Genomic DNA, 72,089 nt, shown 5'->3' with positions numbered 1-72,089 from the left:
GTAACAATGTATCATCTGTAACAATGTATATATCATCTGTATCTCACCTCTGTAACAATGTATCATCTGTATCTCACCTCTGTAACAATGTATCATCTGTAACAATGTATATATCATCTGTATCTCATCTCTGTAACAATGTATATTTCATCTGTGTCTCATCTCTGTAACAATGTATCATCTGTAACAATGTATGTATGGCCTGTATCTCACCTCTGTAGAAATGTATGTATCATCTGTAACAATTTATCCATTGTGTAAAAGTCACCTCTGTAACAACATATTCATTTTGAGTAAGTCACATCTGTAACAATGTATGTATCACCTGTAAGTCACATCTGTAACAAGTGTGGGGCTTCGCTGTGGTAGACAGGGCAAGCGGGCGCAGTACAGAGGCAAAATACAAGTTCTTAACTCAAAATATCAGTGTTTATTCACACTTGAGGCAATTGCACAGAACAGCAGTAACTCTGCAGTCTTGGTGTTAATTCACACACAATGGAAAGTTCATATAACACAAGTCCCCTGGCTGGTAGTTCTGCGTCCAGTAGTCCACAGCAGGCTTTAGGGGACCTGCTTCCCCAGCATGCGGCTCTCAGTCCTCCAGCACGGCACAAAGCCTCAGATCCCCGAAACAGAGACCTCTCTGCTGAGCCCACTGCCTATTTAAGGACAGCCAGGTGCTGCCAATACCCGGAGCGGCACTTAAACTCTGGTCCGGTATTTGACCTCACCTAGCTGGAAACCAGCCCAGCCGCACATGCTGGGAGGAAAATACCTGCCTGGCGAGACACAACCCCTCACTGTGTCACATAATGTATCTATCATCTGTAACAATGTATGTATCATCTGTAACAATGTATCCATCATGTGTATGTCACCTCTGTAATAATGTATCCATTGTGTGTATGTCACCTCTGTAACAATGTATCCATTGTGTGTATGTCACCTCTGTAACAATGTATCCATAGTGTGTATGTATCACCTGTAAGGCTACTTTCTTACATGCGGCAGAGAGATCCGGCAAGCAGTTCTGGTAAAACGTATGCCAACTGATGGCATTAGTAAGACTGATTAGGATCCTGATCAGTCAAAAAAATGCATTCAAATGCCGGATCAGTCTTTCCGGTGTCATCCGGCAAAACGCATCTGGCATTTACTTATTTCACCTTTTTTTCGGTCTGCACATGCGCAGACCAGAAGGACGGATCCGGCACTAATACATTCCTATGGGAAAAAATGCCGGATCCGGCATTCAGGCAAGTCTTCATTTTTTTTTCGCCGGTGATAAAACCGTAGCATGACCTGCGGGCTATCTATAGTCTTTATTGATACCTTTTTGTTCCATTTTTTGGGGAGGTGATGCAACCATAAAAATGGTGATTTGAGCATTTTTTCTCTGTTACAGCGTTCACCTTATGGGATAACTGTCTTTATATTTAATAGTTCAGGCATTTTTGTGGCGCGGTGATGCTAATGATCTATATTTTTTTATTGTTAATTTATTTTTAATATGGAGAAAGGATGTGATTTAAATTGACATATATATTATTATTTTTTTGGGGGCGGGTTTAAGTCCCCTTTGGGGACATGAACATGTGATCATCAAAACACTTCACCGATAGACTGCAGTGAACTACCATTCTTAGACTAGGGGAGTTCCATTGTGTTCCTATGGAGCCCTGCCACAGGCAAGGCTCCATAGAAACTATGGCTGTGGCAGCCTCGGACCCTTCAGAGAGACCCAGGCTACTGCAACACATGAACAACTTCCCTGATCATCCTGTGGAGGCAAAGCTGGAAAAGCCGCCTTAGATACCAGGTTGCAATTGAGTATCTGAGGGATTAAATGTCTGTGATCAGCACCATCGCCGATCACAAACACTAGCTTCGAGTGCCTGCAGTGTGAAACAGCAAACATCTGGCGGCTATTGTACCGACTTCGCTCTATAGTGGGCAGTGTATGTAAAGAGATAACATGCTCTGTACATGTACAGCGGACATCAGGTTAAAAACACACTGCGCTCTCACATGTGTTATGCCTTTTAATATTAGAAAACTTCCAAAGATTGTCCCTTAGCCGGGGGCAGATGGTGTTATCAGAAAATAAATGCTTCCCGTAAGACATGCACAAGTGTTGATTGTCAGAAGAACAAATGGCGAACGAGCCCTAAAAAATTCTTACTTTTAATTGGGAGCAGCAGCCGTGCAGTGTGGATGTGGAAAGGGTACGGATATAGTGGCATGTGGCTGCACCAGTATAGCATGGAACATACAAGGCTGTCTATGGGTAGTAGTAGCAATAGTAGTAGTAGTGGTAATGGAAGTGGCAGTAGGGGATTAACAGCAAAGAATAGCAACTGTGGCGGTAGTGACAGCAGCAGCCATACGGTATGCAACATGATGGTACTCAGACAGCTGCAGGGACAAGATGGGACACCGTCAGCAAGGGCAGATCTATTAGTTGGCCTCGTTACTGCTGCTTCTGCTGCTTGTGTCAGTGGTAGGGGGGTGACTCTGTGGGGGGGGGCCTCCCTTTCAGACACACTGGTGGCTGCCTTCTGCTCACTGAAAGCTGCGACAAGCTGCATACACAGTGTTTCCTGGTAATATTGTAATTTGACCTCCCTTTTGGAGGGGCGAAAACATTCCCCCATTCTGCTTTAATAGCGAGGGTCTAAAAGCACGGCTGTCCAATAATCATCAGACTGCTTGATGCTATTGATACATATGTGAATACGTAAGAAAGCCAGCGTACAGGTGGCTATTCTGGCCAGAGTCCCCAAGGAGCCAGTTCTTTCCACCTCCGCCGCCCACCGAGATGATTGGGTGTCGCGGTCGGTGTCACAGTGATCAACATCCTCCTGCTCCTCCACCTTTGACTCCTCCTCCAGTGGATGCTCCTCATCCTCCTCCTCCATGGCAGTTTCTCCTCGTAGGTCCCCAACAGCTACAGGGTGGACATTAAGATGCATCAGCTGCTCTTCTTCCACTGCTGCATGAGCGTCAGCATCTGTTCTAAGATAAATATGAGAGGGATGACATTGTTCATGCCACTTTGAAGGGCTTCAGCAGTAGCACCCGACAGGCATCGGAATAAGCAGTCTAGTGGCAGGTCAATTGCAATACAGATCATGTGGTGTACGTCCCTGGGTGCACCTCATGTAAGCTCCAGTATGTTGGGTGCACTACAAGGCAATTCAAAAAATAATTTCACAGGCAGCTAATTTTGGTACAAACAATAAGTCAAGATGATCTGTGTTTCCTGCAGGTGATGGGCCGAGAAAAGGTAGTTCATCCACAAAGTGGAGGAGACTGGGAGAGAAAGTTGCATACAAGAGTAACCTTTTGGATTCTAAATATAGATACGAGGACACCTAGAGGCAAGAATAAGAGGACCATATTTTTATTACCGTAGTGCATAAAGTGTTTTTCTGTAATTGATACATATGTTTCTATTTGGCAGTCATAGAGTTAATGCAATTTATCCTAATGTTCGTGTGCGGGGGAAGGGTGCCCAGCGTGGACAAAAGGCCCTGCCCCTAATTACAATTTATACAATGGTTCTTCCTATCCCGAGTTCCTTCCTGGGCTCATGCCCCGCCTTCCGACTGCACGCCTACGGTTACCCCATCCCATCTTGCTCCGTTGGGCCCTCCCCTTCCCCAGAGCATCAGTGGCTGTGGTTCCATTCATCCTGAGTGCTCTGTTTCTCTGCTGGGATCTGGGCTGGCCAATCAGCATTAGCAGTGCTAGCAGAGCCTGCTGCCGATTGGCTGGCCTACCACCCAGCAAAGAAGCTTTACTGAGCCGTGCCGCAAGTCTTCATTCCTACCCGGGCCAGCTCTGCCAGAAAGCAATGAATGACTGTGTCTGGAAGACCACAGCATTACAAGTGGGATTGACTCCAGTCTCCAGCACGGTGTGAAGATCATCCACAATGACAGTGGGTGCCCAGAAGAAGACAGCTTCAGAAAAAAAGTTAATGGGTTGGAGGCTGGAGGCTTGGGGTGGCACATTATATTAAAAAACCCAGCAACCGCAGCAGTAACAGCACAGTTCATGAGGGGGTATGGCAGTGATGCACTATATAATAAGCAGCAGCATGCACAGTACATGGGGGTGTGTGGCAGTGGAGCACTGTATAATAAGCAGCAGCCGACATAGTTTATGTGGGCATGGCAGTGATGCACTATATAATAAGCTGCTGGCACAGTTCATGGGGTGGATTGGCAGTGGTGCTCTGTATAATAAGCAGTAGCAGGCAGCAGTTTATGGGGAGTATGGCAGTGGCGCACTACATAATAAGCAGAATCAGGCAGCAGTAGCAGGCACAGTTCATGGGGTGGATTGGCAGTGGGACCCTATGTAATAAGCAGCAAGCACAGTTCATGGGGGGATGGCAGTGTTGCTCTATATAATAAGTAGTAGCAGGCAGCAGTTCATGGGGAGTATGGCAGTGACAGGGGCGTACCTAGATCATTTGGCACCCGGTGCGAACCCTTTGTTTGGCACCCCCCCCCTTAATTACACCCCCTCCCTCCCGACCTTAATTACACCCCCTCCCTCCCCCTTAATTACACACTCCCCCCCTTAATTACACCCCCTCCCTGCCCACCTTAATTACACCCCCCTTAATTACACCCCCTCCCTCCCCACCTTAATTACACCCCCTCCCTTAATTACACCCCCCTTAATTACACACTCCCCCCTTAATTACACCCCCTCCCTCCCCACCTTACCCCTCCCTTAATTACATACACACATCCCTTAATTACACCCCCCCCCCTTAATTACAAACGCCCACTTAATTACGCACACACACACCCCTTAATTACACAATTATTTACTCACATTTTGATGATGCCTCAGGCTCCGTCCGACCGCTGGTAATGGATCCTTCCGCTTCGGTGAAGGCGGCGCGGCGTCAGCGTCGTGACGTCATGTTGCGCGCCGCCGCAATAATACTTCCACAGAAGCCGGCGCCTGGCGGAGTCGCGTCGCGGTGCAGCAGTGGATGGAGGGGTGACTCCGTCATGGCACCCCCCTTGTGAGTGGCACCCGGGCCGCCCCCCCCCCGCCCCCCCCTTGGTACGCCACTGGGCAGTGATGCACTATGTAATAATCAGCAGGCACAGTTCATGGGGGGGTGGCAGTGGTGCTCTATATAATAAGTAGTAGCAGGCAGCAGTTCATGGGGAGTATAGCAGTGGTGCTCTGTACAATAAGCAGAATCAGGCAGCAGTAGCAGGCACAGTTCATGGGGTGGATTGGCAGTGGTGCTCTTTATAATAGAAACATAGAATGTGTCGGCAGATAAGAACCATTTGGCCCATCTAGTCTGCCCAATATACTGAGTACTATGAATAGCCCCCCGCCCTATCTTATATGAAGGATGGCCTTATGCCTATCCCATGCATGCCTCAACTCCTCCACTGTATTTGCAGCTACCACTTCTGCAGGAAGGCTATTCCATGCATCCACTACTCTCTCAGTAAAGTAATACTTCCTGATATAATAAGCAGCAGTAGGCACAATTCATCAGGTAAGGCTAGGTGCACACTACATAATAAGTAACAGGAGTAACAGCACAGTTCATGGGGGGCTATGGCAGTGGTGCTCTATATAATAAGCAGTAGCAGGTAGCAGTTCTTAGGGAGTATAGCAGTGGCGCACTACATAATAAGCAGAATCAGGCAGCAGTAGCAGGCACAGTTCATGGGGTGGATTGGCAGTGGGACACTATGTAATAAGCAGCAGGCACAGTTCATGGGGGGATGGCAGTGGTGCTCTATATAATAAGTAGTAGCAGGCAGCAGTTCATGGGGAGTATGGCAGTGGCGCACTACATAATAAGCAGAATCAGGCAGCAGTAGCAGGCACAGTTCATGGGAGGTATGGCAGTGGGACAGGGGGGTATGGCAGTGGCACAGGGGGGTATGGCAGTGGGACACTATGTAATAAGCAGAATCAGGCAGCAGTAGCAGGCACAGTTCATGGGAGGTATGGCAGTGGGACAGGGGGGTATGGCAGTGGCACAGGGGGGTATGGCAGTGGCACAGGGAGGTATGGCAGTGGGACACTATGTAATAAGCAGCAGAGGACACAGTTCATTGAATAAAGCTAGGTGCACATTTGCGACCAGATTCTGCTATTCTGTTCCAGCACAGGAGCAGAATTACTGGAATTGCTGCCAGATGCGACACATGGTCAACACCACCGGCAGGTAGTGGGAGGGGACATAGACAGTGGTGGGAAGGGTTAACAACATACGTGTTCAATAACACAGGTATAATGCAATGAAATGACTCATTTTAAATGGTAAATAGAAATTGTTTTTTTAGAAAAAAAAAATGCGGGCAATTCCGCGGTGTCTGCAGCAGTATGCTGGCAATAAGTCTGTGAACAAAAATAGCTGGCTGTTCATACAAAAAATATTTTAAAAAATGGCAGGATTTTGCAATGCAGAACTTGCCAGCAAGCTATATGGAGGAACAGGGACAGTGCCAGACGCTGCGTGAAGCTTCACCTGATAAAACTGTACAATCTAACCAATTACATCTCCAGTTCTCTCCCTACGGTGTAACTAGTAACCGGCTTGTGTCTGGCAGACACATCCACAACACGTCCTATCACAAGCCTAGCTGGGGACAGGATGGATTTTCCTAGTAGTATCCACCTGCTTACAGCTCCCTGATCAGACTGTCAGTATGTATATAACAGTCACGTGTCTGTGTCATGGAGGATGTATGTATATAACAGTCACGTGTCTGTGTCATGGAGGATGTATGTATATAACAGTCACGTGTCTGTGTCATGGAGGATGTATGTATATAACAGTCACGTGTCTGTGTCATGGAGGATGTATGTATATAACAGTCACGTGTCTGTGTCATGGAGGATGTATGTATATAACAGTCACGTGTCTGTGTGATGGAGGATGTATGTATATAACAGTCACGTGTCTGTGTGATGGAGGATGTATGTATATAACAGTCACGTGTCTGTGTCATGGAGGATGTATGTATATAACAGTCACGTGTCTGTGTCATGGAGGATGTATGTATATAACAGTCACGTGTCTGTGTCATGGAGGATGTATGTATGTAACAGTTACGTGTCTGTGTCATGGAGGATGTATGTATATAACAGTCACGTGTCTGTGTCATGGAGGATGTATGTATGTAACAGTCACGTGTCTGTGTCATGGAGGATGTATGTATATAACAGTCACGTGTCTGTGTCATGGAGGATGTATGTATATAACAGTCACGTGTCTGTGTCATGGAGGATGTATGTATATAACAGTCACGTGTCTGTGTCATGGAGGATGTATGTATGTAACAGTTACGTGTCTGTGTCATGGAGGATGTATGTATATAACAGTCACGTGTCTGTGTCATGGAGGATGTATGTATATAACAGTCACGTGTCTGTGTCATGGAGGATGTATGTATATAACAGTCACGTGTCTGTGTCATGGAGGATGTATGTATATAACAGTCACGTGTCTGTGTCATGGAGGATGTATGTATATAACAGTCACGTGTCTGTGTCATGGAGGATGTATGTATATAACAGTCACGTGTCTGTGTCATGGAGGATATATGTATATAACAGTCACGTGTCTGTGTCATGGAGGATGTATGTATATAACAGTCATGTGTCTGTGTCATGGAGGATGTATGTATATAACAGTCACGTGTCTGTGTCATGGAGGATATATGTATGTAACAGTCACGTGCCTGTGTCATGGCAGATAGAACCTGTCAGTATGTCAATTCCAGTCACATATCTGTGCAACGTACCACCCCCCAGGGATGATCATGTCCCAGGTTTTTAGGAATGCTGAGTAGTATGTTGTGTCCCTAATAGTTTGTGTCACGGTGCTCCTACATGGATACTGTCTCCCCAGGGTTAGGGTCTGCAGCAAAAAAGGGGAAAGTAATAGTTGGTGGAGAATAAGTTGAGTCCAAACTTTATAAAATGTAACAGCTTTACTTGAATAAACTTTCATCCAGACAATATTGGACCTGTCTCTGTCTCCAGCAGGTTTTAGGATGCACTGGCAGGCAAACCTAGATACCTTGCTCTCTCTTTCTCTGCTGTGCTAAGATCTAGCTTTGGTCTGGTAGCTGGACTTTCTGACAGTTCTGCTACCTTTCAGTGGGGTGCCTTTGGCTGTTGACCCCCTCTTAATACTCAGTCCTTGAACTCCAAGGAGCCGGGGTGCTCTAGGAGCCATAAAAGACTTCAGCTGCAGGAAGAGGGGGGGGGGGGACACACACACTTCCCTCACTCCGCCATGTCTTGTCTCTTTCCAATTCTTCTATCAACTCGGTTTAATTAGGGGCTAAAAATTGCAGCAGGGGCTCCCCTTCACTCAGAACCTGCTGCCGCTCAACACCTCCAGTTGTAGAGATGGTTGCAGTCGGGCCTCCAGTGGCAGCCTGATGGGAAGTGCAGCCCCATGGGTGGCCTCTTGGTCGGGTGCAAGCTTCCAGGGCAGCTGGCACTGCACTGTTAAAGGGGATTAGGAAAAGGCTGGGGCCATGTGGGTCCCAATGTGAATTTGCAATGGTAGAGGCCTGGGATCACTACCTCCGGTGGTGGCTGCAGCCTATCCTGGAACCACAGGATGTCCTCCTCCATCTTCTGCAGGCAGCTCACTCAGGAGGATGCTCCTGGATCATCCGGCCAGTCTTATGGTGCCAGTGCTGGGACCAGGAGCTTGGTCAGGAGGGTCACTCCGGTGGCAAAGCGACCCATCGCAGAGCCCATGGAGGTATACTCGACATGGTGTCACGGCTGTCATCGTCTGGTGGTAGAGGACCGTGACACTTTTGCCGTGCATGCTTGTTGCTGGTGGCAATGTGTTGTTAGCATGATTTTACACTTCCCTTTTAAGGCTGGTGTTTCCTCTCATTTTGGTTTGTTAAAGGTTAAAGGTGTGTGCAAGCTGGGTGTGGCCTCATGGCTCTTCTTATACTGGAGTTGTGAGCCTGAGGTTAGTTGTGTATCTGCCTTTGTATGAGTAGAAGCTTTGCTACTCTCTGGATGTGTCACCTGTCTTTGAGGGTCTCCTTGTGGAACATCAAGGTCTTTGGCAATGTCATCCAGATGTTTCCCCGTGTCCCCTTACCCTTCCTCACCTGTTTCTGATGTTTGGTATGGGTTTATATACAGGGTGTTTGTTGTATGTCATTTGGTGTTCCATGTCTGGTCTATTTGGTGTGTGTAGTCCAGCATGGTTGTTTGACATTTCCCCTGTCTGTCTTTGCCTGTGGAAGTGGGCTCCATGGTTTCCCGGAGGGTGAACCACCAGTCAGCAAGCTGTAGTTGTTCTACCCAGTCGTAAGTGGGGGTTTTTATAGTGCGTGTCGTTTGCGCTGGGCTCTTACCTGCCGTTATGTGTTTATGATTGCTCTCTCTTCCTTCATTGTTGCTAGGCCTGTGGGAAACTCTGGTTTTTCCGTGTCTTTAAGGAACCGGTTGTCTCTTTTTCTTTACAATACCATCAGGGATCATCAGGGCTAATTAGGGTCCAAGGTTCCACGTATGGGCCCTTCCACTATCAAGGTTGGCTCATACAGTCAGGAGGTCAGGGATTGTATTTAGGGATGCATAGGAGGGGACCTTCTCCCTTATCCTGGCTTCCAGGTTTAGTGGCATGGTCTATATAGACATTGTGCAGTGTTTTTTTTTTTCCCCCACTCCCCACCATGACACATGATCCCCCGCATAGAGACTTTGTCAGGCCTGTGGGAGATAGCTCAGCTTCACTGACCTGTGGCTGATGAATTGCTCTTCTTGGGTCTCCTCATCGGTGATGAACCTTCTCCCCGGACAACCTGAAGACGGTCCTCAGGCATTGCTGTGAATCATCCTGCCGTGTATAGTACAGAACCTGGATGACCCACTCCTCAATGGCCTTCTTGTACTCCCAGGTATTCTGGGCATAGGCTACCATGTGGGTTGGGACCTCAGGGTTTAGGTGAGTGGAGGGCACCGAAGTCGCACTGGCCGGTACAGTGGACGCTCCAGGTCCTCCAGGTTTCCGCTTCTCCAGGGCTACCTGTATCTCGGTGAGTATCTCCTGGATTTCAGTAGTACAGTAGTAAAGTCATTTGTAGGGGGTCTGCAGACGTTATAGGCCTGGTGATAAGGCACAGAAGTAAATATCCTGTTCGTGACGCCAATAATGCAACGCGTTGCCCCGCAGGGCTGATGGTTAAGCAGGTTTTTAAGAATGAAAAGTGATGATGTTGCTCTAATAGTTGGTGTGTCACTGTGCTCCCACCTGGATACCGTCACTCCCCAGGGTTAGGCTCCGCCAGACTTTATAAAGTTCAAAGGCTTTACTTGAATAAACTTTAATCCAGATAACATTGGACCTTTCTCTGGCTCCAGCAGGTTTTGAGGTAAACTGGTAGGCAAACCAGGATATCTTGCTCTCTCTTTTTCTGCTGTGCTAAACTCTGGCTTCAGTCTGGTAACTGGACTTTCTGACAATTCTGGTACTATTGAGTGGTGTGCCTTTGGCAGTTGACCCCCTTGTAGTACTCAGCCTATGAACTGCAAGAAGCCGGGGTGCTCTTGGAGCTGCTTCCCCTGGAAGACTGGAGGAGGGGAGGACGCTCCGCTCACTGCACCATGTCTTGTCTTTTTCCAATTCTTCTATCGACTCCCTATAGCTCCCTGCAACCTTTGCCTTGCCAGGAAGCAGGACTTGTCCACTTCTGTCCAAACAGGGAGAATGGAATGGAAAGTTCCATTCTATCTAAAAATTGCTTTCTGCCAGATACACTAACACATGCTGGAAAACCAGGCACAGTGCATGAAATACAATACATAACAGTACCAGAGCAATATTATTCAGGCACAGTATCAGAGGACCTGGAAATAAATACACAGATGACATTATTGTTTATTATTATGTATATTATTATTATTGTTAGAGACAGTAGCAGGATGTTGGAATTGTAGTGCCTGCTCTGCGGTACTACATCTGTGTCATGGAGGATGGAACCTATCAGTATTGTAAGGGGTTAGGTAGTGGGGTTGTCGTCTCCTGGGTAGACGGGCACAATTTAGCAGGCACACCATAGAAATTTCAGTTTAAACAAAGGGAATTTCGTCCAACTGATCTCAGCCAGTTTTGTTGTCAGTTTGTGGTACAGGAAATAAAATAAAATATAACAAACCTCCCCTGCCTGTCCGTCTAACTATACAGCAGGATCACCTCACCTAATACCTAAATAGTGCCCCAAGATCAGACTCTTAGCAATCATAAAGTGATCCATAATCCAGCAACACTATTACTTTATGAGACATAAATGTCCCTTTAAGAACATGTTTGCAGCTTTGGATGTGTTTGGAGAACACAGCATTATGTAACTGAAGATCAGTACAAGATAAGTGAAGGATTTCTGTCATCAGCACTGAGCCGTTTACAGACCCGGGATAATCCTCTGTAAGACGTCTGCAGCCTCCAATCTTCTTACAGGACGAGTCAATCCTGCGATATGGAGACACTAAATGTAATTACTGCACCTACCCGCTGATCCTTCTTTCTGGACACCTCATGTAACTTAGAGGCTTTGTGAGCTGGAGGGAGAGAAACAAAGGAGAATGTTCTCCATCTCCATTTAAAGGAGCAGCTTCTACAGGTCTATGTTCTCCTTGGCAGCCATGGAATAGGAGTATATCTTGTAGTTGTCACTGTGACCACTAGATGTCACTGTGACCGGTCACTCCAGATGGGTAAAGAACAAATTATCCAAAAAGTAACTTTAAAAAAAACTTGTTTTCCTGTCACGTGATCCTGATCACTTCTAAACTAATTGAATTCACCACAAATTTCCCAAAAATTAATTTTGAGTAAATGGCTCAAAATGGCATCAACCATTTCACAGATCAAAAGACAGCAGGGCAGGGAAGAAGAAGGAAGATCACATGACCCTGGGTAGCGCCCGGGCTGGTGCGGCATGCCCATAATGCCTTGTAGTCAGCCTCAGCCAATCAGAAGGGATTATACTAACATGTGTCATAGGCACTATATATATATATCCAGTGTCGGGGGGGGGGAGCAGCCAATGGGAGGCAGGCGGGGATGGGGACGAGCCTCCCTAGCATCGCAGGTGATACTAGGGTGGATCGTCCCCGTCCTTGCCTGCCATTGGCTGCTCCCTCCGACACGTTGCCTAAGACAGGAGAGAATCGACCAGTCTTTTGGTTATTCGAGAACGTGGTTTGCGATGGAGAAAGCATTCCAAAAAACAATTTCTCTCCACCTGGAGACGAATCCTGTCAAGATTGATGAAAGTGCGGTATTATGGAGCCAGATACTTCTGGAGGAACCTGCCTGGCATGAGCAGGCCTCTAGTAGCTACAGAAGACAAAGTTTCAAGATAGCTTGGAGCCTGGAAGAGTCGCAAAGTTCATTAAGATTCAAACCATAACTACCAGCCCCTGGTCTCTTCATCATGGAAAACATCACGAGTTCCCAGACATCATGGATAGGAAGGAGGACATCTTGTGGTGCACTGAGATAGAGAGGGTTTTCGGATTCCCCCCGCACTATATGGACATCTCAGAAATGAACCGCTGCTCCCGACAGAAGCTCCTGGAAAGGTCATGGAGCGTCCTGGTCATCTGGCATCTAAGGATTATTTTGAAAGTGTGTAGAAGCCACATGGGGCCCCCACGCTGCAGATTTATCATGGAAACAACAGATTTTATACTATTACACTATTATATAAAGAAAAAAAATAAAAATAAAGCCCCTTTGTCACCCGGCTCCCAAGTGCAATCAACCACATCATCATCATCATCAAGTATTGTCTGCACGTCACTGATGTCCTCCTCAACCGTCTCTGGGCCAGGAGCCTGACCGCTCGCAACACCAGCTCCCAAGCCACTCTCCTCATCACTACTTTCCCGCCTACCGGAGGAAGCGGCGGATGTCTCCTCCACATCTTGGCTGGCCAGTAGCTGCTGACTGTCCTCTAGTAGCTCGTCCTCGCTGTGTAGTGGAGCTGAGCCCACAGCACATAATACTTCTCTGGCTGAGGGAACAGAAAAGGACAGAGGCAGGTTGAGGACAGGTGAGGGCACAGGGCCTGCTCCTGGGCCATGCCAACTAAGGGTTCTGTCTGACGAACCCACCGACTCTTGGCTGGGGGATGTCTCTTGTCACTTGCAACAAAGTCGAAGATCGAGTCAACCATTTAAGAACCGCTGAGTTGCTAGTCACGACACGACCGCTAGCTGACACTGGGAGCTCAGGCCTCTTGCTGCGACCCCTGCTGCCATGGCAACCTTACTCTGCTGCGACCTCTGCCTGAGCCAGAAACATTTAGGCCTCTGCCCCTCCCCTGTGCAGGGCCTGGCACTTCTCTGTCTGACATACTGTTAGATCAAAAAAAAAAATTTAAAGAAAATTAAAACACCCCAAAAAAGTCTGTAATTTTCTCACTTCACCACACAACGGCTAATAAGCCCTTTTTCCCCCCACTAAAAAAAGCCAAAAAATGCTTTAGAACATATAACTGCACCGCACAAGGGCAAATAAGACGTATAAATATTTCCTTGTAATAACCCCTGTTAATGACTGTATCACACAGCACTTGCACCCCAATAACAAGAAAAGTTTTCAGGAATTACAGAGCTGTATAATGGCAATTTGGATCCGCAGTCAGTGCAGCAAGGTGTAATAGGATTGTTCCTATCACCCAGGCTGTAACCTCCCCGACTGAACCCTGTTCTACATAAATGCTGTGGAATGATTCCTCCCTATCCTTTCCCTACACCTTGAATAATCCTTCCTTGCACTTGTAAATCTTTTTTTTTTAGCACAATGAAGTCTTTCCTAGCACTGTCCCTAGCGCCTGCTGACGTCTCTCTCTGCACTAAGTACGCTGGAAAATGGCAGAATCCAAGATGGCTGCCACTATTTATAGGGCTGTGACATCACAGGGCTGGCTGGCTGGCTGCTGATTGGCTGCATGCATGGTGTGAGGAATATGGATTAATAGTTACTGTCAGCCATGTTACCACACCAACCTTATGCTGAAAGATAGCAGAGGTAGTGAGCTCCACAGGAAGGCCCTGCTTCAAAGCCCAGCCAACTAGCAGAGAACTTCTTGCAGGCCACCTTTGTTTACAATTTCACACATCTATTCAGCCAGCCAGGAATCCAGCTAATGGAACAGCAGGAGGTCTAGGCCAGTACCCAGTTCAGTCAGAATTATCAGACATATTGGAGCCGGCGATTTATAAGGTATTATGAATCACTCAGCCATCACAGGCACAACCCAGATACTTCTTTGTGTCCCTGTGGCCTCGATGAACAGGCCCGTGGTCATAGTCTGGCAGTGGGATGCCAAGGAGGGGAAATATACATATCTCCCCACAGAAACAAAAAAACGCTACCATGCTTGCACTCTACTAGTAGCCGGAACCCCAGGCGGATCCATTGGTCCCAGAACCACCTCCCTACGACATTCTGGTCTGGAGCCATGATCCCTAATCTGTTTTGTGGCTCATGTGCTTCCAGCCCAGCAGAGGGGGGTGGGTGGACCCCTTCTAGAGGCTGGGAGGGGAGGGGACGGCTACAGGTTAAAAGGCTTGTGCCAACAAGCGGACGTGTCTTTTCTCTGAAGGAGGGTCACATCGTGCCATGTGTTTAGAGGGACCTGCAACCAGCTGACATCACTGCCCTCCATGTGATTACAGCAAAGGATTCATCACAACCCAAAAGGACTCATCCATCTGGGAAACTGATTTTTGCTCTGCTTAACCCTGTTTGTACCACGCCATCTGTATTTGTAACCTCAGACCACTGTATATATTTTCTGTGTGTATAGTGTTATATCTAGTGTGCCCTTAAGGCGATTAAATATATAATTTAATCTTGTATCTCGATCACGAATCCCCACGTCCGTGTTTCGGCCTAGAAATACACTACCGCGGGTTGGTTTCTCACCCTATATAATCCCATTAGCGGACAGGGCTTATATCAAACAAGAAACTGGTGGCAGTATACCTGGGCTGCGAAAGCGCTGTTTCATTGGGGCAGTGAAAAGGCTCTCAGCTTGCTGCCCCTCTGGACAGGAGGTGTCTGTGCAAACTGTATCAAGCTGACCTTACCTGCTCCTCCAGGAGGGCGTAACATCATGCCTTGGTAACCCGTGACCATACCGCGTCTCGTGAGCTCGACGTAGTTGACGTCCGACATCAGTCGGGGTACAGTATTCATTACATATTGGTCACCAATTTGTCATGTACCGGGGACCAGACCAGCCCACGGCGTCACGTGACAAGGATTGCCCAAGCCCTTCAGGCCGATTCACCTCACGCCCTCGCATGCTGTTACGCCCTACGCCGGGCTGTAACTTGAGCATAAATTGCCACCTGAAGCCTGCAAGCGCACCCACGCACTAACACAAAACTTTCACTGCCACCACCCGTCAGTTACAAGGTCGACAGGACACTTCTGAGTGTTCCACTCGCAAGCAGAAACCCACACGATAGAAAGCCTCACGGAAAAGTTAACATACAGCCTCAGACTGCACGCACACTCTTCATGGAGCTAACAAGTTCTTAAGGTTACAAGACAAACCATCAAACTTTTAGGTTTATTGTATGAAAAATATACAGCACTTGGTTACAAAAAATTAACAAGAGACATACATAAATGGCAATCAATTGTAAAATAAAAAGGAGAAAACATAGAAAGTTCTGATACTTAGGAGTTGTGTGGTAAAAGTCCTTTCCTCCCAGGAGATTTGGGCAGAGTAATGGTGCACAAACCAATTCGATTGGACTTTGTGACACCCAACTATCCAGGGATTGCATGTTTATGCCTTTCCTCCAGGGGCAGGCCTGAGGGGGCTTCTCACTCCCATCTCTGGTTCAGCCCCTCTGGGCCAAGCTACATTATCCATGCAGCCGACCCCCTGGCCAACTAGGGAACAGGTATGAAAATATCAAAAAGATAGTTTCCCAGTTGCCCTGGTGAAGATACAGATCCCAGCCCTTCTTCAGAATTCATATCTCATTGTTCCGGGTCCTAGCATATCAAACACTACACGTCCAGGACGCTCAGAAGATGAGATCATTATTTTAGGAAGATGAAGGCGAGTTGAGATGCCATGTCTGGTGTCCATGCGATGCCCCCATCATACCAGAGATGATCAGCTAGATTTTGGGGACATCCGATCCCTCCTGAACAAGTTATGAAAGATTACAGATTATGGTTCATGCTCTGGTTAGGAAGCCCCCATGCTGACACAAGGCGCCGGAGAGTCTGCAGCCTGCTGTCCTGAGGTGTGACCAGCAAACTGCCCATCCTCATTAGCACCTCTGTGCTAACTACCCCCCGGGGAGCAGGCTGCTGTTTTCCCAGGTATGAGGCAGACATCTCGACCTATATGCAGCCTTTAACTAATTCATAAATACATTACCCCCAACATGGCTGCTGGCCTTGTAATACAAATACATAAATACCCACTGTATACATGTAAATCACACCAGAATATGTTACACCATGACATATAACTATAAAACATATATAAACCGGATTCCCAAAAAGTTGGGACACTATACAAATCGTGAATAAAAACTGAATGCAATGATGTGGAGGTGCCAACTTCTAATATTTTATTCAGAATAGAACATAAATCACGGAACAAAAGTTTAAACTGAGAAAATGTACCATTTTAAGAGAAAAATATATTGAATCAGAATTTCATGGTGTCAACAAATCCCCAAAAAGTTGGGACAAGGCCATTTTCACCACTGTGTGGCATCTCCCCTTCTTCTTACAACACTCAACAGACGTCTGGGGACCAAGGAGACCAGTTTCTCCAGTTTAGAAATAGGAATGCTCTCCCATTCTTGTCTAATACAGGCCTCTAACTGTTCCATCGTCTTGGGCCTTCTTTGTTGCACCTTCCTCTTTATGATGCGCCAAATGTTCTCTATAGGTGAAAGATCTGGACTGCAGACCGGCCATTTCAGTACCCGGATCCTTCTCCTACGCAGCCATGATGTTGTGATTGATGCAGAATGTGGTCTGGCATTATCTTGTTGAAAAATACAGGGTCTTCCCTGAAAGAGATGACGTCTGGATGGGAGCAGATGTTGTTCTAGAACCTGAATATATTTTTCTGCATTGATGGTGCCTTTCCAGACATGCAAGGCTGCCCATGCCACACGCACTCATGCAACCCCATACCATCAGAGATGCAGGCTTCTGAACTGAGCGTTGATAACAACTTGGGTTGTCCTTGTCCTCTTGGTCCGGATGACATGGCGTCCCAGATTTCCAAAAAGAACTTTGAATCGTGACTCGTCTGACCACAGAACAGTCTTCCATTTTGCCACACTCCATTTTAAATGATCCCTGGCCCAGTGAAAACGCCTGAGCTTGTGGATCTTGCTTAGAAATGGCTTCTTCTTTGCACTGTAGAGTTTCAGCTGGCAGCGGCGGATGGCACGGTGGATTGTGTTCACTGACAATGGTTTCTGGAAGTATTCCTGAGCCCATTCTGTGATTTCCTTTACAGTAGCATTCCTGTTTGTGGTGCAGTGTCGTTTAAGGGCCCGGAGATCACGGGCATCCAGTATGGTTTTACGGCCTTGACCCTTACGCACAGAGATTGTTCCAGATTCTCTGAATCTTCGGATGATGTTATGCACAGTTGATGATGATAGATGCAAAGTCTTTGCAATGTTTCGCTGGGTAACACCTTTCTGATATTGCTCCACTATCTTTCTGCGCAACATTGTGGGAATTGGTGATCCTCTACCCATCTTGGCTTCTGAGAGACACTGCCACTCTGAGAAGCTCTTTTTATACCCAATCATGTTGCCAATTGACCTAATTAGTGTTAATTGGTCTTCCAGCTCTTCGTTATGCTCAAATTTACTTTTTCCAACCTCTTATTGCTACTTGTCCCAACTTTTTGGGGATTTGTTGACACCGTGAAAATTTGAATAAACGTATTTTTCCTTTAAAATGATACATTTACTCGGATTAAACGTTTGATCCGTCATCTACGTTCTATTACAAATAACATATGGACATTTGCCATCTCCACATCATTGCATTCAGTTTTTATTCACAATTTGTTTAGTGTCCCAACTTTTTGGGAATCCGGTTTGTAATATGACATTATAATAAGTAGGAATAAGGTGGTCCTTATTCCTGACACATGGCATTATGGGTGGTTCCGCCTTCCCAGAGTTCCTTGCTCCATGTCCTCACATGTGCAGCAGCCATTTTAGAAAAAAAAAATCGGTTTCGGTGCGAATCAAATTTTTCCTGAAATTCGGATAGAATTCCATTTCGTCAACTTCGATTTGCTCATCTCTACTGATGATGTCAGAGATTAATGAATTGGGTTATCTGGGGAGGACTGATGAAGTCACAGAGGGAGAGGATGGGGTTATCTAAGGGCTGTTACATGGTTATGAAGGCTACAAAAAGTCTCCATAATCTTCAACCTGCTTGACCCAAATAATCTTTTAAGGCTATATATTTATGTGGGATCTCTTCAGATCTCAAAGCTTTTAGGACTAAGACTTAGTCCCATTTGGACACAGATCTCAGTATGTAAGGCAACATTGCAGCAAACCTTTCAGGAACATCATCACCAATGGCTCTTGGAACCAGCAAAGGACGGACATTGCCAGAATTTAGAGCTTTAAGGTTGATACACTCAGGACTTTCCCACATCCTTCCTGCACAAAGTCTAAGAGGTTGACAAACTGTGATTTGGAACTATCCACATTCTGAGTAGAATACGAGGCTGAACAGATTCTCTTGACCTTTATTTAAGCCTTTCTGGTGAAATGAGAACTGGTTGTGAGAAGGTCTTAATGACTATGTCAGAAAAACCTCTTGGTTGTTATGGAGGCTATCTGGTTGAAACTTCTTAGGTCTTGACAAAGCTGAGTACTACAGATTCGCAATCTGTGCTCCTGATGACTCCAGTTGCCTTTCACTGGCACTTCATCTAGATGAGCACCCCAACCCAGTAAGGATGCATCAGTTGTCAACAGGTATCAGTGAGGTTAGACCGTAGACCTCCCATCTCCGAGGTGATACCTCCATCTCAAGGATCTGCAGGTTTTCCCTGAGATGAAGCACATCTCCACAGGCATAGTATCCCTCTATATAGGGCATAAACGAGGAGCTACCTCTGCTGATATGAGACCTAAGACCCTTAACTGCTAAAATACTTAGTGTTGAAGTAACTGGACAGTAGTTGGAACATGGTGCCTATTTAACAATCATACAGGAGTGGGATCACAGATATTCTCTTCCTTAGAGAAGCAGCAATAGTGGACACCACAATCTAAAGATGTGAGTAGCCAAAGGATTCTGAAATAAATTGAATCAGCCCTGCCTCTTTCCGGCACAGTTCTTCTGAGGTCGAGAGAGGCCATGGAATCTCTCTTTCCTAAACTGGCATCTGAGTGTCTCCGTTCTGAATTTCTTCTTCCTGAAGAAATGGTTAAAGCAACCAAAGTCGATAGCTGTGTTTTATGCCTGGATGCTTGGAAGCTCTGGACACTATCTTATCAAAACGTGTTAGCATCTGAAGAGATCCTGAAAAAAAGAGTTGTGAATTGCAGGAGCATGACCTCTTCTCTACACAGCTATTCTTAGCCATTTTATAATCGACTTAAAATTTGGTCAGTAAACCTTAAGTGCAGAGACTTGGAAACTTCAGGTACAGGAGAATAAGGTCTTGCTCCTCTCTCTGGAGTAGCACCACCTTCGCTCAGAGTCTAAATTGCACATCCCTCCTTGAGTGACCTTGTAGCCTCCTGTCCCAGTATTGACTTCAGGAACCTCAGAGATGTTTCATATCTGGAGGGTCTATATTTACCCTGAAAGATTGCTGTAATGTAATGACTTAATAGGATGGAAGATAATTTCAGTCATCCACTAAACCTTCCCTACTAACTACCCTTCCCCAATAAGACACAGGAATGCCTACTTGGATAAAGAGGCCTACTCGGCCCAATTTATTAAACATTTACATAATTCACCCAATAATAAAACACAGAAAACATATCAAAAGCATATCAAAATACATGACAACATTCCAAACTTTGAAATACTAATAGGATCCTAGAAGGCAACAAGGCAAGCCATTCTCCCCACTCTTCCCTCCATTTTCATACCACCTTACCCTTGGCCGCGGTCACTGACCCAAGGGCACGAATCCGCCAATTCTAATTCCATCTACCCCTGTGGCCCATTTTGCCAAACAGGGGCCCCAACCACTAGCTTACCGATCCTCATGCGATGCACGCTCCAACTTGTCATGCACCTATTAAGCCTTGAATTGCCTTCCAGGACCCTCCGGTTAACCTGCCACCAACGACCTTAGGTGAAACCTCACCTATGGGCGTCCTCCACACCCTCAAAGCTGTCTCCAATCCCTCCTGAAGCCCCAGGGCCCACATGTCGATACCCACATCATTGAGATGAACCCCGTCATCCCTAAGGAACTGAGGCGAAGCCGCCTCCAATTCTCGGTGACGCACCACTATGCCGCCATGCCGCCGCACAAAGCGGCCCACCTCCTTATTCAGCTTCGCCCTAGCCTTATTAATCCGGACAACCGACCGCGCCAAGCGCCAAACCCTCCGAGCAACCACCTCCGACCACACCACCAACAGCCCCGGAAAATCACACCACAACCGCAACAAATCCAACTTTATATCCCGAATCACTTCCCTAGAACTACGCACCCCCAAGTCATTGCCCCCCACATGTAAAACCAAAATATCCGGTGCCCTGTCCAAAGCAACTGACGCATGGAATTCCTGAAGAACCCGTCCCCATAACAACCCCCGCAAACCAATCCACCGAATTTGCAACTCATCTGGTAGAAAACCCAACTGCCTGCCGTTCCTTCTCACATCTGCACGCATGGCTCCCCAATGAACGTAGGAATGTCCAAGAATCCACGCCAAACACGGTGAAGCACCTAAAAAACAAGACGATCAGACTTGCTGACTAGAAAACAACATGACAAATGCCAACAATCACAACCACAAGTTACAACAGGTGAGGACGAATATACGAACGATAACACGGCCTACCCCTCTCTAAATTAAACTTCTCCAACGGCAGCAATGAGAATATCTCAACATACTCCCCCTGCCAGATCCTTTCCCTGACCTCAACCTTCAAATGCGCCCCCAAAGGCCCTTCAAAGCAAACATACACTTCACCTTTAGCTGAATCCGCCATCCTGACATCATCGCACGCCCGGCCCCCACTACCCCCAGATACCGCCGTCTCCCCCACCAAAGCACCCGCCGTGACAGCCGGCGTGCTCTCAATGACCTCCGCCCTAGCACACACACCCCCTCCAACCACCGGCGCAGGTGACCACACCGCCGCCGGGGACGTGTCAGCACCCGAACCCAAGCGCGCCACCAGCGATAGCATCCCCGACATAAAATCCCGTACTAAACCCTCAGACCCAGCCAGCCCCCCCAATCACCCCCTGACCCCGACCCGCAAAGGGTCCGTTGTTGACACGAAGTTCGCTCACCTGGCTGTCCCTGGGACGACCCCCCAGTAGCCGCCGACCGTCCTGCAGATCCTTCCGTCCACAATCCGGTCCGCGTCGATGCTAAGGAAGGACCGGCACCCGCCGGAACGTCAAGGCCGCCGTCCGCTTCCCCTTCATCCAAACTCACGTCGCCCTCCTCAAAGGCACCATAGTCCTTGGGGCCACGATTAGCGTCCACCTGACCTGGCCGCAAGTCACCGTCCACGCAGCCGCCCGGCCCACCTCCAGATGGCCGCCCGTTCAGCGCACCTCCACCAACAGGACATAATTCCGACCTTCCAGGCTCGCCGGGAGGAAAACCGGCAGCCGCACTAAGACCTGAAGCCGCCGTCACACACCTCTGCTGCACCATGGGGGACTCGAACCCAGAATCCACAGCCAGCGCTTAGGAAACTGCTTGACCTGCAGTACCGCCGCCGGCCACCTGTTTCTCTCCTTGAACTCCTCGGCTGTGCAGACGCAGACTGCCGCCGGCCAGCAGATGCAGGCCGTGGCGCCCCTACATCCCTCACTGCAGCTGCGCTCCCGGACAGGCCCTCACCAACCGCCGATGAGGCCGCACACTCCGCTGCTCTCCCAGATCGGACCCTACCTGCGGGCTGAGAAGGTAAGATCCGACCGCCGGCTCGCTCCCCACCAGACCGCACTGGAGAGGGAGACACCGCTCTGGAACTTCTCCCCCTCTGTCGCACCGAGGACGAGGGACACGGAGCAGCATGTCCCTCTCCCGCCAGTGCCCGGCGCCGAGCAGGATTCCTCCCGCTGCGCCTGCAAGGGGTAACAGCCCCAGCCAGCGCCAGCGGAGGGTCCCTAACGGGGCTCCTTAAGTGCCGCCGCATACGGGGAGTAGCCTCAGGGCTCAAGCGCTCAGGAGAGGCAGATCTCCTGGCCCTGAGCCTGGCTGCAGGTGCCGCAGGGGGCTCGGCCGGACCCGATAAAGCCACACTTAAACAATCCTGCAGCCAGTCTTGCCCATGCCGCTCAGCAGCAGCCCTCACGGCCAAAACTAAATCTTCCACAGAAGCCATAATGCGACTAACCGTGACAAATCCCTGCACGCCGGTGAGAGGTGACTCCTCCCCCAGGCATATATAATGCCCGCGAAATTCCTAACCCAACCCCTAACCCAACATAAACCTTAACCCTTTGTCTGCCTTCAACTTCCCCCTAAGTCAAGTTACACTGCGCTATGCTGCGCCCCGCTCCGTTGCTCTCATTCATCTCTGAGTCCGAGTCTACCTGTCTTACACAGAGGTTGTACCTGGTATCATTATCTGAGACCTCTAGCCTGAGCAAACTTACCTGTGGTAATCAAGGCCATAGACTTGGCTGACAACGTACAGTATCTGTAGGGATCTAGCCTCACAGCTAAGGCTACTTTCACACTTGCGTTTTTGCTGGATCTGGCAGGGTTGTATGGTTGCACTGGAGCGAGGGCACCTTCATTTTAGGGAATCTGGACTATATCATTTTGTAAGGATTGGATCCGTTCTAGGATTTTAACATCATACAGCAGATTTTCAATTATGTTCAGATCAGGGGACTGAGAGCCATAGTAAAACCTTCAGCTTGCGCCTTTTGAGGTTGTCTATTGTAGATTTTGAGGAGTGTTTAGGATCATTATACATTTGTAGAAGCCATCCTCTTTTCAACTTCAGTATATTCACAGCTGGTGTTATGTTTGCTTCTAGAATTTGCTATAATTTTATTGACTGCTTTCTTCCCTCCACTCATGAAATGTTTCCCCGTGCCATTGGCTACAACAGAACGCCATAGCATGACTGATCCTCCTCCATGCTTAATAGTTGGAGAGATGTTCTTTTCATGAAATTCTGGGCCTTTTCTTCTCCAAACATACCTTTGCTTATGGTGGGGAAGGAGTTCTATTTTAACCGCATTGGTCCAAAGGACTTGATTCCAAAATGCATCAGACTTGTATAAATGTTCTTTTGCAAACTTCTGATGCTGAATTTTGTGGTGAAGATGCAGGAGAGGTTTTCTCCTGAAGACTCTTCTATGAAGGCCAGATTTGTGCAGGTGTCGCTGAACAGTAGAACAATGTACCACAACTCCAGAGGCTGTTAAATCTTCCTGAAGGCCTTTTGCAGTCAAGCGGGGGTTCTGCTGTGCCTTTCTAGTAATCCTACAAGCAGCTGTCTCAGACATTTTTCGTGGTCTTCCAGACCTTCTCTTCACCTCCACTGTTCCTGTGGACTGCCATTTTTTTTTTATTACATTTCGAACTGAGGAAATGGCAACCTTAAAAAATGCTTTGCTATCTTCTTACAGTCTTCTCCTGCTTTGTGGGCCTCAACTATTTTTATTTTCAGAGTGTCAGGCAGCTGCTTAGAAGAACCCATGGCTGCAGTTTCTTGGGACAAAGTTAGAGGAGTCTGGGTATTTATAAACCTTTGAAATTTGCATCACCGGGCCTTTCCTAACCATGATTGTGAACAAGAATTAACCCTAACAGGTGATTTAAGGTCTGAGACCTTGGTTAAAGTTATCTGAGCGCTCAAATCTCTTTGGGTCTAAAATTGTACAGCACCAAAATAATCCACGGATATTGCTTAAAATGTTGAAAAGTGTGTTTCATCTCTAACTTTATGGAGATCATGTCATCTTCAACTGTTCACAGTAACAGTCATTTTGACCAAGGGTGTCCACACTTTTGCATGCCACTATATACAGTGGATATAAAAAGTCTACACACCCCTGTTAAAATGTCAGGTTTCTGTTCTGTAAAAAAATTAGACAAAGATAAATAATTTCAGAAATTTTTCCATCCTTTATGTGACCTATAAACTGTACAACTCAATTGAAAAACAAACTAAAATCTTTTAGGTGGAGGGAAGAAAAAAATATAAAAATAATATGGTTGCATAAGTGTGCACACCCTTAAACTAACGCAGGGATGCAATCTGTCCCTCTTTGACGCGCTGACGCGTCATCTCGCGAGACGTGAGATTTCCTGTGAACGCGCACACACAGGAGCGCGCGTTCACAGGATCGGAAGGTAAACCAGTTGATCTACAGCCTGCCAGCGGCGATCATTCGCTGGCAGGCGGTAGATGTGATTTTTTTAACCCTTGAAAGGTATATCAGACGCTGTTTTGATAACAGCGTCTAATATACCTGCTACCTGGTCCTCTGGTGTCCCTTTTGCTTGGATCGACCACCAGAGGACACAGGCAGCTCTGTAAAGTAGCACCAAGCACCACACTACACTACACCCCCCCGTCACTTATTAACCCCTTATTAAACCCTGATCACTCCATATAGACTCCCTGATCACCCCCTGTCATTGATCACTCCCCTGTAAGGCTCCATTCAGACGTCCGCAAAACACGGACACCGGCAATGTGCTTTCCGCATTTTGCAGGACCGTACATTGCCAGAGCTATATAGAAAATGCCTTTTCTTGTCCGCAATTGCGGACAAGAATAGGACATGTTCTATAGGCTCTAAAAAAAACGCCGTGTTTTTTTTTCTGATCACTGCAAAAACACCGTAAAATCGCTGCGGCGCTATAAAAAGATCACTTTTGAGGGGCATGGCGAGTTCATAGAAGATTTTTTATTTTTGGCACAATTTAGCGGAATTTGATTTTTTATTTATTTTTTTCTTACAAAGTCTCATATTCCACTAACTTGTGACAAAAAATAAAATCTCACATGAACTCACCATACCCCTCACGGAATCCAAATGCATAACATTTTTTAGACATTTATATTCCAGACTTCTTCTCACACATTAGGGCCCCTAAAATGCCAGGGCAGTATAAATACCCCACAAGTGACCCCATTTTGACCCCAGAAGACACCCAAAGGTATTCCGTGAGGGGCATGGCGAGTTCATGTCAAATTTTATTTTTTGTCCCAAGTTAGTGGAATATGAGACTTTGTAAGAAAAAAAAAGAAATCATTTTCCGCTAACTTGTGACAAAAAATAAAAACTTCCATGAACTCACTGACCATCAGCGAATACCTTAGGGCGTCTACTTTCCAAAATGGGGTCATTTGTGGGGTGTTTCTACTGTCTGGGCATTGTAGAACCTCAGGAAACATGACAGGTGCTCAGAAAGTCAAAGTGCGTAAATTCACATTTTTGCACTATAGTTTGTAAACGTTATAACTTTTACCCAAACCCAAAAATATACGCTTATTGCATTTTTTGTTATCAAAGACATGTAGAACAATAAATTTAGAGAAAAATTTATATAGAAATGTAGTTTTAATTGAAAAATTTTACAACGGAAATTGAAAAATTTCATTTTTTGGCTAAAATTTCGGTCAATTTTGATTAATATCAAAAAAAGTTAAAATGTCAGCAGCAATGAAATACCACCAAATGAAAGCTCTATTAGTGAGAAGAAAAGGAGGCAAAATTCATTTGGGTGGTAAGTTGCATGACCGAGCGATAAACGGTGAAAGTAGTGTAGTGCAGAAGTGTAAAAAGTGCTCTGGTCATTAACCTCCTTGCCGGTATTCCCGAGCGTGACTCTGGGTTAATTTTCGCTGCCAGGAGCGGTAACCCCGAGTCACGCCCGGGGTAACATTGCAGTCCCCCCTCACCTTCTCACCTTCTGCCGGCGATCCGGCAATGTCCTGTGCTGCGAGCGCCGGCCGGCATATCACTTCCTGGTTCCGTTCCCTGCGCAGCAGCTGCGCACGGGGGCGGAACTGGGCGGGAGGTTCAAAAAAAATATAAACACAAACAGTGACACACACACATAAAATAGGTTATACAGTGTAATCTGAGAGGATTACACTGTATATCCTCAGATCTGACATGTGATTACTGTACAGTGCCCCTTGCCTGCAATTTTACTGTAATTTGTGCCCATAAAATAAATTTGTAACATGGCATCAAAAAAGCGCAACTTTACTTCAAAAAAGCTTTCGGACCAGTTGAGTGACAGTGACACGGAGGTGCTCGCAGAACTGAGCGATAGTGAGTCGTGGGGAGATTTGTCGTCTGACACTGATCTGGCAAGTGACAACGGCGATGACCCTGCACCTGACCTCAGCCATGTGCGCACTTGGTGCCCTATTGACTGCGATACGGACCAGGTAGCGCCCCCAAGATTCCCGTTCACTGGATCACCTGGGATGAAGGTAGATGTTGAGCGTGACAACCCTCTGGCATACCTGCAATTATTCCTCACTGAGGAGGTAATTGAAAAAATTGTAACGGAGACAAATCGCTACTAAGAGCAGCAATCCGCTACGCAGCATGCCACGTTTTCCAGAAGCAGAAAGTGGAAACCGGTGACCAAAGAGGACATGGGGCAGTTTCTGGGACTCATCATTCTTCAGGGGGTGATGGGAAAACCGCTCCAGAAATGGTACTGGACCACCAATAAGTTACTGGCCACTCCATTTTTTGGCACCGTGATGTCAGAATACCGGTTTTCCCTCATCATGAGGTATTTCCACTTCACGAAGAATGAAGAATTTGATGAGGCCACACATCCTGCGCCCAAACTAAAAAAAATCTGGGAGGTATGGCAAATTATTGTGACCAATTTCCAGCGGACCTATGTGCCAGAAAGGGACGTCAGCGTAGATGAAAGTTTGATGGCCTACAAAGGACGCCTAAGCTGGATACAGTATATAGCATCCAAAAGAGCGCTGTTTGGCATCAAATCCTACATGCTGTGCGAGTCATCCACTGGGTACATCTGGAATTCGGTCATTTACACCGGTAAAGGCACGAAGTTCAACCCCAGGTACAGCGGCTATGGGATGGCCACATCATCTGTCCTTACACTGCTGGAGCCATTGCTGAACCAGGGATATTGTGTGACCACGGACAATTTCTACACGTCTCCGGAACTGTATGAGGTTTTGCTACAAAACAAGACTGATGCATATGGTACCGTTAGGCCTAACCGACGTGACATGCCATCTATGTTTTCCAAGAACAAACTCAAAACCGGAGAATTGGTTGCCTGGCAGAAGGGTAAGATGATGGCAATGCGATGGTGAGACAAGAAGGACGTGTGTCTCATGAGTACTGTGCACAATACCTCTACTGCCATGGTCCACACAAAAGGTGGGAAAGATGTGCTGAAGCCGCAAGTCGTGATAGACTATAATTACACCATGGGAGGTGTCGACAGAGCCGATCAGGCAATGACATTTTATCCGGCTATGCGCAAACAGCAAAATAAATATTATAAGAAGATCTTCAGGCATCTTCTGGAACAATGCCTTTGGAATGCCTACATCCTGCACAGAGCAAAGAGTGACAAGCCTCTTGTTCATTCTGACTTTATATGGAAGGTGGTTGAGCAGATTTTTGTCAACCACCAGACGCCATCAGTATCTGTGAACAGACCTGGACGTCGTGCTGTTGACGTTGTCAACCCAGAACGCCTGACTGGTCGTCACTTTATCGACTTCATCCCGCCAACTGCAAAAAAGGCAGCACCTACCAGGATGTGCGCGGTTTGCTGCTCAAAGAGAGATGGCAATGGAAAGAAAGTCCGAAAAGAAACCAGGTTCCATTGTCCTGATTGTGACGTCGGACTTTGTACAATCCCATGTTTCAAAATTTATCACACTCAGGATGTTTATTGAATTTTCTGTGTTTGACAAATTTCATTATTTTTATTACATCATTAAATAAAATTATATTATTTATTAGATTATAATTCATGATTTTGTGTTTGAAACTTTATCACATCTGGGATGTCTACTAAAGTCTTGTTTGGTCAGGTTTAAGTAAGTAATTACTAAGAATTGCAAGCCTACAATACATAACACCAAATTTCATGCAAAAAATTGTACCACTTTTGGTACAAAATTCCTGACATAATCATACCGCCAGGGAGGTTAAGGGGGTTTCAGCTAGCGGGGCTGAAGTGGTTAAACAGTGTGAACTGGATCTAGAGAAATGAAGCTTCACCTTTAACATGACCACCTAAAGCAGGCATGCTCAACCTGCGGCCCTCCAGCTGTTGCAAAACTACAACTCTCATCATTCCCTGACAGCCTACAGCTATCATCCTGCAGAAGGGCATCGTGGGAGTTGTAGTTGAGGGCCGCAGGTTGACCATGCCTGACCTAAAGGAACCTGGTTTCCAGACCAGACTGATGGGCATTTTTAAGAATAAGAACGCAGACACACACAGAAGAGACTCCCTCGTCTCAGAAAGATCAATATCTAAGAAACCCTGAAAATGTGTCAAATCCCAAGAGCTGCGAAGTCGGACAGTCTAGAGGGGAGGAAAGGTGACATTAATGCAAACTAACCAAACAGGATAGCAGGAGCCACTTCACAGGTTCTGAAGCCAGTGACCAGGGTCAACGCAACTCCTTCTCCTCCTCCCCGATCAACCTAAGAAGTCCAGCATAATGAATACAAAGCAGAAACATAATAAGCCAACCGTCTGTCCAGGGACACGAGACAGATCGAAGGCCGGGGGTCCTCACAGCGGCTCCGGGGTCTCTATTTAATTGATGATTAACTTGATTCATTAAAATTCCATCGGTCCTACGGGTCCAGAGGGGCAGACATACCTCTTTATTGTGCTGCTGGTTAGGACGGATGGGAATGCCCCTTTATAAAGCTATAACAGCAGCTCTATTGGTCGTCACTCAGCTTTCCCACCCACGGACAGAGCTCGGGAACAGAATTTATAATGTGATGAATCCCTGGAGATTGCAGATCCCGCTGAGTGAACGTTTACGTCTGGGATGTAATTCTGTCCATTCGCAGATAATCATTTATATTTCTATAAGCTGATGACATCATCGGCGCGGCAGAATACAGCGCGTGCCTCCTGCTGACTGCCCCCCGTCCACCAGGAGTCACAGCAGCGCAGGCTCGTTAGGACCCGGCTAACTGGAATTCTTTGCTTTGGTCGGACATAATAAGTCGCGTGACCCCTGGTACTACCTCACTGCTGGATGGAGGATCTGAAGGCATTTACTGTAACAACGGAATAAATCTCTTATTGCAACAAGGTAACTTTCTGATGTATCATTTGTATCAAAGTCTCCAAATCTCTGCTTCAGAGATACATTCAGAGGGTAAAACAGGAGCTGCCAAATAAGTCGGGGGTCCGGCTGCACTGTACGGATGGATTCCCAGGGAGCGGCACCACCAGGGTTCTTATAACAATGCGTGCAAACAGCGCCGCAATACACCGCAGGGAACGCTGTGATGTGTCTGCATTGTGTGAGTACACCCTGAGCAACCTCCCACACGATCAGCGCACTCCTTTCCTGAAATCCTCTGTGCTGCTGGGGACCCTGCTCCTTCTACTATGTAACTCTCACCCTGTGCAACCTCCCACACGATCAGCGCACTCCTTTCCTGAAATCCTCTGTGCTGCTGGGGACCCTGCTCCTTCTACTATGTAACTCTCACCCTGAGCAACCTCCCACACGATCAGCGCACTCCTCTCCTGAAATCCTCTGTGCTGCTGGGGACCCTGCTCCTTCTACTATGTAACTCTCACCCTGTGCAACCTCCCACACGATCAGCGCACTCCTCTCCTGAAATCCTCTGTGCTGCTAAGACCCTGCTCCTTCTACTATGTAACTCTCACCCTGTGCAACCTCCCACAAGATCAGCACACTCCTTTCCTGAAATCCTCTGTGCTGCTGGGACCCCGCCCGCTCAGTCTACTATGTAACTCTCAGCCTGTGACCTCCACAAGATCAGCACACTCCTCTCCTAAAATCCTCTGTGCTGCTGGGACCCCGCTCGGTCTGCTATGTAACTCTCATCCTGTGACCTCCACAAGCTCAGCGTCCTCCTCTCCTGAAATCCTCAGTGCTGCTGGGACCCTACTCCTTCCACTCTGTAACTTTCATCCTGGGACCTCCACAAGCTCAGCGCACTCCTCTCCTGAAATCCTCTGTGCTGCTGGGGACCCTGCTCCTTCCACTCTGTAACTTTCATCCTGGGACCTCCACAAGCTCAGCGCACTCCTCTCCTGAAATCCTCTGTGCTGCTTGGGACCCTGCTCCTTCCACTCTGTAACTTTCATCCTGGGACCTCCACAAGCTCAGCGCACTCCTCTCCTGAAATCCTCTGTGCTGCTGGGGACCCTGCTCCTTCCACTCTGTAACTCTCATCCCGGGACCTCCACAAGCTCAGCGCACTCCTCTCCTGAAATCCTCTGTGCTGCTGGGGACCCTGCTCCTTCCACTCTGTAACTCTCATCCCGGGACCTCCACAAGATCAGCGCACTCCTCTCCTGAAATCCTCTGTGCTGCTGGGGACCCTGCTCCTTCCACTCTGTAACTTTCATCCTGGGACCTCCACAAGCTCAGCGCACTCCTCTCCTGAAATCCTCTGTGCTGCTGGGACCCTACTCCTTCCACTCTGTAGCTTTCATCCTGGGACCTCCACAAGCTCAGCGCACTCCTCTCCTGAAATCCTCTGTGCTGCTGGGGACCCTGCTCCTTCCACTCTGTAACTTTCATCCCGGGACCTCCACAAGATCAGCACTAGTGATGGGTGAAGCGAGTTTCGGGTGCTACATCTGAAGTCACTTTGTTCAAAACTTCGGAATAATTGGAATTATTAGAATGTATGGGCTCCGATGAGCCGAAGTTCGTTATTCATGAAGTCGCGCGTTACTTCGTTGAATAACTTCGGTAGTTGATTTTTAAAGTGGAAAACCAGTCTAAAACTTGAAACCGAACTTGGCTTCGGTTCCGAGGCAACAGTGCCCCCCACAAAATTAGCACACACCTTTCCTGAAATCCTCTGTGCTGCTGGATGCACTTGTCCTTTTTATGTTGTCCCTTCCTCTTCAGCACACAATATTGGGTGGATACAGTAATTTGTAGCCACCTTTCTTGCGCTGAAGCTTTGTTCCCGTGTGACACTTGTCTCCGCTGATCCCTATGCTAGGTTATCCATGAATTATAAGCAACGCTCATCTCCTCCACAGACCACATGACAATAAGATACTATAATATTATAATCCGCTTCACGTCACCTCCACCCTCTTCCCTTTAATGAGAGCGTACATGACACATTCATTATAAATGAAGGAATTAGCGTCAATTGTCCCGTGTTCTGTCAGGGCTTAATTCTCATGGCCGCCATATGCTGATACATATACATCCTGACGACGCTCTCACCGTCTGTAAAACCAGCGATTATGGAGATGTTCTCCTCACTGTGGAGAACTTGTAAAAAGCTAATAAGTTATAGACAGCAAGAAGAAATGCATCATAATTACCAGCGTTAATCTATTTTATATTCATTATAAGTCCCGCCCCTGAGGATCTTATTTTTTCTAATGAGGGCAAGTACTAGGCATTGAGCTGAGTCCCAATGCAAAATCAGTTACCAGGCCCACCCTATGCCCTGGCATTGAGGTCTACTCTGGGTCAAAGTACCAACCCCGAACTGGGCTCATCTATAATAGCAGATGCAACACATGGGCAAGAGGGGCACTTTACCTGGAAAAACAATACTTCCATCTGGCCTCATTAAAGCCTAGTATCATTAATGGGCTGGACATTCAGGAGTGACTGCATATCCAAATTCTACTCCTGATATCATAGACCCATGGTGTCCAGGATGCTGAAATATGGGGGGCTGTTTGGTGGCTATAGACATCCCTATGGCTCTACCATGAAGGCAGCACTGTGGCCACCAGTAAATGACAATATAGGGGAGCTGCAGGGGGAAAACAAATGGTATTGACCCTACAGAACCCTTATGTTATAAGTCAGCATGGGACAATCCCTGGTAACCAGTGTCCGCTTCATGTCACAAACAGCAGCTGACACGAAGCAGCTCCCCATACCTCAGCTTCGGACACCCTATGTGACATTTAGGGCTCATGCACACGACCATATGCATTTTGCGGTCCGCAACAAATACGGATGACGTCCGTGTGCATTCCGTATTTTGTGGAACGGAACAGCTGGCCCCAAATAGAAGAGTCCTATCCTTGTCCATAATGCGGAAAATAATAGGACATATTCAATTTTTTTTGCGGAATGGAAATACGGACATACGAAAATGGAATGCACAAGGAGTAACGTCATTTTTTTTGCGGACCCATTGAAGTCAATGGTTCCGCATACGGTTCGCAAAAAAAAAATGGAACGGACACGGATAGAAAATACAGTTTTTGGTGGTATTTGACTTTGGGAAGACCTCAGTGGCCAGGGACAGCATGTTTTAGCAAAAATTGATCCTCAGGGGCGGGACTTATGTTACTTTAAAACAATGTTGCCTTGAAATGTTCAAATCCAACCAAGTGCAACATCTGCACTGAGATTGTATGTTCTCCTGTGATTGCTTTGGGTTCTCCACTTTTCTTCCACACACCAAAAAGATGATTGGCTTCCTATGAAACTGCCCATACTGGTTCTGATACAAGGAAGGCACTAAGCTTGGCTGCTATGTTTCTGGGCAGAGCCCAAAGCTTGGCAGCTATAACAGCAAGCAGAGGAGCTAAGATTGGCGGTTACAATTCTGGGTTTAGGCACTAACCGTGGCAGTTACATTTCTGAGCAAAGGCACTAAGAATGGTAGTTACAACTTTGGGCATGGACACTAAGCTTGGCAGGTAGAACTCCAGGCGGAGGCACTAAGCTTGGCAGTTACATTTCTGAGCAGAGTCACTAAGCTTTGGAGTTACAATTCTAGACAGAGGCACTAAACAAGTCATTTACAACTTTGGACAGAATCAGTAAGCTTGGAGGTTACACTTCTGGGCAGAGGCACTAAGTCTGACACAACTTGGGGAAGAGGATTTAAACTTAGCAGTTACATGTCTAGCCATAGGCACTAAGCTTGGAAGTTACCCTTCTGGGCAGAAGAACTAAACATGGCAGTTAAAACTTTTTGAAGAAGCAGTGAGCTTGGCGACAACAACTTTGGGATGTGCCACTAACATTGGTGGTTAAAAAATCTCAGCAGAGGAACCAAGCTTGGTGGTTCAAAATCTTGGCAGAGGCACTAAGCTTAGCAGTTATAACTCTGTGCAAAGAAATGAAAGGGGTTGTGTCACTTCAGCAAATAGCATTTATCATGTAGATGCAGTTAATACAAGGCACTTACTAATGTATTGGGATTCTCCATATTACCTCCTTCACTGGCTGGATTAATCTTTCCATAACGATATACATTGCTCGTTTCTATGCTTACGACTAGAGATGAGCGAATCAAAGTTCACAAAGTGGAATTCGATCCGAATTTCAGGAAAAATTAAATTTGCACTGAATCTGAATTTCCTCACGCTTCGTGGTAAAATGGCTGCTGCACGTGTGAGGACATGGAGCAAAGAACTCTGGGAACGAGGGATCACCCACAATGCCATGCATGCAGCCAATCAGCGGCCAGCCCTGTGATGTCACAACCCTATAAGTAGCCTCAGCCATCTTGGATTCGGACATTTTCCAGTGTACTTAGTGCAGGGAGAGACGTCAGCAGGCGCTAGGGAAAGTGCTAGGAAAGACTTCATTGTGGTAAAAAAATGATTTACAAGTAGGGATGAGCGGACCCGTGGATGTTCGGGTTCAGCCGAACTTTGGGTTAAAGTTCGGGACCCGAACTCGAACCCCATTGAAGTCAAATCGGGACCTGAACTTTAGAGCACTAAAATGGCTGTAAAAATGTCATGGAAAGGGCTAGAGGGCTGGAAATGGCATCAAAATGTGGTTAAGAGCATGGCAAGTGCTCTGCAAACAAATAGGGAAATGACTTAAAATAACATAGAATAGAAAGAAAGAAAAAATAATAATCTTGAACTAGGAGGCAGAGGTCAAAGTGGAGTAGGAGGTTGAGGAGGCGGTAGACGTGGCGGTGTAGGTGGAAGCGGCAGTGGAGGAGGAGAAGGTAGCCTACACAGTTTTTTGTTTTTTTCCCCCTTTATTTATTTTTATAAATTTGGGAAGACTCCAAAATATTGGGAAATAGAAAAGAGAAAGTGCGCTGGAGTCTAACAATGGCTGGGTGCGGCCGGTATACTTGTCTGTTCAGCACAAGTTACGGACAAGTCCTGAGGGATCCAGGCCTGGTTCATTTTAATGAACGTGAGCTTGTCCTTGTTGGCTGTGGACAGACGGCTGCGCTTGTCTGTGATGACGCCCCCTGCCGTGCTAAACACACGTTCATATAATACACTGGCTGCAGGGCAGGCCAGCACCTCCAAGGCGTAAAGGGCGAGCTCAGACCATGTGCCCAATTTGGAGACCCAGAAGTTGCAGGGAGCAGACCCGTCATTCAGTACGTGTAGGCGTGTGCACACATACTGCTCCACCATGTTGGTGAAATGCTGCCTCCTGCTAAGACGTTCCATATCAGCTGGTGGTGCTGGTTGTTGTCGCGTGCTGACAAAGCTTTTCCACATGTCGGCCATGCTAACCCTGCCTTCTGAGGTGCTGGCGGTGCCCCAGCTGCGTTGGCGACCTCTTCCTCTGCCTTCACCTTGTGCTTCCACTGAGCCCCCGCTGTCAGGTGGGAATGAAGTGGATCGGACCGCAGGGGCTGTATGTGAGTGCATGGTGGGCTGATGGGGGCAGTAGTCATACTCATGGTTTTGCAGCTCCCTGGGTCGGCGTGCAGTGATGAGGAAGGCAGCACTAAATTCTCCGGGGAACTCTCTATTGCAGGGAACACCAGCCAGAAGTTGAGGTGCCCTTGATGGTAATGGGTATGCATAGGGTGCTTTGGTGGCTGGGCTCCTGTGTTCGTGATGCCAGCACCATAAGGTGCAATTTGGAGATGGAGTAGAATGATGAGAGAGGCAGTAGTTGAACCAAACAGGAACTTTACTTGTAAATTGTAATCTTGCAATAAGTATCATCCAATAGCAGCACTTTGTCGAACATCAAGATGGTAAAGCTGTAAATCCCAATAACAGGCTCAGGGAGGTGGTGTTTGTAGGTTGCAGCTTAACTGTGTAGAAGTTATGATCTTACTTGTACTTGGTTCCCGATCTTGCTCTGGTTACTCAGCCTTTCAATAATAGTTTGGATCCTCTGTAAGTTCTATTCTGCAATTCAGCAATATTCAGTGCTTCAGTAATTCAGCAACCCAAGGGCGGTCTCCCTCATGGCAGGCAAACTCTCTGCTCCATTCTTTGAAAAGTTTGCACAAGATACAGCAATTATGCTCTTAAATCCTGGAAGGGTCCCTGGAAGGGGTATTACAGGAAAGGATCAATAAGTCCTAGTTTTGGACTACAAAGGTTGAAGTAGCTTCACTCCTTGGGCTAGGCCCAGGAGGTCAGAGCCAAGTCTGTCTCCTCTCCTCATCTCCCTAACTTCCTGTGGCTGACCTATATAAATGGTGTTAAAGGGACACCTCGAGGTGGATATATGTAGTGCATTGAACCAGCCTGAAATGGGAATTTAGCAGCTTTGACAAAGGAAAATAGAATAAATAGTGCAAAATGACATAGGATGGCACAAACAATTTTGGAGTGTTCCCATCCACCCGGAGTGGGACACTACAGGAATGCCACCAGCAGCGCGTCTACCAGCGTGCGCTTGTACTCACACATCTTCTGATCACGCTCCAGTTACGGAATTAAGGACGGCACATTGTCCTTGTAGCGGGGATCCAACAGCGTGGCCACCCAGTTCTCAGCACAAGTTAGAATGTGGGAAACTCGGCGGTCGTTGTGCAGGCACTGCAGCATGTAATCGCTCATGTGTGCCAGGCTGCCCAGAGGCAACGACAAGCTGTTCTCTGTGAGAGGTGTATCGTCTGTGTCCTCTGTATCCCCCCCAGCCACGCCGCATTGATGCCCATGAGCTGCTTTGGGTGCCATCCTACTGTGAACAATGTTCCTCCTCATCATCATCCTCCTCCTCCAGAACTGTGCCCTGGCTGGACAGTTGTGTACCTAGCCTCTGTTAGTGCAGGAACCCAGCCCCCGAGCCACCTGTGAACGACTGATAACCATGGAAATTACCCCTCTTCCTCCTACTCGTCCTGGGCCACATTCTCTTCCATAATCGCCAGAAGTGTTTTTTTAAGGAGACATAGAAGTGGTATAGTAACGCTGAGGATGGCGTCATCGGCACTGGCCATGTTGGTGGAGTACTCAAAACTGCACAACAGGGCACACAGGTCTTGCATGGAGGCCCAGTCATTGGTGGTGAAGTGGTGCTGTTCCGCAGAGCGACTGACCCGTGCGTGCTGCAGCTGAAACTCCACTATGGCCTGCTGCTGCTCGCACAGTCTGTCCAGCATGTGCAAGGTGGAGTTCCACCTGGTGGGCACGTCGCATATGAGGCGGTGAGCAGGAAGGCCGAAGTTACGCTGCAGCGCTGACAGGCGACCAGCAGCAGGGTGAGAACGCCCAAAGTGTGCACAGACGGACTGCACTTTCTGCAACAGCTCAGACAAATTCAGCACATGCGCCAGGCAAGAGATGTGCATCAAACCGGCTAGCTCCAGAGCTGCTACGAGACTTCACCCGTTATCGCACACCACCAGGCCGGGCTTGAGGCTCACTGGCACCAATCTCTCATCGGTCTGTTGATCCATGCCCGTCCACAGCTCCTGCGCGGTGTGTTTTTTTTGTCAGCCACCGCCATAAGGTTTTTAAAAGTCTCTGTCTGCACCAGATGGAATGACAGCATTTCAAAGGCCAGGAATTTAGAATTGCTGGCATTTAGGGCCAGGGATCGTGGGTGTGTAGGGGGTACTCTTTCTCTCCAGTGTTTGGGGGATGGACAACTGAACGCTTCCATGAGACAGTGTGGACATGCTGGGTGATGGTGGTGGAGGTGGTGGTGTTTCTGCCACATCCTCTGTTTGCGTGGTGGCAGGTGGCACTGTCACTCCAGAGGGGGAGGAAGAGGCCGCCACTGCAGCAGAAGAGGAAGCAGGAGGAGCCAGAGACCTTTCTTGATTTTTGAGGCGTCTACTCCACAGCAGCTCGTGCTTTGCACTTAGATGCCTGGTCATGCAGGTTGTGTTCAGGTTTAGAACATTTATGCCTCGCTTCAGGCTCTGATTGCACAGCGTGCAAACGACTTGTGTCTTGTCGTCAGCACATTGTCTGAAGAACTGCCATGCCAGGGAACTCCTTGGATCTGGCTTCACCTTGATTCCATGTGGGGTTGAGGACCTCATCGTCCTTCACATCATCTTCCACCCAGTCTTCACCCTTTGACCTCCTTGTCGGTCTGCACACGGCAGAAAGCCCCAGCAGTTGGCACCTGTGTTTCGTCATCATCCGAGACGTGCTGCGATGGTCCTGCCATGTAGTCATCTTGAAAGATAAGTGGTTGGGCATCGGTGCACTCAATCTCTTCCACTTCTGGGGCAGGGCTAGGTGGATGGCCCTGGGAAACTCTGCTAACAGAGTCATCAAAAAGCAAAAGAGACTGCTGCATGACTTGGGGCTCCGACTGCTTGGCTGATTTGCAAGGGGGTGAGGTGAAAGACTGATGGACATCGGCGGCAGGTGCCAACTGTGGTCTTTCAGCAGGAGACTGGGTGGGAGACAATGTGAAGGAACTGTATCCACTGTCAGCAACCCAATCTACTATCGCCTGTACTTGTTCTGGCCTCACCATTCGTAGAGCCGCATTAGGCCCGACCAAATACCGCTGCAGGTTCTGTCGCCTACTCGCACCTGAGGAAGGGGTTTCACTTGTGCGTGTAGCTGGCACAGATCGACCACGTCCTCTCCCTGCAACAGGAGCTCCACCAGCAGCACCACGACCTGGGCCACGTCCATTATTTGATGCTCTCCTCATTCTTTGAGGTCACCCACTGAACTAACAGACAGATTAACTATATTAATTTACCTGACACTTATAAAGTGCAGGTGTACCTCACACCAAACATGGGTATATGCCACCCACCGAACTAACAGATGGATTAACTATTATATTTTTGTGTCATGGGGTACAAAGTTGGTGTATTGTACCCACCAAAAAATCACTATAGGTCACCCACAAAACAAATAGCCAGATTCCTAACACTCTCCCTCACTTCAGCTGCCTGCTTCCTGTCCCTGCACTACTCAGAGCTGATGGGCGGAGCTACACGTGATCCAGCCAATCACAGTCATGCCATTACTAGTCATGGCTGTGATGGCTTCTAAGTGCCCACTGCTTAAAAACTTGTTGATTGGCCGCCCTACAGCCTTTCAAAAGCTTTATTAAATGCCCAAACACCGAACTTTTCCAGCAAAGTTCAGGTTCGGGTCCGGGTATCCGAACTCGCAAAGTTCGGTACGGATCCAAACTTTACAGTTTGGGTTCGCTGAACACTATTTACAAGTTCAGGGAAAGATTAGTCAAGGTGTCGGGAAAGGATATGGAGGCATCATCTACACTACAAAAGGAGAACAGGGTGCAATAGGAGATTGTACCGCCTGGCAGTGGCGTACCTCCAACAGAGGCAGACCTCACAGCTGCTATCGGTCCCCTGGGGGAAGGGGGCCCACAGTGGAGGATAGGCCCCGCCCACTAAATACACTTGTATGGCTACCTGAGAATGTAAAGTGGAGAAGGACCTTTGGCGATGTCATCAACCATGTGACCAGTGCAGGAAGCCAAGGAATAGCAGAGCAGCAGAAGCCTAAAGGACCTTTGGTGATGTCATGATCATGTGACCAGTGCAGAGGACCGGTGAAAGACCTGTGGCATATCGCTGTAAGGGGGCGGAGCTTCTGTGCCTGGAGGAGGGGTTAGTGGTGTCCTGGGATAACCCATAACATCCTAGAAAAGCTGGGAGTTGTAGTTCTGTCCTATTATATCCCTCTCCGTGTAATTTAAACGTATGCCCTAGTACTGTCTGGTAATGCTGGGAGTTGTAGTTCTTCTGTCCTATTTTATCCCTCCCCATGTAATTTAAACTTATGCCCTAGTACAGTTTGGTAATGCTGGGAGTTGTAGTTCTGTCCCTCTTCTGATGCTCCATAATAAATCTGGCAATGCTGGGGGTTAAGGTCATTTGTTTTTAAAGCTCTCACCTAGTAAAACTAGACCAGAGGCGGACACAGACAGGCCGCTTAGGGACCTGTGCAAAGAATGTGCCTGGGCCCCTCCACCTCCCATGCCAAATTCTCAACCTAACCTATTCCCTCCTAATATTACATACAGCAATACAAAGCATACCAGGTAAGACTACTGTCACACCCGCGGCACTACGATCGGTACGGACACAAACCGCAGCATGCATTCTCTGCATTTTTGCCAGATTGTGGCCGGATCTCTGCCGTACCCCATTATAGTCAAAGGGGCCGGCGGGCGTTCTGTTTGCATCCAGCAGTGCCGGATCCAGTGAATTCTCAGCTGGAACAGCCTGCCAGAATCACTAACGCAGATGTGACAGTAGCCTAATACAGCGCCACATACCTCGTACATCCAGTGACCTCTTCTTAGATCTTCTCTTTCCTCATCTTCTCCTTTCAGACCAGACCGCCATGATGATTCCTTTCAGCCATCTCTTCTCTCTGCAGAGTTTGACAGACATCTTAGTTTCCTACTTTTCCATCATCCCCCCACCTTCTGAACACCCCATCCTGTGCCGCTGTGCTCCCCAATACTATACTGCAGAGACAGATAAACCACTGAAAATACTAGTACCAGATAGTGCCCCTTCAATAATTATTGGCACACATAATTAACTGCGCCCAGCAAATATTGTCCCTGACATGGATAAACATAATGTCCCCCCAAAATAATGATACAGAAAAATGCCCTGTTGTGTGGCAGTAAAATAAATACCGCCTCTTAGTGCCCCTACTAGATCAAATCATAGGTGTCGCTACAGGGGGGAAATTGCCCCCCCCTTCCGGTTATTCCTTGCCCTCCCACACACCGCCAGTCAATTCTGGTTTGCAGGCGCGGCGGCGGGAAGTGGAAGGACTAGGAGGAACAGAGCCTGGAGCGCAGCGCGGCAGCTGTGCTGCTGAGGTAATCAACTTCCTGAACAAACGCACTTAGTGAGTAGAGTGCATTATCATTGTAAAGGGGAGCCGGTGGGGGTGCTATTAATTGCATTGTGTCTGGCAGGAGTGGGGGATACAGTTAGGAGATCACTTTGCACCTGTCACAAGTGCTTGCCTAGTAAACACAAGGCCATCCATCACTTATTAACCCCTCCCTAGCAAGCCCACCTAGCCCCATTGCTGTGTGTTATGCTTTGAATTTTTTTTGTCCATGAAGGGGTTAATTAAAGTATAACTGTCATATATATATTTTTTTTTTGTTTTGTTTGGAGTATTGGATTGTGGTGATTAATATCTCCTTGGTGGCCCTATTTCAACTTTTCACTGTGTACTCAATTACCCCTTAATTCCACAGTTTTGTTCCCTGTACTGCCTACGTTTACCTCTGCTTAAAATCAGGTTGCTAGGCATGGTCCGTCTATGTGTTGCTAGGCATGGTCCGTCTATGTGTTGCTAGGCATGGTCCGTCTATCTGTTGCTATGCAGGGTCCGTCTATCTGTTGCTAGGCATGGTCCGTCTATGTGTTGCTAGGCATGGTCCGTCTATGTGTTGCTAGGCATGGTCCGTCTATGTGTTGCTAGGCATGGTCCGTCTATGTGTTGCTAGGCATGGTCCGTCTATGTGTTGCTAGGCATGGTCCGTCTATGTGTTGCTAGGCATGGTCCGTCTATGTGTTGCTAGGCATGGTCCGTCTATGTGTTGAAGGACGGAGGACGCAGAAGCAGGCAGCCTGCAAGGTCAGATTATGATTAAAGCCAGGTCCTCCCCAGCAGCTGATAACAGTGCCTGAGCTGTGTGCACTTCTCCCTGTTCCTACGCTTGGCAGACGCTCCCTCACTCAGCAGACTGGGACAATGCAGAGCTGAAGCAGCGCAGACCAGGGAAGGGAGATCTGCCGTCTGCTCAGTGTATAAATGACAGCAACATGTGGTAAGAGGACCCCTTTATGCTGAAGGAGATTAACCCTTTAGGGGGGAGGGCTCTGGTTACTGACACTTTTGGGGGGCTATTGTTACTGGCTAGTGAGGGCAGACGGGATTAGCCTCAGGGTGAGGGCAGTGGCGGCCATCTTAACTGAATAGTGAAATTGCAGTTTTATGCAGACTGGTTGATAAGGGCTGAATCTTATTAAATATGGGGTAAGTCAGTCTAATAGTAACTGATTCTGGAATATCATGTTATTAGTAACTACATATATGAAAATTGAAATTAGGGTCTAAGTGTGACATTTATCCTTTAAGTGTTGGAGGAGGTTATTGTGCATATTGTGTTTGGGAGCCATTTAACAAGTTTGACCAGTTGGGTTTGAGTGTCATCCACAGATCCCCCATAACAGTGTCATCCACAGATCCCCCATAACAGTGTCATCCTGTCATGGCTGAGGATGGGGAAAACCCTCAGCCGTGCGATGCCAGAAGATGTTAATGGCTGCTCGGCCAGGACGACAGAATTAGGGAGCAGGTCACCTCCTAACGCATCCCTAATCCGACCCTAACTCCTAGCTGCATGAGCCGACCTTGAAGGTAGGAAGGACCATGCTCAGGAACCTCCGATCCCTACTCACCCTCCGCCGATCCCTGAACTAGGAGCTGGGTAGACCACCTGTTCCTCCTGGATGCGGAGAAACAGAAGTCTAAAACTGGCCGAGCTGCAATGGGATGTAAACATAAACAAACTATGGATATGGCAGAAGAGTGAAAGACTTCCACCTCTACCTGCCACAGACACACTGACTGGATCCCTGGACACAAGTGCTGGCTGTCCACACACAAACATAAAAGGACACAGCACACATAAACACACAGGGACCCAGAACCATAGTTGCAATAATAACAGACACCACATAGACATAAACTTAACATCACATAAACATATAGTATCACAATTTATGACCACAAGGGTGGCCCTCACTGGCAGATGGTATATGGGACCAGGAGAGTGCCTCCAGCTTACTACAAGGCTGGAGTACCCCTCAGAACTCAGGTCTCAACTGAGGCTTTATAGCCCATGTAGTCACACCCACAATCAGACAACCCAGTGCACACACACTAGGAAGGAAGTTAACCCTTCCAACATCAGGGAAGGGAAGACATCAACTTAAAGGGGAAGTGAACACAACTTAAACCCTGTGCACACCAAACAGGGAATGTGCACACATATAAAGGCAGGTTGCCAGGTGCAACCGCATGCACATTGCAGCAAGCTGCCCAGCATAAGCTCAGGCTGCCAAACTGCAAAACAACCACATGTTGCCAGCGGCAACCACAAGTGAGGCAACATACTAGCGGCCCTCACCTGTGGCTGAACAACAACACCAGACCGCAGGCAACAGCATGCGGACACAGGAGTCACGGCCATGACCATGGTCGTGACACATCCACAGATCCCCATAACAGTCTGTCATCCACAGATCCCCCATAACAGTGTCATCCACAGATCCCCCATAACAGTGTGTCATCCACAGTTTCCCCATAACAGTGTCATCCACAGATCCCACATAACAGTGTCATCCACAGATCCCACATAACAGTGTCATCCACAGATCCCCCATAACAGTGTCACCCACAGATCCCCATAACAGTGTCATCCACAGATCCCCCATAACAGTGCCATCCACAGATCCCCATAACAGTGTGTCATCCACAGATCCCCCATAACAGTGTCATCAACAGATCCCCCATAACAGTGTGACATCCACAGTTCCCCATAACAGTGTGTCATCCACAGATCCCACATAACAGTGTGTCATCCACAGATCACCCATAACAATGTCATCCACAGATCCCCCATAACAGTGTGTCATCCACAGATCCCACATAACAGTGTCATCCACAGATCCCCCATAACAGTGTCATCCACAGATCCCCCATAGCAGTTTGTCATCCACAGATCCCCCATAACAGTCTGTCATCCACAGATCCCCATAACAGTGTGTCATCCACAGATCCCCCATAACAGTCTGTCATCCACAGATCCCCATAACAGCGGGTAATCCACAGATCCCCCATAACAGTGTGTCATCAAGAGATCCCCCATAACAGTCTGTCATCCACAGATCCCCATAACAGTGTGTCATCCACAGATCCCCCATAACAGTGTGTTATCCACAGATCCCCCATAACAGTGTCATCTACAGATCCCCCATAACAGTCTGTCATCCACAGATCCCCCATAACAGTGTGTCATCCTCAGATCCCCATAACAGTGTCATCCACAGATCCCCCATAACAGTGTGTCATCCACAGATCCCCCATACCAGTGTGTCATCCACAGATCCCACATAACAGTGTGTCATCCACAGATCCCACATAACAGTGTCATCCACAGATCCCCCATAACAGTGTGTCCTCCACAGATCCCCCATAACAGTGTCATCCACAGATCCCCCATAACAGTGTCATCCACAGATCCCCATAACAGTGTGTCCTCCACAGATCCCCCATAACAGTGTCATCCACAGATCCCCCCATAACAGTCTGTCATCCACAGATCCCCCATAACAGTGTGTCATCCTCAGATCCCCATAACAGTGTCATCCACAGATCCCCCATAACAGTGCATCATCAACAGATCCCCCATAACAGTGTGTCACCCACAGATCCCCCATAACAGTGTCATCCACAGATCCCCCATAACAGTGTGTCATCCACAGATCCCCCATAACACTGTCATCCACAGATCCCCCATAAAAGTGTGTCATCCACAGATCCCCCATAACAGTGTGTCACCCACAGATCCCCCATAACAGTGTGTCACCCACAGATCCCCCATAACAGTGTGTCACCCACAGATCCCCCATAACAGTGTCATCCACAGATCCCACCATGACAGTGTCATCCACAGATCCCCCATAACAGTGTGTCACCCACAGATCCCCCATAACAGAGTGTCATCCACAGATCCCCCATAAAAGTGTGTCATTCACAGATCTTCCATAATAGTGTGTCACCCACAGATCCCCCATAACAGTGTCATCCACAGATCCCCCCATAACAGTGTCATCCACAGATCCCCCATAACAGTGTGTCCTTCACAGATACCCCATTACAGTGTGTCATCCACAGATCCCCCATAACAGTGCGTCACCCACAGATCCACCCTAACAGTGTCATCCACAGACCCCCCCATAACAGTGTCATCCACAGATCCCCCATAACAGTGCGTCACCCACAGATCCCCCATAACAGTGTCATCCACAGATACCCCATAACAGTGTGTCATCCACAGATCCCTCATAACAGTGTGTCATCCACATATCCCCCATAACAGTGTGTCATCCACAGATCACTCATAACAGTGTGTCATCCACAGATCCCCCATAACAGTGCGTCATTCACAGATCCACCCTAACAGTGTCACCCACAGATCCCCCATAACAGTGTCATCCACAGATCCCCCATAACAGTGTCATCCACAGATCCCCCATAACAGTGTCATCCACAGATCCCCCATTACAGTGTCATCCACAGATCCCCCATAAAAGTGTGTCATCCACAGATCTCCATAACAGTGTGTCACACACAGATCCCCCATAACAGAGTGTCATCCACAGATCCCCCATAACAGTGTGTCATCCACAGATCCCCCATAACAGTGTGTCATCCACAGATTCCCCATAACAGTGTCATCCACAGAAATTCAGGTTTGGGATCGGTGTTGTGTAGATTTTATTATTTCCCCTTATAACATGGTTATAGGGGAAAATAATATTATTCTGAATACAGAATGCAAAGTAAAATGTCCATTGAAGGGTTAAAAATAATAAACAAATTTAACTCACCCCATCCACTTGATTGTGTTCTCCTCTACTTTCTACTTTCTTCAGGACCTGTCAATACGGTGGGACCGCGCTGCTCCTCATTCACACAGAGAGTTTCCTGTACTGCAGGTATTCACTTAGTCTGGCTCAAGACAGACACCTTTAGATTGAATCGCGGTGTGCTTCTACGCAGATTGAAAAACTCAGCATGTCATCTTTGTACGGTTCAGAGCCGCCCACACCTCTATGCTGGATTGTCGTAAGCTGTCTGCAAGATGTCATAGTGAGAGAACCTCCGGCACAATTAAAACATTTTCCAGCATATCATTACAGCAATAGTCTTTCGCACAGCCCGACCCGGGTTTCGCATGTAGCTTCGTCAGGGGCGAGAATCTAACACTCCTAGGGTAGGAGGTTATTTAACACCTGTTACACACCTGATGGTTGGAATTTTGGAATAGGAGTGGAAAATGTGATTTTATTTGTAATGTGAATATTTTTAGAGAACTTACTTTGTTTGCAACTGGATAGATTCTCGCCCCTGACGAAGCTACATGCGAAACCCGGGTCGGGCTGTACGAAAGACTATTGCTGTAATGATATGCTGGAAAATGTTTTAATTGTGCCGGAGGTTCTCTCACTATGACATCTTGCAGACAGCTTACGACAATCCAGCATAGAGGTGTGGGCGGCTCTGAACCGTACAAAGAGGACATGCTGAGTTTTTCAATCTGCGTAGAAGCACACTGCGATTCAATCTAAAGGTGTCTGTCTTGAGCCAGACTAAGTGAATACCTGCATTACAGGAAACTCTCTGTGTGAATGAGCAGCAGCGCGGTCCCACCATATTGACATTTTACAATTGTGAAGAACCCACTTCATCCTAGGAGACCAGCAGCGCAAGTACCAGTAAAATCTAGTTACTCATTTTAGCTTATTTTATTTCTTCAGGACCTGGCTAAAGGACCTTTGATGACATCACTGCGCTCATCACATGGTCCATCACATGCAGAGCATTTCTTAGACGAGCGCAGGAGATCCGGAGAGGGAGGCGGCGAGGAGAATTGGACCTCCCGCCTAAGAACACCATCCACAAAGCGAAAAACAAGGCAGAACTACTCCCTGGGGAAACAAGCAAAGAAGTACTAAAGGTAATAAACCTTTCAGATATTACTCTCACACAACCACAATTATCCGTCTTGCGGAGGGGTCTGACTTTTTCACCGACTGGAAAATTAGATTTTTTCCTGTCGTGAAGGACTTGGAACTCATCGCAAGAAAACTGTGTTTTAAGAAGTATTTTAGTAAGGGCGATGATCATTCTGACCTCTCCCCTCTAGAAGTACAAACCCTGAATGATCTCCAATCGCTATTAGACGAACAAGAATCGGATACATCCAGATTCCCCATACATCTGCACCGCCGGTCCCAACATTGGCCCCCCACGACATCTTGTCCAGCAGTTGACATATTTGTTAAGTTGGTCAAACAAGACCTAGAAAAACTATGTGATACCAGATCTCATGACAATTTAAGCAAGGATTTACGTCTTGCATTGAAAGAACTTAAGAATATGAAAGATGTCATTATAAAACCTGCAGACAAGGGGGGCAATGTTGGGGATCTGGCCGGTGCGAATGTATGAAAAGGAGGTGTTCCGCCAATTAGGGGATGGGTCCTGTTATCGGAAACTGGACTGCAATCCCATGATACAATATAAACTGGATTTGGACGGAATACTTAGGAGTGCATATGAGAGTGGCATAATCAGTTGTGGGAGGGCCTGGTTACAGATTTTCCAGTGCTCCCCACATTTTATTTACTCCCTAAGGTACACAAAGACTCTAGAGTACCACCAGGGAGACCCATAGTATCTGGGATTGGGGGTGTGTGTGAGACTATCTGTCGCTTTGTGGATTTCTACCTACAGAGATGTGTAGAGACTTTACCCTCCTTTGTTCGTGACACCACTGATGTCCTTAAGAGATTCGGTGGGATGCATTTGGACAGCGATATGCTTCTGGTCACGTGCGAGTCCCTGTATACGTCTATCTGCCACGGCCACGGACTACGGGCCTCGCGATTCTTTTTGGAAACAACCAATTTGGATAGAGATTTAATTGATTTGGTCATGACATTATTAGAATTCGTATTGACACATAATGTGTTTTTGTTTAAAAATCGCTACTTCCTACAGCTCCGGGGAAAGGCTATAGGGGCAACTTTATGCGCCCTCATATGCTAATTTGTTCCTGGGGCTGTGGGAAAGAGAGATAGTCATGAATTTGGAGGGTCACGACGCCGTGGTCTCGTGGTCGAGGTATATTGATGACATTTTGTTCATCTGGCAGGGCTCGACGTCGCACTTGGAGGGGTTTCTACACAATCTCAACTTGAATGATCAGAACATCAAACTCACGTGGATTTACAGTAGGGATCATGTAGATTTCCTAGACCTTGCGATCACTGTGGAGAATGAGGGCTTCCTGGGTTTTGATATACATAGGAAGCCCAATGCCACTAACTCATTGCTGTTCTCCTCTTCATCACATCACCCACAGGTCTCTCGTGCTATACCCATCGGCCAATTCTGTAGGGTTAGGCGGATATGCTCCAGTGAGGCCAGTTTTGAGCGAGAGGCAGAGGATCTATCGAGAAGATTCCTGGAGAGGGGTTATAGTAAGAAAGTGATTAGGAAGGGATATATTAGGGCTAAGAACTCTTCCAGGGATAACTTCCTAAATTATTCTCTCCGTAAAAAAGAAAGAGATCATGGTTACCCCAGATTTATTACTAACTTTATTGCTCAATGGAGACAATTGCAGGATATCCTCCAAAGACACTGGCAGGTCCTTCGAACCGACAGGGACCTAAAGAAAGTTATCTCGGAGAGACCATTGGTCACCTGGAAGAGAGCAAATTTTTTTAAGGACATGGTGACCAGGAGCCATTATGTGGCCCCTAAAAAAGGTGGTCCCTTTGGTGATGGATTCTTCCCATGTGGTGACTGCACTGCATGTCAGTATATGGCGAGAACGGATAAGTTCACCAACACAAGCAGAGAGAAGGAGTACAAAATTGTACATCAAATTTCCTGCAAAACAGAGGCAGTGGTTTATCATGCTGAATGCCCTTGTGGTCTGATCTACATTGGGATGACCACTGGGGCACTCAAGACGAGCGTTTTGGAGCATATTCGTGATATTAAGGCGGCCGCTGAGATCATTGAATATGACAAACTTCATATCACACTGGCGATACAACTTCTTTCACTTAAATGATTAAGTAGGATTACCTTTGTATTTTTGCTGTTCATTATTTTTATGCACGCAGCACTTTATATGAGATGGTCTGTACTGCCGATCCATGTGGGGTGGCAGTATGACCACCTCGTTCTTGTTAATACGGTTTTGCTTTGCACTAGGATTTTCATGTATTTTTGTCTGTTAGGTATTTTTTTCGTCATGTATTTTTTACTTTTTGATATTGGGGCTTGAGGATAGTAGGGTACAATCATGATATGTGTGATTATACAGTGCATATTATGTATCTTTTATGACATTTATGTTCTCATGATCATGCATGATATTCATCTATAGTATTTCTTGTATCATGACTATATCAACGAGATATCATGTCTTTTGGCAAAATGATAGCATATTTATAGTGCCGAATGATATGTCATAAAATAACTGTGATATTATGTATCTGCCCTCTTTTAATGGGATTTATGCCTAGATGTATTCAGCTCCCCATTTATACCCTCTTAATAATTGATATCTCCTATGTAGACTCTCCATACAGGGCTCCCCATTGCTGGGTTAATATATTAGATATAGTTTGGACATGCTGTTGATCGGACAGGCTGATGCAGCGCTATGCTGTGATGCGCTGCGCGCCGGGTCACGTGGGGACGCCGCTACGACTCCTTGGGAGGCGGTCTGGAACACACAGCTTGCGTTCCACCCCTCCTCCTGACGAGTGCGGCGTCACCATGGTGTACTCGGCGAGCATCATCAGGCATGGAGCGCTCGGTAGTAAGTATCAGCTGTTGCAATTATCTATTACGATCATATGCCCTGGAGCTATATGGTGGATACAAATAGGGGGTTATGGCCACACTTTCATTTACCTCCTGACGAAGCTGAGGCGAAACGCGCGTCGAGGTTCCTAGCCTGTCCCGTGCCTGCTGCTTTTACCCTCCATCATGTCTCATTGTATGCTTTAACTCTCTATCTGTTACCCACAGATGAGCTCCTTCATATCCTTTACAATAAGGCTTGGTGTGTGTGGTCTCACTTATGTGAGGGCTCTACATATATTTTTATTTCTTCTATGTTTTATTACTTGCTTTTCATCACATTTTGGGCTGAGCTGAGACTCATCTGGTGGTTATGCACCAGGGGGACGATCACATTAACTAATATTGGATTAGTCAATATTGTATTGTGAATCACCCGCTGCATTTTATTGATATACTTGACATGTGTTCCATCTTCTGGCGAGTAGCAGTGACACCGTCCAGTGGATTGCGGCATCCGTTTTTTCTGCTGATTCTTCATACTCTTTTCTTGTTATCTTCAATATTTAAGTAATCATGATATGTTTATTATAATTAAATAAAAGTATATATTTTTTGAAGACACTGGGCATTCTTTTGTTGCTTGTTCAACAATATTATAGGTTTATACCAGTGAAACCCAGTGACTCATTTTATCTTATTTTATTTCTTCAGGACCTGGTTAAAGGACCTTTGATGACATCACTGCACTCATCACCTGGTCCATTGATGGACCATGTGATAAACGCTATGATGTCATCAAGGGTCCTTTAGCCAGGTCCTGAAGAAAGTAGAAAGAAGAGGAGATACACTATGCAATCAAGTGGATGAGGTGAGTTAAATTTGTTTATTATTTTTAACCCCTCAATGGACATTTTACTAAGAAATCTGTATTAAGAATGCTATTATTTTCCCTTATAACCATGTTATAAGGGAAAATAATAAAGATCGGTTCCCCATCCCGATCGTCTACTAGTAACCATGCGTGAAAATCGCACCGTATCTGCATTTGCTTGCGGATGCTTGCGATTTTCACGCAGCCCCATTCACTTCTATGGGGCCTGCGTTGCGTGAAAAACTCACACTATAGAGCTTGCTGCGTAGCACATGTGCAGGGCACGCTGTTCTATACCTCGTTTCCCTGGGCGGATGGAGTCACACAGGGGAGGAACTGCTTTGTGTCCTTCATGAAAAAATCGAATCCTGGCTTTCTCCTTGACAACTCAAAATTGGAACCATGGTGACCAACAACTGGAAGAACATGGTGTCGGTGCTGCATCAAGGAGGGCTGAGTCATGCGCCCTGCATGACGCATGTGTTCAATCTAGTTGTAAAGGCGGACAGAGGTACTCCCCTGTGTAACTTCGATGTCAGCCAGTGGCAGCTCATGCGTGACACCTGCCATTTGCTCGGGCCCTTTGAGGAGGCCACTTTATTAGTCAGTTGTCAGGACTACGGGATGAACAACGTCATTCCACTGATTCATCTCCTGAAACAGATGCTGCTAAATCTGGCTGGTCAGGGGACTAGAGACGTGGTGATCATATCTCAAGGCCACATGGGCCCTGTGGGGGCTGAACTAGAGGAGGAGAACATTTGAGCACAAGCAATGCATAGAGAAATGGCAGCATGAGCAGCCAGAGAAGCTACAGGGCGATAAGGAAGACGAGGCAGATGACCAAGACACACCGTGTCAATATGCAGTAGAGATGGAGGCAGGGATTCCCTCCGAGTCACTTGCGCAAATGGCCCGATGCATGCTCAGTTGCTTGTGTAGTGACAGCTGAATTGTCACCATTTGGCAGAGGGATGACTACTGGCTCTCCACCATGTTAGACCCTCGCTACTGGTCCAAAATGAGGGCCTTTTTTTTACCCGATGAGAGGGATGACAAACTGAACTACTATCGAGACATCCTATGTAGTCAGTTGGCCGCTGCCTATTTGCACCATCGCTTATCCTCACGCAGGTCGGACCGGGGGGGCCCTCTGCTCTCACGTTTCACAGCCATGGCTGCTGGGGGAGGTTAGGGGAGCAGGAGCAGTATTAGCTCCATCAGCAGCAGCAAAGCATGGAGCAGAACCTGAACCAGCAGGTGGCGGCATACTTGGAGTGCACCCTGCCACCCCACATCGAAGATCCCCTGGACTACTGGGCATCCAAACTCGACTTGTGTCCGCAACTGGCCAAGTTTGCTTTGGACTAGCTTTCCTGCCAGGCCAGCTGTGTGGCATCAGAGTGGGTGTTTAGTGAGGCGGGGGCCAGAGTTACCCCAAGGAGAACTCGCCTGTCCACCGAAAATGTGGAGAAACTGACCTTTGTGAAGATGAATCAGGTGTAGATCAGCCAGGATTTTCAAACACCAATGCCTAATGCATGAAACTAGATCATCCATGGTGCCACATCTACACTTTGACAAAACAGGCCTGTTTCTTCTGGCTACCTGCTTCAGCTACTATTCTGATGCCGCCATCCGCCTGATGCCACACCTGCTGCCAAGTGCTCCTACTGCCACCCACCATCTTCAGCAAGTACTGGCATTGCCCCCCACCTCCCCACTATGTCACTGGGCCACTCTGTGGTCTTCTCATGCTGCTGCCACCTCACCACTATGTGGTTTCCACATGCTGCTGTCACCTTACCACTATGTTAGTGGGCCACTCTGTAGTCTCCTCATGCTGCTGCCACCTCACCACTATGTCACTGGGCCACTCTGTGGTCTCCTCATGCTGCTTGCACCTCACCACTCTGTCATTGGGCCACTCTGTGGACTTCTCAAGCTGTTCCCACCCACCCCACTCCATGACTGGGCCACTATTTTGCCTTTTTGGCCTGGCTGACATCATCATTTATTTGACCCTTCTTCTGATCTATCAGAAGGAAGGAAAAATGAGACGCACAACGGATCCTGTCTGTGTTGCAGCTGTAAGGCCTGTATGGTCCCATCATCATCTGATTTAGTAGCCAAAAGCAGAAGTGGGTACAAAACACAGAAGACATGCAAATATTCCATTCACGTGTCATCTCTATTTTGGATCCACTCCTGTTTTTTTTTTTGGCTTTAGCAATACTGATGGATTACTGACCAAATGCTGACCGAGTGAAGGCGGATGCTCCACAGACAGGATCCGTTTTTTTGTGGGTTATTGTTCTGACGGATCAGAGGAAGGGCAAATTAATCAGTGACGTCAACACACACTTACTGCTGACCCCCCTCTCCGCTCTGTCGGGGGCTCTACTTGTATATATGTTTAATAGAACAGGTTCTGTAGACATCTATGTGGAATCAGCTGACGACGGTGTAAAAGGAGTGCGCTTCTTCTTGACGCTAACATCAACCTGTAAGGCTGAGTTCATACGTGAGTTATTTGGTCAGTTTTGGCCCCATGAAGTGTGCAGTGATTCTAAGAGCGACGCCTGTCATCTGCATGTCATACGGACTCACAGTATTACTTCACTACCACAGCAGACTCCCTATGCGTGTTACTGCAAGGCACCGTGTTCTACACCACTATACAGGCACAGTGTTCTACACCGCTATACAGGCACAGTGTTCTACACCGCTATACAGGCACAGTGTTCTACACCGCTTTACAGGCTCTCAGCAGCCAGGAAATAGCTGGTTTTTAACGTGATTCGCCACAAATAAATTCGGACCGAATTGAATTTTTGAGAAATTCGCTCATCTATACTGTAGTTACGACCAACCTGTAATCCAGCAGCAGTGGTCATGCTTGCACACCATAGGAAAAAGCACCAGAGACACCAGTACTTTTTGTGTGGTTTACTTCTCCTCACACAATCTTTACACGTCTTTACGCTCTCAGGTGTAACCACTGGCAGGTTCCTCACGATATCAGCCTCACCCCATTGGATTTCAGGGACATCACCAGCTTGAGACGGCTCTTCTCCCACTGGCACTGGTAACGGCTTCCCTAACTAGCTGTGAACAGGAACGCATCAGCGTACATTTCTCTGCTCTATAACATTAACTAAATCACCGGCCCCAAGGTGCTCCTAGCGTCCTCAGTATATGACCTACATTTTTATTATGGGGACAAATTTAGTGTTCTGCCACATGTGACCTGACACCTTCTCACTACTGGAGTCACTGGGTGACTATGTATTGGTACGGTAAGTCATTGCCATGGAAGGATGTATTTTTGTGGAGGCTCGCCACTCACGTTCATAGCCCGTTATGCTGCGCTGTGTCCTGCCGCCTCACTGCCCACAGTAATGAGAATGTCTCTGGGTCCTTCTCATTATTGATCTTTAGAGAAAACAGATTGTTGCTGCAGATTCTAATTTTCTACACCGGATTTTACAAGCTTGTGTTCTTTGATCGTCTCTGGTCCTGAATATGAAATACGGTATGGTGCCTCTGAAGCTTCTGTGGGGACCTGATAGTAGCACAGCTATGGTATAATATCTGGGTCTCCTGTGTATAATCGATGGACCATGTTCTTCTAATGAGCGCGACCTCTACACTAAGGTTATAAGGTACAGGATGTAATAATGAGCGATGATCCGTCACCAGTCACCCTGGGGGTCAAATAATTAACTCCAATATGATGTCATTGTCTTTATGGAGGGAGCAGGGAGACTTGATGAACAATGAGGTAAATTGTAGCAATTCTGTAATTTCCATCGCATAAAAATCCATAGAGGATGAGACATCTGAACTAGAAATGAATGCTGGGCTCATGGAGGAGAGACATTTGTCAGTAGGCCATGGCCGGCTAAGGCTACTTTCACACTAGCGTTTTAGTTTTCCGATATTGAGATCCGTCATAGGGGCTCAATACCGGAAACAAACGCTACAGTTTTGTCCCCATCCATTGTCAATGAAGACAAAACTGAACAGCTCCAAAATGCATTCCGTTCCGTGAAGTTGCGCTCCCAGACCGGAGAGCAAACCGCTACATGTTGTAGTTTTCTTTCCGTCCTGGGATGCGGAGGAAGACAGATCCGGCATGACCCCTAATGTAAGTCAATGGGGACGGATCCGTTTTCTCCGACACAACTGAAAACGGATCCGTCCTCCATTGACTTTCAGTGGAGTTAATGATGGATCCGTCTTGGCAATGTTAAAGATAATACAATCGGATCCGTTCATAGCGGATGCAGACGGTTGTATTATCAGTAACGGAAGTGTTTTTTCTGAACCCTGCCGGATCCAGTAAAAATGCTGATGTGAAAGTAGCCAAGATGTCGCTGATGATGCTCATCAGGTATTGATGCCATTCATATCTAATCAAGGTTTAATAATCCCAAGTACTGGAGGTCAAAGGTTCCTCCAGGTATCAGTCCTTTCCTATAAAATTCCTGTTATTTGACTCCCTGTGATCTGGACACATCTAAAGGCCTTTGTCATCAAGAACTGTCCAGAATTTCCTCAGCAAAAATTGCGTAAAAGGGGAATTATCAGGTGAAAGCTCCCGAGCGCAAGGATTTAGCATGGACTTGAGAGATGTGTATGAAAGTGACTGGTAGAAGAAGGGTTAAGAGTCCCAGACCCGTGATAATTTAATGTCACCATGGAAATGTGATGATGTCACATAAGGTGATGTTAACTGACATGATGGTGGTCGATGGCCACCGCTGCTCCTCTCCAGCTGTTGGGCACAGCCGCCATCTTGCTTACCCACTCCACAGCTTCAGGGCTCCATTGACCTGGTACCACAGGTGCCTACCCCTATCTGTCCGGCGGTCCTGGCCACTGAAATAGCAATGCTCTTTCCTGTCTGCAATGCTTCTCACTGCCTGTAGGGTGCACGTTTTTTCTCAGGCTTTTAAAGGAACAGTTTGCACACCCTAATCTTCCCCAGACAATGGCTGGTTACTCTGTTGTACTTAAGACACTTTTGCCTGAACAACAGGTTCTAGTTTGCTAGTATCCTCCTAAGGTGTTTCTTCATTTGCCTGTTCCGTGTAACGCCTTCTTCCTGACTTCTGGAATTGATCTATTGTGGCTTGACCTGACCTCTGCCAGATCACTGTACTGACCCTGAGCCTACCACTCTGACCTTGGCCTCGTATTTCTTGTTCTCTGTTTTACCCTGACCTCAGCCTGTCCCTGTCCCCACCGATGTCTCCTGAACCCCATGGGGAAACTTAAACAGACACTAATGCAGAAGGTAGCGACCTAATGGTTCCTCTGCAGTGAGTCTCTGGACAGGGTTTAAAGGGTGAAGACCAGAGGACTGCCAGGATAATGCCCTTAAGAATAGCCCCAAGCCAAAGTGACACTGCGGATTCACAACTGCTTCTTTATACTGCTGGGTGAAGAAAAAAACTTCATAGGGGTTGACCATTGGTTTCATCCTACTGCCATGTTATATAACAATGAGATAGTATTTTGTCCATTTCTCCAGAAGGGCATTTGTGAGGTCAGATCCTGATGTTGGAGGAGAGGGTCGGGTTCGCAGTCTCCTCTCTGGAGTTGGATGGGATTGAGGTCAGGGTTCTGTACGGCCAGTCAGGTTGTTCCAGACTCCCTCAACCATGTCTTTATGGATCTTGCCATGGAGGAACAGAAAAGGGCCTTCCCCAAACTGGTCCCAAACTGAGCGTTAAGATTTCTCTTCACTGGAACTATGGGGCCGAGCCCTGAAAACCCCCCATAACATTCACCCCACCACCACCAGACCTTACAGCTGGCACAATGCAGTCAGGCAGGTAACATTATCCTGGCATTCACCAGACTCGTCCATCAGACACCAGATAGAGAAGTGTGATTGGTCACTGCACAGAAGACATCTCCTCTGCTCCAGAGTCCAGCGTCAGTGTGCATGCCTGGCATCGTGCTTGGAGTTGGAAGACTTGCATGCAGCGGCCACTGAAACCCATGTCATGAAGCTCCGGGCACATTGGGCAATAACAGAGGAAGAAAATGAAGAGTGAGAAATGTTTTCATTTTGCCTCTGTGCCTTGTATCCTGCCTGATAGAAAATGTGCACTTCTTGAAAGGACAGCAGTCATCTTCATGAGACCTCACCATGACTGACACTGGTCTCACACCCAGGTGCCTATAAAGGTTAACAGAGTCTGAAAATTCATATGAATTTAGTTCCCCCACACAATGGAGGCACCGGTGTGCAGGAAGAGACTGTGAAGGGGGCACAGCACTAGATCAGGCAATCAGCCCATTTATTCCATGTGCCATTACTTTACGTCAATACCCCTGTAATTCTGCCCCTCCTGGATTATAATGTGTAAAGTTCTTATAGTAAACTGCCCCTGGATGTCAAGCTAGACAGCAGCCACTGCTCAGGTGACAGCTTCAGAGAGGTAGCTTAGGTCTGTACAATGAAGACGCGTCAACCATTACTTACCAGAGATGTGGGGTCTGAAACGCGGGAGATGTAGGGTCTGAGAAATGCTGGAGATGTGAGGTCTGTAGCTCTGCTACACCAGTTTCCAAGATAAATTTCCTACAACATCTGCTACACTGGTCTCTAAGTAAACTCTGCATCAACTCTGCAACACTGGTCTCCAAGTAAACTCTGCATCAACTCTATTACACTGGTCTTCAAGTAAACTCTGCATCAACTCTGCAACACTGGTCTCCAAGTGAACCCTGCATCAGCTCTGTTACACTGGTCTCCAAGTGAACCCTGCATCAGCTCTGTTACACTGGTCTCCAAGTAAACTCTGCATCAACTCTGCTACACTGGTCTCTAAGTAAACTCTGCATCAATTCTTTTACACTGGTCTCCATTTAAGGAGATATGGTACTGGATCTTCATAGCTCAGGAGGAGCTGAAATGCCCTGCACTAGGTTGGTAAAGGAATGCGGCCCAGGAATAGGCTCGCTGTGACGCTTCATCTGACCTATGGACTTTTTAAAAACCAATTTAGAACAAGTCCGAACTTGGGCCTGTCATCTTCCTAACAATATTCCTAATGGTTGATTAAGGTGCAAACATTGCGAGGGGCAACAAAAAAAAAAATAAGTCACTATGAACATTGCCTTAAAGATGATAACTTACTAGTAGAGTTGAGCGAACACCTGGATGTTCGGGTTCGAGAAGTTCGGCCGAACATCCCGGAAATGTTCGGGTTCGGGATCCGAACCCGATCCGAACTTCGTCCCGAACCCGAACCCCATTGAAGTCAATGGGGACCCGAACTTTTCGGCACTAAAACGGCTGTAAAACAGCCCAGGAAAGGGCTAGAGGGCTGCAAAAGGCAGCAACATGTAGGTAAATCCCCTGCAAACAAATGTGGATAGGGAAATTAATTAAAATAAAAATTAAATAAATAAAAATTAACCAAAATCAATTGGAGAGAGGTTCCATAGCAGAGAATCTGGCTTCCCGTCACCCACCACTGGAACAGTCCATTCTCAGATATTTAGGCCCCGGCACCCAGGCAGAGGAGAGAGGTCCCGTAACAGACAATCTGGCTTCATGTCAGCAGAGAATCAGTCTTCATGTCATAGCAGAGAATGAGGCTTCACGTCACCCACCACTGTAAGAGTCCATTTTCATAAATTTAGGCCCAGCACCCAGGCAGAGGAGAGAGGTCCCGTAACAGAGGATCTGGCTTCATGTCAGCAGAGAATCAGTCTGCATGTCATAGCAGAGAATCAGGCTTCACGTCAGCCACCACTGCAACAGTACATTGTCATAAATTTAGGCCCAGCACCCAGGCAGAGGAGAGAGGTCCCGTAACAGACAATCTGGCTTCATGTCAGCAGAGAATTAGTCTGCATGTCATAGCAGAGAATGAGGCTTCACGTCAGCCACCACTGCAACAGTCCATTGGCATATATTTAGGCCCAGCACCCAGGCAGAGGAGGGAGGTCCCGTAACAGAGAATCTGTCTTCATGTCAGCAGAGAATTAGTCTGCATGTCATAGCAGAGAATGAGGCTTCACGTCAGCCACCACTGCAACTGTCCATTGGCATATATTTAGGCCTAGCACACAGGCAGAGCAGAGAGGTCCCGTAACAGACAATCTGGCTTCATGACAGCAGAGAATCAGTCTGCATGTCATAGCAGAGAATGAGGCTTCACGTCACCCACCACTGCAACAGTCCATTGGCATATATTTAGGCCTAGCACACAGGCAGAGCAGAGAGGTCCCGTAACAGACAATCTGGCTTCATGACAGCAGAGAATCAGTCTGCATGTCATAGCAGAGAATGAGGCTTCACGTCACCCACCACTGCAACAGTCCATTGGCATATATTTAGGCCTAGCACACAGGCAGAGCAGAGAGGTCCCGTAACAGACAATCTGGCTTCATGTCAGCAGAGAATCAGTCTGCATGTCATAGCAGAGAATGAGGCTTCACGTCACCCACCACTGCAACAGTCCATTGGCATATATTTAGGCCTAGCACACAGGCAGAGCAGAGAGGTCCCGTAACAGACGATCTGGCTTCATGTCAGCAGAGAATCAGTCTGCATGTCATAGCAGAGAATCAGGCTTCACGTCACCCACCACTGCAACAGTCCATTGTCATAAATTTAGGCCCAGCACCCAGGCAGAGGAGAGAGGTCCCGTAACAGACAATCTGGCTTCATGTCAGCAGAGAATCAGTCTGCATGTCATAGCAGAGAATGAGGCTTCACGTCAGCCACCACTGCAACAGTCCATTGGCATATATTTAGGCCCAGCACCCAGGCAGAGGAGAGAGGTCCCGTAACAGACAATCTGGCTTCATGTCAGCAGAGAATCAGTCTTCATATCATAGCAGAGAATCAGGCTTCACGTCACCCACCACTGCAACAGTCCATTGGCATATATTTAGGCCTAGCACACAGGCAGAGGAGAGAGGTCCCGTAACAGACAATCTGGCTTCATGTCAGCAGAGAATCAGTCTGCATGTCATAGCAGAGAATCAGGCTTCATGTCAGCCACCACTGCAACAGTCCATTGGCATATATTTAGGCCTAGCACACAGGCAGAGGAGAGGTTCATTCAACTTTGGGTAGCCTCGCAATATAATGGTAAAATGAAAATAAAAATAGGATTGAATGAGGAAGTGCCCTGGAGTCCAATAATATATGGTTATGGGGAGGTAGTTAATGTCTAATCTGGACAAGGGACGGACAGGTCCTGTGGGATCCATGCCTGGTTCATTTTTATGAACGTCAGCTTGTCCACATTGGCTGTAGACAGGCGGCTGCGTTTGTCTGTAATGACGCCCCCTGCCGTGCTGAATACACGTTCAGACAAAACGCTGGCTGCCGGGCAGGCCAGCACCTCCAAGGCATAAAAGGCTAGCTCTGGCCACGTGGACAATTTAGAGACCCAGAAGTTGAATGGGGCCGAACCATCAGTCAGTACGTGGAGGGGTGTGCACACGTACTGTTCCACCATGTTAGTGAAATGTTGCCTCCTGCTAACACGTTGCGTATCAGGTGGTGGTGCAGTTAGCTGTGGCGTGTTGACAAAAGTTTTCCACATCTCTGCCATGCTAACCCTGCCCTCAGAGGAGCTGGCCGTGACACAGCTGCCTTGGCGACCTCTTGCTCCTCCTCTGCCTTTGCCTTGGGCTTCCACTTGTTCCCCTGTGACATTTGGGAATGCTCTCAGTAGCGCGTCTACCAACGTGCGCTTGTACTCGCGCATTTTCCTATCACGCTCCAGTGCAGGAAGTAAGGTGGGCACATTGTCTTTGTAGCGTGGATCCAGCAGGGTGGCAACCCAGTAGTCCGCACAGGTTAAAATGTGGGCAACTCTGCTGTCGTTGCGCAGGCACTGCAGCATGTAGTCGCTCATGTGTGCCAGGCTGCCCAGGGGTAAGGACAAGCTGTCCTCTGTGGGAGGCGTATCGTCATCGTCCTGCCTTTCCCCCCAGCCACGCACCAGTGATGGACCCGAGCTGCGTTGGGTGCCACCCCGCTGTGACCATGCTTCATCCTCATCCTCCTCCACCTCCTCCTCATCTTCGTCCTCCTCGTCCTCCAGTAGTGGGCCCTGGCTGGCCACATTTGTACCTGGCCTCTGCTGTTGCCAAAAACCTCCCTCTGAGTCACTTCGAAGAGACTGGCCTGAAAGTGCTAAAAATGACCCCTCTTCCTCCTCCTCCTCCTCCTCCTCCTGGGCCACCTCCTCTTCCATCATCGCCCTAAGTGTTTTCTCAAGGAGACATAGAAGTGGTATTGTAACGCTGATAACGGTGTCATCGCCACTGGCCATGTTGGTGGAGTACTCGAAACAGCGCAACAGGGCACACAGGTCTCGCATGGAGGCCCAGTCATTGGTGGTGAAGTGGTGCTGTTCTGTAGTGCGACTGACCCGTGCGTGCTGCAGCTGAAACTCCACTATGGCCTGCTGCTGCTCGCACAGTCTGTCCAGCATGTGCAAGGTGGAGTTCCACCTGGTGGGCACGTCGCATATGAGGCGGTGAGCGGGAAGGCCGAAGTTACGCTGTAGCGCAGACAGGCGAGCAGCAGCAGGATGTGAACGCCGGAAGCGCGAACAGACGGCCCGCACTTTATGCAGCAGCTCTGACATGTCGGGGTAGTTGTGAATGAACTTCTGCACCACCAAATTCAGCACATGCGCCAAGCAAGGGATGTGCGTCAAATTGGCTAGTCCCAGAGCTGCAACGAGATTTCGCCCATTATCACACACCACCAGGCCGGGCTTGAGGCTCACCGGCAGCAACCACTCGTCGGTCTGTTGTTCAATACCCCGCCACAACTCCTGTGCGGTGTGGGGCCTGTCCCCCAAACATATGAGTTTCAGAATGGCCTGCTGACGTTTACCCCGGGCTGTGCTGAAGTTGGTGGTGAAGGTGTGTGGCTGACTGGATGAGCAGGTGGAAGAAGAGGAGGAGGAAGCCGAGAAGGAGGAGGTGGCAACAGGAGGCAAAGAATGTTGCCCTGCGATCCTTGGCGGCGGAAGGACGTGCGCCAAACAGCTCTCCGCCTGGGGCCCAGCTGCCACTACATTTACCCAGTGTGCAGTTAGGGAGATATAGCGTCCCTGGCCGTGCTTACTGGTCCACGTATCTGTGGTTAGGTGGACCTTGCTACAGATGGCGTTGCGCAGTGCACACTTGATTTTATCGGATACTTGGTTGTGCAGGGAAGGCACGGCTCTCTTGGAGAAGTAGTGGCGGCTGGGAACAACATACTGTGGGACAGCAAGCGACATGAGCTGTTTGAAGCTGTCTGTGTCCACCAGCCTAAATGACAGCATTTCATAGGCCAGTAGTTTAGAAATGCTGGCATTCAGGGCCAGGGATCGAGGGTGGCTAGGTGGGAATTTACGCTTTCTATCAAATGTTTGTGAGATGGAGAGCTGAACGCTGGCGTGTGACATGGTTGAGACGCTTGGTGACGGAGGTGGTGGTGGTGGTGTTGGTGGTACATCCCCTGTTTGCTGGGCGGCAGGTGCCAACGTTCCTCCAGAGGCGGAGGAAGAGGCCGAGGCGGCAGCAGCAGAATAGGCCGAGGCGGCAGCAGCAGAAGAGGCCGAGGCGGCAGCAGCAGAAGAGGTAGCAGGGGGAGCCTGAGTGACTTCCTTGGTTTTAAGGTGTTTACTCCACTGCAGTTCATGCTTTGCATGCAGGTGCCTGGTCATGCAGGTTGTGCTCAGGTTCAGAACGTTAATGCCTCGCTTCAGGCTCTGATGGCACAGCGTGCAAACCACTCGGGTCTTGTCGTCAGCACATTGTTTGAAGAAGTGCCATGCCAGGGAACTCCTTGAAGCTGCCTTTGGGGTGCTCGGTCCCAGATGGCGGCGGTCAGTAGCAGGCGGAGTCTCTTGGCGGCGGGTGTTCTGCTTTTGCCCACTGCTCCCTCTTTTGCTACGCTGTTGGCTCGGTCTCACCACTGCCTCTTCCTCCGAACTGTGAAAGTCAGTGGCACGACCTTCATTCCATGTGGGGTCTAGGACCTCATCGTCCCCTGCATCGTCTTCCACCCAGTCTTGATCCCTGACCTCCTGTTCAGTCTGCACACTGCAGAAAGACGCAGCAGTTGGCACCTGTGTTTCGTCATCATCAGAGACATGCTGAGGTGGTATTCCCATGTCCTCATCATCAGGAAACATAAGTGGTTGTGCGTCAGTGCATTCTATGTCTTTCACCGCTGGGGAAGGGCTAGGTGGATGCCCTTGGGAAACCCTGCCAGTGGAGTCTTCAAACAGCATAAGAGACTGCTGCATAACTTGAGGCTGAGACAGTTTCCCTGGTATGCATGGGGGTGATGTGACAGACTGATGGGGTTGGTTTTCAGGCGCCATCTGTGCGCTTTCTGCAGAAGACTGGGTGGGAGATAATGTGAACGTGCTGGATCCACTGTCGGCCACCCAATTGACTAATGCCTGTACCTGCTCAGGCCTTACCATCCTTAGAACGGCATTGGGCCCCACCATATATCGCTGTAAATTCTGGCGGCTACTGGGACCTGAGGTAGTTGGTTCACTAGGACGTGTGGATGTGGCAGAACGGCCACGTCCTCTCCCAGCACCAGAGGGTCCACTAACACCACCACGACCATGTCCACGTCCGCGTCCCTTACTAGATGTTTTTCTCATTGTTATGGTTCACCACAACAACAAATATATTATTTGGCCCAATGTATTGTATTCAAATTCAGCGGGATATAAATTTGAGGCCTAGTATTTAGGCGCTGGGTGACCGGTATGGATTTAGTGACAGAATTAGACTGGGATATGCACAGTAGCGTGTGTGTGAAGTTATTCTGAATGACCCAATGTGCACCTTGAATATTATATACCCTTTTAGGGATAGATTTCAAATAGCTCTGATATAGCAGAAACCACTAAATTATGAAATTGTTAAATTGGGAATTGTATTTAAACCCAGAACAAAAAATGTGCTTTGACGGACACTAAATAACTTTCCCAGCCACAACAGGACAGCGTTAACGAGAGATTTAGCGGGATATAAATTTGAGGCCTAGTATTTAGGCGCTGGGTGACAGGTATGGGTTTAGTGACAGAATTAGACTTGGAAATGCACAGAAGCGTGTGTGTGAAGTTATTCTGAATGACCCAATGTGCACCTTGAATATTATATACCCTTTTAGGGATAGATTTCAAATAGCTCTGATATAGCAGAAACCACTAAATTATGAAATTGCTAAATTGGGAATTGTACTTCAACCCAGAACAAAAAATGTGCTTTGACGGACACTAAATAACTTTCCCAGCCACAACAGGACAGCGGTAACGAGAGATTTAGCGGGATATAAATTTGAGGCCTAGTATTTAGGCGCTGGGTGACCGGTATGGATTTAGTGACAGAATTAGACTGGGATATGGCCAAAAAATAACCACACTATTGCTGGTTAAATGCACTTGGTGACGGGCGCAGCTTGCCCCTGATTTAGTATATGGCCAAAAAATGAACAGACTATTGCTGGTTAAATGCACTTGGTGTGACAGCTTCACCCTGATGTAGGCTTTAGCCAAAAAACAACCACACCATTGAGGGTTAAATGCACTTGGTGACAGGCGCAGCTTGCCCCTGATTTAGTATATGGCCAAAAAAATGAACAGACTATTGCTGGTTAAATGCACTTGTTGTCACAGCTTGACGCACCACACTACTGAGGGTTAAATGCACTTGGTGACGGGCGCAGCTTGCCCCTGATGTAGTATATGGCCAAAAAATGAACAGACTATTGCTGGTTAAATGCACTTGGTGTGACAGCTTCACCCTGATGTAGGCTTTAGCCAAAAAACAACCACACCATTGAGGGTTAAATGCACTTGGTGACAGGCGCAGCTTGCCCCTGATTTAGTATATGGCCAAAAAAATGAACAGACTATTGCTGGTTAAATGCACTTGGTGTGACAGCTTCACCCTGATGTAGGCTTTAGCCAAAAAACAACCACACCATTGAGGGTTAAATGCACTTGGTCGCAGCTTGGATGCACTTGGTCGCAGCACCGCACAAGACACAAAATGGCCGCCGATCACCCCAGAAAAAAGTGACTGACAAACGGTCTGGACAGCCTAAAAACAGTGAGTGAGCATTTGAATTTCAGCAGCTCAATGATGCACAGCTGCAGATCGATCGATTAATCAAGTGAAGTCCTTTGGAGGAGTTAATCTGCCTAATCTCGCCCTACTGTCGCATCCGCAACCTCTCCCTACGCTAATCAGAGCAGAGTGACGGGCGGCGCTATGTGACTCCAGCTTAAATAGAGGCTGGGTCACATGGTGCTCTGGCCAATCACAGCCATGCCAATAGTAGGCATGGCTGTGACGGCCTCTTGGGGCAAGTAGTATGACGCTTGTTGATTGGCTGCTTTGCAGCCTTTCAAAAAGCGCCAAGAAAGCGTCACAAAAGCGCCAAGAAAGCGACGAACACCGAACCCGAACCCGGACTTTTACGAAAATGTCCGGGTTCGGGTCCCTGTCACGGACACCCCAAAATTCGGTACGAACCCGAACTATACAGTTCGAGTTCGCTCATCCCTACTTACTAGGACAACTGCTGTCATGTTCTCTAATGTTTGTGTGTGGGGGAATCCTTTAATCACCCTGGACCCTTTAACAATCAGAGTGTAGAGCTACTGCATGGAGAAGCTCCCGCTCTGGAGGACTCATCTCGACCACATATTACATGATCTCCCTTAGATTTGAATAGGCATCCTGTAATACCATAAATCTCCTGGAGTGGCCACTGCAGAAGAAGTGAGCGACTGCCTGCGGCTATCCAAGGTCTACATCCCAAGGGAACGTGTCATCAGAAAATAACCTATTGTTTAAATCAAATTTTTATGTTATTTTTAAAGAATTTTTGATTATATTATTTTTAATTTTCCATGTCAATATCTATATATAAACAAAACCATAAAATCCTGCAGTTTTCTTACTGGCCTCTAAGCCCAATAATTGGGCCACTTCTTGGTCTGTACAGAACACTTTATTGTAGTTATATACCTGTGGCGAAACCAACCTCGCCACTGGGTTTTGGAGGGGCCTGGCTACTATCCTCTTGCCCAGGATTATGGCCCATACTATATTTGAAGGAGAAGACAGACCGGCCGCACAGCTTAAATCTGTGGAACTGTTTTGGGCAGGAAAGCCATGCTTGCGGCCGGCCAAATGTGACTTCCATGGAATTCGGGAACCCCTGCTCGGATCTTGGTCATTTTTGGATATGTTGTTCACCCAGATCAGAGCTATCCAAGGATGTATACATTATGGGGATATGTGGGGTTTTGGGGTGTTTTCTGTGTTTTGGGGAAAAATGTGTTTTCTGTCTGTGAGTGATTAAGTTAGCCCATTACGTTTGGTAATTGTATTTTGTTGATTGCGTCTCAGACAATGCCAGTGTGTTAGTTAATTGCGTCTCAGACAATGCCAGTGTGTTAGTTAATTGCATCACCGACAATGCTCATTGTATTTTGTTGATTGCGTTACAGACAGAGGGAAGAGGATTTTGTGTACAATTGCTGGGAAGGTTTCAATACTGTAAATGCATGTGATTGGCTGTTTTTACAAATCCCTGTGGGTGGTAACCTTGTTGGAAGATGTGTATAAATCAATGCTTGTGTGTTCAAATAAAGAGAATTCTTGTTTTACCTTTTACCTAGTTGAGGCTGGTGTTTGGGTAACTGATCGACACTGGGGGATCGCTATACCCTGAAGATTTGCTATACTCCCCTGGCATAACTACTAGCTCTTGTAAGAGCTGTTCCTGCTCTCTGGATGTAGGAGAGGTTCACCCACTGGAGCCTGGAGCCTTGTCTTAGGTCCAGGGTGGGTAGGAGACGGTGAGACCTCAACCAAGCTTCGGCGGTTCGTGGGGTCTGCAGTGCGTACGGTGTCAAGTGGCGTGCTTGGAGTCCTCGGAAAGCACTAGGAACATCTATGGACGGAGGTACCCGGTCGGGATGCCAGGAGATCCGTTACAATACTGTTCTAAACCTGCCTGTAATAATAAGGCGACACCACCACTGTGTATAGATAAGACAGGCTCCACCATTCACAATAGGTGACTGCCAGAGCTTATCTATTCCCTCCTTGTACAATGACCACTGCACAGGTCACAGAGCCTAGAAAACTCTCCTATAGAAGTCAATGAGGTCCCCCCCAGACCACTGTGTCTATGGACTATGGGGCTGCCATAAAACAATTTTCTTAATGCTGTGTAAATGATGTTAAGAACAGCTCAGGTAAGATAGCTGCCGCCATAATAATGATCTGGAAATAGAATAAAAAAATATACAATCAGAAAATAAAAACAGATTAGATAAAAAGGATACGTGTCGCTATCGTGTTTTAACTGGCAGATAACATTTTTGGTGACACATTTCCTGAAAGGAAAGAAAAAACAGACAGGTGTGAACTGAAACAAGCCGACCATGTTGTAAGAAAGTAGGAATTAGTCCTAACAGTAATCGGTTTTCCAGAAGTCCAACATGACAGCACCACTGGTGGTTGTCCGTATAGATCTCTGTAGGGACAGGAAGACAGAGAGGTTAAAAGACCCCTCCCCGTCCCCAATCTCTGGTGTTTTCCAAATTACTACACCGGATAGTTGCAACTCAATTATTTAGAACCCACAATGTTTAATTACATCACATTGACATTATAGGGAGGGTATAAAGGGTGCTGTCATGTTGGACTCCTGGAAAACCAATTACCGGTAGGACTAATTCCTACCTTCCAGGACGTCCACCATGACAGCACCACCGGGGAAATACCAAATTAATCTTTATTAAGGGGGGGACAATTGCTTGATGGAATTTATATCAAAACACCAAGTCCTGATTAGTTAAGTCCAGTCTGTAATTTCTACAGAATGCATTGAAGCTTGATCAGGTTGTAGCTTTTCAAATCTGGCCCATCGTGGCATTCACCCTCTCTGCCCATGAGGTGGACATGGTCCTGGTTGAGTGGGCTCTTACGGACAGAGGGCAGTCCCTGTTCTGGAGTCTGTATGCTTCTTTGCTTTCCTTAATCCATTTGGCTATGACCTGTTTAGGGACTCTATAGCCTCTATTCTTTTCCCTGTGTTGGGTAAATAGGTTGGAGACTTTCCTCCAAGATTCAGTTTTTTGAAGATACTTCAACATTACTCTTCTTATATCCAGACAGTGAAACCATTGTTCCTGTTCATTTCTGGGGGAGGCACAAAAAGAAGGTAGTATTATCTCCTTCCTGTTCCCTGTGAAAAGGAGTCACCACTTTTGGCAGGAAGGCTGGGTCAAGTCTAAATATTATCCTATCATCTAAGAGCCTTAGGTATGGTACTTTTATGGACAAAGCTTGTAATTCCCCTATTCTACATGGAGTAGTGATGGCCACTAGGAAAGATACTTTGAGGGACAAGTATTTTACTGATCTCAAAGGGTGAATTACATAAGGCATTTAGAACTAGATTAAGATCCCAGGCTGGTACTATCTGTCCTACAGTTGGTCCTATTCTAGATACTGCTTTTATGAATGTTTTCATCATCCTATGTTCAGAAGGAACATTGCTGATATACAGTATATACTTTCAAAGTACTTGGCTTAAACCATTGTCGAATCCCCTCTGTAAAAAAAACAGACTGTGCACCACCGAGGTGGAGGTTTTCCAGATAATTAGACGTCATCCATGAACTGAATTTCTTCCATATTTTGTTATACAGTTGCAAGAAAAAGTATGTGAACCCTTTGGAATGATATGGATTTCTGCACAAATTGGTCACAAAATGTGATCTGATCTTCATCTAAGTCACAACAATAGACAATCACAGTCTGCTTAACTAATAACACACAAAGAGTTAAATGTTACCATGGTTTTTATTGAACACACCATGTAAACATTCACAGTGCAGGTGGAAAAAGTATGTGAACCCTGGGATTTAATAACTGGTTGAACCTCCTTTGGCAGCAATAACTTCAACAAAATGTTTCCTGTAGTTGCAGATCAGACGTGCACAACGGTCAGGAGTAATTCTTGACCATTCCTCTTTACAGAACTGTTTCAGTTCAGCAATATTCTTGGGATGTCTGGTGTGAATCGCTTTCTTGAGGTCCTGCCACAGCATCTCAATCGGGTTGAGGTCAGGACTCTGACTGGGCCACTCCAGAAGGCGTAGTTTCTTCTGTTTAAGCCATTCTGTTGTTGATTTACTTCTATGCTTTGGGTCGTTGTCCTGTTGCAACATCCATCTTCGGTTGAGCTTTAGCTGCTGGACAGATGGCCTTAAGTTCTCCTGCAAAATGTCTTGATAAACTTGGGAATTCATTTTTCCTTCGATGATAGCAATCCGTCCAGGCCCTGACGCAGCAAAGCAGCCCAAAACCATGATGCCCCCACCACCATACTTCACAGTTGGGATGAGATTGTGCCTCTTTTTCTCCACACATAGTGTTGTGTGTTTCTTCCAAACAACTCAACTTTGGTTTCATCTGTCCACAGAATATTTTGCCAGTACTGCTGTGTGTCAAGCTATATCTTTTATATAAAATATAAATATTTTATATAAGAGATAAAATGCCAATAAAATATGGAAATCAGTCAGGAAATCCACTAGGCGGACATAAAAACGCCTTTTCTTTTATCTTGAGACTCTAAATTTAATTTATGCAATTAATGAAAACAAACAAACAAAGGGGCAATCAATTATGCAAAAATATAAAATTTATTTACAAAGGAGTAAAATCCAATATAAAACAGACATAAGATCAATGGATAGACAAATTGATGCAGTACCAACAAACCACCACTAGATGGTGGTGTAACCCACTATTACTTTCTCACCAGCACAGAATTATTTAAAGTTACATATGATAAGATATAAATGCAATATCTTTATCAAACAGACTAATAATTAATACATCAAGAAAAACTCTGGATTTTCTTTTTACCAACAGGTTATAACATGACAAATATACAGATTAATATAAGAACAATAAATGTTGTCCCTTGACTCTGTCTCAGCCTATGACAATCAAAAATATAAATGATATTAATATGATATTATATCCTACTCGGCAGTCAGACTATGGAAATATAATTTCCCAGAGTTTTTTCTCTACTCAGACAATGTCTAATCTCCCATTAGCTATATGCATCTTTGCTAAGCGGACAACTAGCATTTAGGGAGGTGTTTAACATTATACGTTCCCACAGTATGGGAACTCTTGACTATATGCTGAGAGGAATATCTTATTAATATCACAAGCAAAAATATAATATATGTTACCAAGTCAAGGATGGACAGAGTTTTGGATGGGACCAGTTCTCAGGAGTTCTCTAGTGGTCAAAATATAATTCAAGTCTCTTTTCATATGCTTTATGGATCTTTCTTTCTTATGAGGACCCTGTTTCTTGTGATCTGATGATCTGATCTGATGGCTTGATCTGATCGTTTGATCTCCCCCTATGTTCCTATCCAGCAATACTTATCCTCCCTGATATCTTACGTTAACTCCTCCTGGATTATGATCTCCCAATCAACTGAGGAGGGTGTAACGTATGTTAATACTACTATGATGTAATCTTAACCCTTGATATGCTGAGAAAACAAGTTATAAAATAATAGAATATCTTCCATCTACCTCTAGATGGCATTGTTGTACAACATAACAATTTCAACATTAATTTGAAATACCTAATAATACATTCACATGACCTTTTTAACCTCTCCAGTATTAAGGGTTTCTTCCTGACATTTTAATTACCCATATTTTAGACATGTTGGAGTCACTATCCTCTACTGTCATTTAGGGACAATGGACAATGGTCCTTTTACTTGGCATCTGGGTATATATATTTAACTTGTCCACATGGCCGACTAATAACATTCAGCTCTCCTCATGAAATCCAATTAGTAGGAAGATAACTTCAATACTTTCTAAACCTTAAAAATTTATATCCAGTCAGTGACATATACATGGCATAAAATATATATTCTAAATGATATATATATACAAATATATATATCGACATGCTGTTACACATAGATGACATATTATATAATTCATTGGTTAAGATATGTTGCAAATCTAAATATACCACACAGGAATATATAGAATATAATTTTATATCAGGACACGGAGGCTCATATTGCTTAACTCTTTCTTTACTGGAAAACAGCAGCAAAGAAGACAATCAGAAAACATTTCTTCTTTACAGATAGTAGCCCCTCCCATTAGCCCCTCATATAGGGACCTCCTCCACATCTCCACTTCCTCTTTCTTTGCTGCTGCGGTTCAGTTAAGTATACCACCATAGTCCTCTGGGGCTGTTGGTGGGAATTTTGCCTTAATATATGTTTATTCCTTTTGTCATATAGCTTATTTTGTGGTAATTTAGACCCTCTCTTCTCCCTTCGGGGATTGTCTTTTATTGGGTTGTTTTTTCCCCTTCTTTTCTCTCTTAATTCTTTTTCTTTATTGCGGATTCTCGTATCCGTGTTTCCCTTCTCTTTTTTACAGTCCTGAGAGGTAAGTTTTCTTCCTCCGCTTATTGCAGCCTCTCCGGTGCCAGGGACTTACCTTGTTCCTCGGCGGGTCCCGTTTTTCATGGCGGTCGCGTTTCCCGGGCGCCATCTTCTCTCTTCTTCTGGCTTCTTCTTGCGATCCTAGTATCGCGTGAGTTTGGCGGCCATTTTGGATTGCGCCCGAGGTCTCGCTATCGCGGGATTTCGGGCGCTCTCTCTATCTCGGTGCTCAGGTCACTTTAGGCCTCCGAGATCTCGCAAGATTTCGGACATCTTTGTGCCTGCACGCCAACGGCCGCCTCATACTTGCCGCGCTCCTGTCAGGTCTGCTTAGTTAGCTTCTGGGGTTGCAGTTTAGTCTCATCTCCCACAGGTTTGACTAGATATTAGTATAAGGTGCACACTTAACCCGTTCTCTCAGAACGCTGCTAGCATTTTTTTCATTATGTCCCTTACTGCAGCTACTTCTGCCTTGCTCCTAGGCAGCCCCACTCTGGAGTCTAACCCTACTTCCGCTGGGCCCTATGTGGTGCCCCCTCCCGGGGGAGTTCTTCCTCCTTCGGCGAATGCCCAGAATAGGGCTTTACAGCAATCCATTTCGGACGCCATTTTGTCCGCAATGGGTTCAGTTTCCACAGCCCTCACTAGCTCCCTGTCTCAGGTCTTCTGCGCCCAGACAGTGACCATGACTCATGATACCACGGTATCACTACCCAATACCTCCAGAAACTCCTTGACGGATGGCCTTGTTCCATCATCTGACAGCGCGCTCCGGTCGCGCAAAAGAGCCTGTCCGCGCCAGGCAGAGCGTGCACGGAATTGGAAGACGGCTAGATCCCAGCCTGAACCAGAATCTGACTCTCAGGAGTCTGGGGAGGAGGTTGATTTGCTTTCCGCAGTGAACTCTGAGGGGGAAGAGTTTGATTTGGATGAGGGGCAACCTGGACCGGTTTCCCGCCAGGCGACGACCGAAGCGCAGGCATCCCTTACGGATCCGTCCAGTTCCCCTTTATTTGACCCGGATTCTCTCCACCACCCCAGGTCATCTGAGTGGCTGCCGGCCCCACATGTCGCTAGCTACATAGAATTCATGGCCCGCAAGCCCCTTAATAAGGAGGCCAGGAACAAATTACGGGCCGAATGCCCTCGCCCGGTTATACCGAACAAGGTGTGTGAAACACCTGCTGTCGACCCTAAGGTCATTCAGTTTCTGTCCAAATCAGGATTTAGCCCCCGTAGAGGCCTGGACTCAGCCCTTCGGCCTTGCCAGGACAAATTATTGGACATCATGCAGATGGCTAAGATCTTCGATTTAGCAGAATCGGCAAAGGCGGAAGGACGCCTGGTGGACCCAGAGGAGCTTAGAGGTT

Source organism: Bufo gargarizans, unplaced genomic scaffold (genome assembly GCF_014858855.1).
Source record: "Bufo gargarizans isolate SCDJY-AF-19 unplaced genomic scaffold, ASM1485885v1 original_scaffold_1006_pilon, whole genome shotgun sequence".
Taxonomy (NCBI): domain Eukaryota; kingdom Metazoa; phylum Chordata; class Amphibia; order Anura; family Bufonidae; genus Bufo; species Bufo gargarizans.
The sequence above is the reverse complement of the archived record's forward strand: the minus strand, read 5'-3'. Positions refer to the sequence as shown.